At 34.1% G+C, this 72,089-nt stretch overlaps 5 protein-coding genes and 1 non-coding gene across 7 annotated transcripts; 3 read left to right on the forward strand and 3 right to left on the reverse strand.

Annotated features, from left to right (window-relative positions):
- The first annotated feature begins 8,710 nt into the window (after positions 1 to 8,710).
- On the forward strand, positions 8,711 to 21,334 carry LOC132031280 (F-box/kelch-repeat protein At3g23880-like). Of its 2 annotated transcripts, none has more exons than XM_059421179.1 (2): positions 8,711 to 10,034; positions 20,849 to 21,334. In XM_059421179.1, exon 1 carries the CDS (start codon positions 8,831 to 8,833, stop codon positions 9,677 to 9,679), a length of 849 nt encoding a protein of 282 aa, XP_059277162.1. In that variant the 5' UTR covers positions 8,711 to 8,830; the 3' UTR covers positions 9,680 to 10,034; positions 20,849 to 21,334. The 2 variants fall into 2 exon arrangements, with proteins under 2 accessions (XP_059277162.1, XP_059277163.1); XM_059421180.1 differs by lacking the exon at positions 20,849 to 21,334 and adding an exon at positions 16,163 to 16,376.
- On the reverse strand, positions 19,943 to 23,892 carry LOC132031279 (uncharacterized). Its single transcript, XM_059421178.1, has 5 exons — positions 22,604 to 23,892; positions 22,385 to 22,507; positions 20,956 to 21,125; positions 20,715 to 20,877; positions 19,943 to 20,345 (listed from the first exon to the last, which is right to left on the reverse strand). The coding sequence occupies exons 1-5, from the start codon at positions 23,216 to 23,218 to the stop codon at positions 20,178 to 20,180; spliced, it is 1,239 nt and encodes a 412-aa protein (XP_059277161.1). The 5' UTR covers positions 23,219 to 23,892; the 3' UTR covers positions 19,943 to 20,177.
- Positions 23,893 to 31,271: 7,379 nt separating this feature from the next.
- On the forward strand, positions 31,272 to 31,345 carry TRNAI-UAU (transfer RNA isoleucine (anticodon UAU)). Its single transcript has one exon. It is a non-coding gene; the product is annotated as a tRNA-Ile (tRNA).
- A 3,467-nt stretch (positions 31,346 to 34,812) lies between these two features.
- On the forward strand, positions 34,813 to 47,358 carry LOC132031281 (protein IQ-DOMAIN 10-like). Its single transcript, XM_059421181.1, has 5 exons — positions 34,813 to 34,967; positions 36,418 to 36,576; positions 44,260 to 44,487; positions 46,007 to 46,120; positions 46,912 to 47,358. Exons 1-5 carry the CDS (start codon positions 34,893 to 34,895, stop codon positions 47,203 to 47,205), a joined length of 870 nt encoding a protein of 289 aa, XP_059277164.1. The 5' UTR covers positions 34,813 to 34,892; the 3' UTR covers positions 47,206 to 47,358.
- Positions 47,359 to 50,656: 3,298 nt separating this feature from the next.
- Positions 50,657 to 53,077, reverse strand: LOC132032054 (transcription factor TCP4-like; the record flags this gene model as incomplete). Its single annotated transcript, XM_059421871.1, has 2 exons — positions 50,657 to 50,998; positions 51,276 to 53,077. A coding segment is annotated over one exon (1,764 nt), but the record flags the coding sequence as incomplete, so codon positions are not given.
- A 4,769-nt stretch (positions 53,078 to 57,846) lies between these two features.
- Positions 57,847 to 58,449, reverse strand: LOC132032055 (secreted RxLR effector protein 161-like). The gene is made up of 2 exons (XM_059421872.1): positions 58,103 to 58,449; positions 57,847 to 57,964 (listed from the first exon to the last, which is right to left on the reverse strand). The coding sequence occupies exons 1-2, from the start codon at positions 58,447 to 58,449 to the stop codon at positions 57,847 to 57,849; spliced, it is 465 nt and encodes a 154-aa protein (XP_059277855.1).
- Between the last annotated feature and the right edge of the window lie 13,640 nt (positions 58,450 to 72,089).

A 72,089-nucleotide genomic window follows, 5' to 3' on the forward strand; every position in this document is an offset into this window, starting at 1 on the left:
ATTTGTACAGACTTAACAAAATAATCAAACAAATTATCATTTACAAGCCAATAGCATTAGTCGTATCAAATCTCTTCCGGATATTATTCGGAAACATATCAACTAAAACTTTATTAATCATGGTTACGTACCAAAATCATATACATACGGATTCTCATTTCATACCTATACACAGATTCCATAGAACAATCAAACCGGACTATCATTTAAAAGTCAAGCCAATAGTCATAGTTAAATCCAATTTCTTTCGGAGGTCACTCGGGACTTGTCAAATAAAACTTTGGTCATCATAGTTACGTATCGGAATCATATGTATAAGAATCCTCATACAGACTTAACGGATAACTAAGTAAGCATACTCGAGTGTCGGAATAACAGTCATATTAAGTTCTTTTAACAAGTTGTTAGAACTATACAAAGAATATCTTGCGGGCCCACGAAAAATCATCAAACCGATCCGAGTCCGCCTATGGAGGTTTAAGGTCATTACACACTACAAAACTTCCTACGAAGGTTTCAAGGCCATCCGGTTCCATCTACGAAAGTTACGGACATTCGCCCAATTCTGAGACTCTTTACAAACAAAGTCTTTCTATACACATTCATATTTAGTCATACAAAAGCGTAAGGACCATAATTTAACTACATTACGAACACGGATATCAAGAGGCAAATAAGGATCGTGAACATGCTCGGATCGGAGGAGTAGAATTACCTCGGGGATCATATCATAGCCTATTTACACTAAGACATGCCAAAGAAAGAAAGGTGAGCTTTACATACCTTGGCCGCCTCTAAGCTAATCCAAACTTACGTCTCGGTTTCTCACAATCTCCCATAAGGTCATCGGACATCCAACATTAGCCATAAGCATTGAAGAACTCAATTCCAAGCCATCACTTTATCCACAGAAATTTGGGCAGCATCTCCCCTATGAATCCAACATCCCCGAGAATTCAACTCGGCCAATTATTCAACAACAACCAAACTAACGACCATCCAAACAAGATTTAAGAACATTCCGAACAATCCACAAAATATTCAAGACAATCCCAACACTATGCCATGGAACCCGAAACCACCCATTTCCATAGGGACAACAACAATACATTTCTTTCTTCCGAATTCACACACTACATCACCAATTCCATACGTTAGCAACAATATTTTCATCAAGACAAGAAGCCATATTAAAATCACATTGGCTCCACAAAACAACCCACACGATATTACAACTTCAACATAAGTCATTAAACTTTCATTCTCACCATATAATTCTCAACAACAATAGCCAAGAACACTAAATAAATTTGATTCATCCTTCCTTCACCAAGCATCCACTATTCGGCCAACATACCAACACCCATGATTTCATGAATTCTATCCATTCCTTCACATTACAACATGCACAACCATTCATAATACAACAATCCAACATGCTAAGTAAATTAGTTCATCACTTCCATACCATACTACATATACACGGCCACACAACACAACCCTATAACTTCATGAACTTCATTCATTTTACATATCACAACATGTATAAACACCTACCAAACATGTAAAGAAGTCAAAGCTCACCTTCTTCCATCCACCTTTGCCTTCTTCATTCTCGGCTAGGACATGTCTTGTGAGGGTGAATGTTTTTCTTGCTCCCACAATTACTCCATGTTGTAGAGGGCCGTCCAATGAGTTGAAAAGCTAGAACAAAATTATTTCTCTTGATCATGTCCTCATGATCCTTGGTTCGGCCAGCCATGGCCGTCCTTCTTTCTCTTTTCTTTCTTTTTCTTTTCTCCATTTCTCCCTAAGTTTCTAGAGTTAGAAAAGATGAATAAGTCTTGCCTTATTCCTCACATGTCTATACATATATCTAAGGAGGTGGCCGGCCAAGCCCCTTCATTTTCTTAAACTTTCTAGAATTCTCCTTAAGTTGTAAAAGATGACTAATCTTGCATGGTCATCTTTATTTATGTACACTTAGCTCCCACAATTATGAAATGAACACATATACCATTTCTTGGCTCAAAATAATTGGCCAACCATGGGTGGGACCCATGCCACATGGACGGCCACCTTGGCCTTTTGGCCATTTCATGAAAAAAAAAATTCCAACTTCTAGCCCTCCATTTTCCTTATTCCAAATTTACCCTTAATGCTCCCTACTTATAGAAGATGAACATGCAACTTATGCATTCTTAACAAAATCGAAAAATGGCCTAGCCCTTAATTTTTCGCAATTAGTTTGGAATGTCCCAACGTACGAAATGCGGGATATAACATCCTTCCCCCCTTTAGCACATTCTTCCTCGAATGTTCTACTAGTCCTACAGGCTCTCATAAGCACCTCGGGGGAGCTCCCTTTTCATAGCTATTGCCATCTTTCATACTACCTCTTAAGCTATCCAATACTATTCTCTTGTCATACTCTTTTCCTTCATACAAATCCACTTTCTAGCGTCGTGTCATTCAAGTCTGTACAAAACTTCTCACATTACCTTAAACCTTATCCTGACTTTATCCACTTATTGTCGGTTTTCCCGATCCTACTAACTCACTTCAGTAAAGGGTCTCATTTGTAGCCCAGGCGTCCATATCAAACACACTACCGTGTCAACTGTTTCTATCTCATCCTTACATTTCTCTCACCCGCTTCCCCCCTTTAGGGGTGTACTTATACCATTATCCGTTTATACTTCGCCTCATGTCCTTATTTCCAATCTCAATTAGACAACACTTTTATTCCGATGGTAAGCGTCCAAAGTCCTCTTGAAATGTTATTTTTATCTTAACTTATCTCGGTTATTTCCGTTGGTATCCCCTTATCATTTCTCCCGTTGGTGCCTATCTGTTATTCTACACACAAGGAATCTTCTGCTACCTTTGTGTCGTTCGAGCAACATACTTATCCTCTTATCTTCAAAACATAGTCCTCGTTCGTTCACATTCTCTCCCATTTTCAAAACATTCATTCTACCTTGTTTCTCACATTCATTGGCGTTTCACAGCCATTTATGGTACTCGTGTCCTTAGTTGCACACGTCATATCCTATTACTACACTGTTGTCTCTCCTTCTTCTTATTTCCTCTTTCCGTTAACTCCTTCTCTTCACCGACCTGATCCGCCCCGTCCTATGCGTCCTCTTAAGGTTTCTGGCCACCTCGCATACTCTAATTTCTCTTAGACTACTCCAGTTTCTCATTTGCCCCTTACGTCTGAATTTGTAACATTTTCAGAAAACTTCCCAGGGGGTCACCCATCCTGAAATTTCTCTCACTTCAGCACGCTTAACCTCGAAACTTTAATAAAATCGGGTGTGTTAATGCTGGTACGATTGCGTCCACCTCACCGCACGACCTTCGTCACACAATCTGGGGTAAGTCGGAGTGTTAACATATTCCAAAACGTCCTCACAACACGCCTCACCAGCTATCATATCAATACATCTCTGTCCGTCGCAATTCTTTTTTCCTCCATACTCTCGTCTTAATTGTATCATTACTTCCCGTGACCATAATCTCGTCATATTTTGCCTCCTACCTATCAATTCAGTCAGTACCTTAATATGTCACCCTATCGGAACCTACCAGTCCTTTGTAATCATCTCTTAGTATCACAGGTCATCTCTTAATATCATCAATCCGTTCCAAATTCCTTGTTACCATCTTTCCACCGACCTCTTATTTACTCTTATCATTAACCCCACAGTTAACTTATTCCTAAAGGGCGGCCATACTACACAGCTCAGTCAAATACCATCGTTACTGTTACCACGACTTTTTCAAAACATATTCCAAACTTACATCTCATTCTCGTATTATTTCCAGAAAAATTTCGGCAGAGTTTCCTCTGTATTCCTTACTATCCCAAAACCTGCACGCAGGAAATACCAACAGTGCCCCACAGGGCCATCATCATATACATACCTCATATCATATCGTATCGTATCATGGCCGCACAGGGCTTCCAGTATCCGTAAAAGTCCGAAAATAATGGACTTACCTTATAGGCCCAACATGACCACACGTGTTACCCTTTCTTGTTTACTTTCCCTTTTATTGTTCAACTTCACATCTCAATCGTACGTCAATATCATACTCGACATAGGTCTTTCATACCTTTGCTTACCTGCGTGCTTTGTAACTTCCAACGTTGTCGGTCGCCTTCTTCGATCGATATCATTCTTCTGCCGAAATCAAAGGTTAGTATCGGAAATCCCATTTCCTATGACTGGGCTCTATGGCACGATCTAAGAAATGAAAGAAGAGTAACCACCCTAGATGCCCCGTAGCCTCCTGTTTATAAATGTGGCCGGCTTCACACCATAAACAGGACTCTACTGGACACGACTTTGCAGACAACCCCTAGGACGAACTGCTCTGATACCATTTTGTCACACCCTTAATCCGATAGGGTGTGATGGGCACCCGACCCTTACCTAGGGCCGAGCGAACCCGCAGACTTTCGCAATTCTCGTGGTCATGCTGGGCCCGTAACCATAACATAATACATAATGAAACTTTTTCGGAAAACAAACATGCTTTTCGTCTTTTTACTTCAAATCAAATAAAATCTATAATCGTATAAAACTTATGATATAATGCATAACCATACATCGGCTTATATAGCTGCATTTATAATCGACATATACAACCCACGACTCTTGTCCGCAAAGTCTCTACACAAAACAATCTTTCAAACGTAAACATCGACTCGGCAAAGACTCGAGAGGAATGGAGCTCGCCAATCTCGCTGGAACATCTCCTACTAATGTCTTCAGCTCACCTGGGTGTACCTGCGCGGCATGAAACGCAGCCCCCGAAGAAAGGGGGTCAGTACGGAATATGTACTGAGTATATAAAGCATGGAATACGGAAAACAAGGTTATAACCGAAGTAAGGGGTACAGAAAGTGAGCAGAGTAGCCAAAATACTAAAGTGCGTGCGTCTGAAATACAAATCATACATAAGAGGTACAGGAGACAAATATAATAATCAGAATGCCCAAAATACTTAGCTTTCTTTTGACAAACATCTCTGTCTCATATATATATATATAATAGAGCATATCATAGTAGCTGACATTAACCGATGTGGGATTCGCCTAAACCAATGTGGGATTCGCCTAAAGGCGGGATTCGCTCAAACCCCTCACTTTGGGACTCGCCCGTGCTTGCTGAGGTTTGCCCCACCATTGGGTTTGCCCCACCACCGGTTCTGAAACAAATTAGTCATATTCCAGAATACATGTATATAACACAGAACGTGTCCCGGCCCTCCAGTATAATCATCACATTATCATATCCTCACATTAAACGAATCATCATATTATCATATGGTCGAACGATTAAATCATATTATTATATCATCATATTATCGTATCATCAGATTGTCACATTACCAAATTATCGTATCATCAGAACAGATTCATTATATTATCAGATCATCACATTATCAAATCATTATGTCATCAGATCAATCAGATTATCATATCATATACCCTATGCGGTCCATAATGGACCCGGCGGACGGAACGTGGTCGCCCCTCCTGCCTTGGGCGCCACAACTCATCATACTTCGGAAGTTTCATACCTTCTGCATCTCCGTCACACATCACCACATCATATCATATAACCACGGTACCCGGCCAAGAGGGGCTCGGCGTACCGGACACATCATAACACCATAATATCAGAAACTCATCATACTTCGGTAACATAACATATCATATCATATTAGGCGCTCATCATACTTCGGAAGCTCATCATACTTCGGATTGTGCGCACAATAGTAACCGGCCCGGGACTCGGCGAAGGAAGTAACAATAATATGCACGAGCAGAATCGTGGGATCTATATGCATTTACAACATTTGTACAGACTTAACAGAATAATCAAACAAATTATCATTTACAAGCCAATAGCATTAGTCATATCAAATCTCTTCCGGATATTATTCGGAAACATATCAACTAAAACTTTATTAATCATAGTTACGTACCAAAATCATATACATACGGATTCTCATTTCATACATATACACAGATTCCATAGAACAATCAAACCGGACTATCATTTAAAAGTCAAGCCAATAGTCATAGTTAAATCCAATTTCTTTCGGAGGTCACTCGGGACTTGTCAAATAAAACTTTGGTCATCATAGTTACGTATCGGAATCATATGTATAAGAATCCTCATACAGACTTAACGGATAACTAAGTAAGCATACTCGAGTGTCGGAATAACAGTCATATTAAGTTCTTTTTAACAAGTTGTTAGAACTATACAAAGAATATCTTGCGGGCCCACGAAAAATCATCAAACCGATCCGAGTCCGCCTATGGAGGTTTAAGGTCATTACACACTACAAAACTTCCTACGAAGGTTTCAAGGCCATCCGGTTCCATCTACGAAAGTTACGGACATTCGTAGTTACAGACTCTTTTACAAACAAAGTCTTTCTATACACATTCATATTTAGTCATACAAAAGCGTAAGGACCATAATTTAACTACATTACGAATACGGATATCAAGAGGCAAATAAGGATCGTGAACATGCTCGGATCGGAGGAGTAGAATTACCTCGGGGATCATATCATAGCCTATTTACACTAAGACATGCCAAAGAAAGAAAGGTGAGCTTTACATACCTTGGACGCCCTCTAAGCTAATCCAAACTTACGTCTCGGTTTCTCACAATCTCCCATAAGGTCATCGGACATCCAACATTAGCCATAAGCATTGAAGAACTCAATTCCAAGCCATCACTTTATCCACAGAAATTTGGGCGATCTCCCCCTATGAATCCAACATCCCGAGAATTCAACTCGGCCAATTATTCAACAACAACCAAACCAACGACCATCCAAACAAGATTTAAGAACATTCGAACAATCCACAAAATATTCAAGACAATCCCAACACTATGCCATGGAACCGAAACCACCCATTTCCATAGGGACAACAACAATACATTTCTTTCTTCCGAATTCACACACTACATCACCAATTCCATACGTTAGCAACAATATTTTCATCAAGACAAGAAGCCATATTAAAATCACATTGGCTCCCCAAAAAGTACCCACACGATATTACAACTTCAACATAAGTCATTAAACTTTCATTCTCACCATATAATTCTCAACAACAATAGCCAAGAACACTAAATAAATTTGATTCATTCTTCCTTCACAAAGCAGCCACCATTCGGCCAACATACCAACACCCATGATTTCATGAATTCTATCCATTCCTTCACATTACAACATGCACAACCATTCATAATACAACAATCCAACATGCTAAATAAATTAGTTCATCACTTCCATAGCATACTACATATACACGGCCACACAACACAGCCCCATAACTTCATGAACTTCATTCATTTTACATATCATAACATGTATAAACACCTACCAAACATGTAAAGAAGGTCAAAGCTCACCTTCTTCCATCCACCTTTGCCTTCTTCATTCTCGGCTAGGACATGTCTTGTGAGGGTGAATGTTTTTCTTGCTCCCACAATTACTCCATGTTGTAGAGGGCCTTCCAATGAGTTGAAAAGCTAGAACAAAATTATTTCTCTTGATCATTTCCTCATGGTCCTTGGTTCGGCCAGCCATGGCCGTTCTTCTTTCTCTTTTCTTTCTTTTTCTTTTCTCCATTTCTCCCTAAGTTTCTAGAGTTGGAAAAGATGAATAAGTCTTGCCTTATTCATCACATGTCTATACATATATATAAGGAGGTGGCCGGCCAAGCCCCTTCATTTTCTCAAACTTTCTAGAATTCTCCTTAAGTTGTAAAAGATGACCAATCTTGCATGGTCATCTTTATTTATGTACACTTAGCTCCCACAATTATGAAATGAACACATATACCATTTCTTGGCTCAAAACAATTGGCCAACCATGGGTGGGACCCATGCCACATGGACGGCCACCTTGGCCTTTTGGCCATTTCATGAAATTTTTTTTTTCCAACTTCTAGCCCTCCATTTTCCTTATTCCAAATTTACCCTTAATGCTCCATACCAATAGAAGATGAACATGCAACTTATGCATTCTTAACAAAACCGAAAAAAAATTATAACCTTGTCCTTAACTTTCCGCCATTAACTCGGAACGTCCAAATGTACAAACTGTGAGGTATAACAATAATGGAGGAAGATGATCTCCATTCTTATATATTTAATAAAATGAAAAGAAAATTTATTGTGATCATTAAATTAATGTGATATATATATATGATGTGACATTAATTTTTCTGACGTAGATATGATTTGTCATCAATGTCAGAGTGAGTGGAGAACATACAGACGAGTGGTTTAAAAGAGTAGATTTGATCGAGTTCAAGTGTCTGGTTGGACTTTGCGGAGTACAGCGACCGGAATGACAAATGGGAACAAATCCAGGGGTCTCCCAGGCCATTCCGCCTATTTGATAGGTTAACTCTATAAAACCTATACTCATTATATATAGAAAAAGAAAAGGTGATACCAAAATTGATATCAAGCCTCAAATGTTAAGCATAAAACAGAGGAAATGACAGAAGAAAAACAGAGAAAATAAGGGAATAGAGACAGAGAAGAGATACAAAGGGAAATATCAGATTTATTATTCAACATAATGCAATAACAAGTGTTTAATTGAGCTTTTATACTACAGCTATGCTTATGTGAAATATGCTGAAAATGAAATAAAAGGAAATGAGAAACGTTCCCCTAAAATTGGCTCTCACGCACTTACACTAATAGCCACTAATTTCTGTATCAAAAAGCTTGTCAGTATTTCTTCTCCAAGAGCTCAAATTTATGGAACCCAAATGAAATCTAAGCGGAGAAAACCCACTAACCATGCTCAATCAATGCAAGATTCAATGTTAAAAATCCCTTTTTTACCCACAGAACTCATTACTGAGATCCTCTTAAGGCTACCAGTGAAATCCCTCTTGCAATTCACGTGTGTTTCAAAATCTTGGCTTGCTTTAATCTCTAGCCCTGAATTTGTAAAGAACCATCTTAGTTCATCTTCTAATAATAAAGATTACACCCACCATAAACTCATGTTGTGTCCTTATAGTTATAAAGACAGTCTGAAGTATTGTTCCATTAGTTCCTTAGACTCTGTCACTGAGGTATTTGACTTGGATTTTCCTTTGAACAAAAACAGTGAATCTGTTAGTATTGTGGGTTCTGTCAATGGGTTGATTTGTCTTACCATTAAGGAACGAGACAACTTTCTCTGGAATCCATCAATTAGGAAGTTCAAGAAATTGCCTTATTCTGGATCTTCTTTGAGGTCTAGATACTTCTCAATGTATGGTTTTGGATATGATGAACTTCATGATGATTACAAGGTAGTGGGTATTAGAACAAAAAATAATAGATGGCATCATGTCCAAATATATAGTTTAAATAGTCACTGTTGGAGAAGTACGGATGATTTTCAGAGTGGTGGGGTATCATTCTATAAGTCGGGTATGTTTGTGAATGGGAAGCTTCACTGGGTTACTTGTGTTCATGGTGTTACTGTAGATAATGGTTGGGACATCATTTATGTTAATTTGGCTGATGGGAAATATGGAAAGGTGGAGCATCCCTACTGTGGAGAAGGAAACTTTGAACTTAAGTTGGGAGCGTTGGGAAGTGATCTTTCTGTGTTCTGGTTATGAAAGAACTCAAATCGATGTGTTGGTTATGAAGGAGTATGGGGTTAATGAATCCTGGATAAAAATGTTCACCATCAATACTCCTGATAATCCTGCAAGGTCTGAGTGTCTTCACTGTCCGCTCTTTTGCATGTCAAATAAAGGTCAAATTTTGCTTGAGGTTGGATCAACTTTCATGATTTACAATCTAAAGGATGACTCGATAAGATATCCCGAGGTTACCAACTGTGCTGACTTTTGGGATGCAAACATCTATATTGAAAGCCTAGTTAGTCCTTTCACCAAACGAAACCAAGGATGCAACAACAAGGAAGGCTGAAAAAGCTTTAGATGAAGACAACCGTGTAACTAATAACTAGTAAGAGTTTTCTATACATTTTTCTCAAATGCTGTTAAATTTTCTTTCTTTTGTCAAATTTAGCACAAGACATTTCATATTACTGGTATCATTGAACCATATCTGCTTGGCTATCTTTTTAGTCATTTTTCCTTTTTTGCTTCATGAAACAACAATATTTGCAAGATCAGCTATTTGATTGAAGTGCATAGTTTCTTAATCATCAAACTAAGTGGCACTTAACATTGTCTATCCTCTTGAGCAGTATTGATAGGTGAAATGCACCAATAACCCGTATGTGAAGCACTTCCAAGGCTATTGTTTGATCTAGGGGCATCTCTGATAATCTTCTTTAGGTGAAAACTTAATAGGGTAAATGAGTAAACACAGGAATAACAGTTAAAGCCTGACATAGTATATTGTTTTGGTACTTTCCCTTGCTGATAGTAGCTAATTTCTTGTTTCCTTCTCCACTAAGTTTTGTTCTTTCCATGCTGCCAATTGCTTACCGTATATTTTCTTTAGGACTATTGATATTTGGCACAAATATCATGTTTTGTGTCATTTTACATCCCACTCTTATGACTTTTGTCGCTTAATCTATGATGAAATCGTCGTATTTGAACTTATGTCATTATATTTCATGTGTATAGGTACGATGAAGACAAACGATGAAAAACCGGGCTAAAAGTGATTGATTTTGGAGCATATGATGATTACACGAGGTGACGAGTCGAAGACCACAAAGGACGAACTAAAAGGAGAGTAATTGACTGCAGAACCTCGCTATCCTTCCGCATCGCGGAAGGATCGCCAGAGGCTACAGAAAGTCAGGCCATCGATCCGCATCGCGTGAAGAAAGCGGAACAACCAAACTCAGGCATCAGAGTGCGCGATCAGCCCGCATCGCGTGAAGAAGGCGAGAAGCTGCAGATTTTTGCGCGATCCTTCCGCATCGCGGAAGGAAAGCGGGGATCTGCGGGTGTTTTCCCGATTAGACTAGGATTTGGATTCCTTAATTATTACTTTACCCTAGCCTATATATACATATTTTTAATAGCTGAGAACGAGATGTTGGGGATTATTGAAGGATTTGTAAGCCACCGTTCTCTTTTTCTCTCTCTAGGTTTCTTTTATTTTTCATCCTTTTCAACCCTAGGTTATTCATGAATTCTTTTGTCTATGAACGAATCATGAGTAGCTAAACTTCTTACTTCTAGGGTTGTGGCGAAAGACTTGAAAGTTGATTTGATGACAATTATTATCTATTGATTTTCCATATTTTGGGTTGCTTATTTATTCTTGATCTTAATTGTTTGATTATACGGCCAATAGTTAGACACTATATACGTGGTGCGCGAATTGGACTTGAGAAAGGGAATTCACGTACGTAATAAGAATAAATAGAGTTTGTTCGATTTAATCGTTTCGCTGCGAGGATAGAGATATACCCTTTAGCCCTACTTAGTTGAATACGGAGAAATAAATGCGTTCTTGTTACCTCTAATGACCATAGAGATATAGGCGTTACGGTAACATACGAGCTTGTGAGTAGTTCGAGAGAATATCATACGGCATAATTAACCGTCAACTAGTAACCCCAGGAAATAAGACAAGTGAAATTGTCTGAAGATCAACTGGATTGTCGAAAGCCATGACCCTAGATCTTTCTCTCATCTGATAACTCTTACAATCTTTGTCAAGATATTCCCAGTTACAACAAACACCCATCACAAATTGTTTACTTTTCAGTTGTAGTTTAGTTCAACAAACATCTTGATTTTCACTTTCTTGAATAGTTTCATCCGAATTTGAATTAGTTTAACAGTAGAATCTAAGTCTCTGTGGGATCGATATCTGGACTTAACAGTCTATATTACTTGTACGACCACGTATACTTGCGTGTGCGTTTGGGAGCAACAACTATCTTTATATTGTTTTACTTATTTGGTCAATCAAAAGCTAAATCGTCTTTTAGTTTGGTATAACGTTGACATATGCAAAGGTACATTGCAAGCTAGAGCATTTTAGGAAACAAATTTTGCTGATGTGATCGTGAGAGTGGTGGTGTACCAAAGGACAGGGGAATGTAGGAGAAATGGATATGAGAATGAGCTAGGGCAGCCCGGTGCACTAAGCTCCCGCTATGCGCGGGGTCCGGGGAAGGGCCGGACCACAAAGGTCTATTGTACGCAGCCTTACCTTGCATTTCTGCAAGGGCCGGATATGAGAATGAGCTATTTCAAAAAAAAAAAAAAAAAAAAAAAAAAAAGAGGGCTCTGTCTATTCTAAAGTAAATGAAATTACAAACTTTGTTCATCATTGTTATTTCTAACAACAAACCCTTGTGGTCTGGCCCTTCCCGGTCCCCGTGCATAGCAAGAGCTTAGTGCACCGGGCTGCCCTTTATTTCTAAGTTCTAAAAACAATTATTCCTACAATAGTAAACTCCTTTATCATGTTTAGAGTATTTATAATTTGACATTTTAGAAAAAAAATTCTTTCTGTTTTGTCTTTCACAATATTAAAGCTAAACTAATTAGGTGCAATTGTTAGGTATCACCAAGTGAGAACTAAAACCCTTGCTTAAAGTAGTTTCAAGTGTAACTCCTACATCAACTATGTATCATGATACTTTGAAAATTTGACCCAAGTCAATGTAGCAAAGCTATAACAAGGAATCATAGATAATCCTTGTGTGAATTAAGAAACAATGTAAGAGTTTGATAGACATGCATTGACTTATATTGTGGTTCAATATGTTGATTTGCGTCTTTTGTGAGCCATTAAATTGGGGAGAAATGCAGCGCTGACCAGGGTAACTTAATGTGCATTAGTGGATCAATATGAAGGAGAAAAGGGAAAGAAGCCAAGAGGCTTTGTATTTGGTCATTCTGTGTGAGTTAGATTTACTAGAGCTAGAGAGAGGCATCGTTTCTGTGTAAATCTCCTGCTTTTAATCAACAAGTTACCCATTTTTTCCCAGAATAATACACTGGATCAGTACAAGTAGCTTGTTATTTATGCTTACCTTTTACTCTTTTGGCATACTTGAAGTTGCTTCATGTTACATCTAGATATCAGATAAGTTTTATATATTTGTTCCTCTTCATTGCTTAAAAGTTGAATAGAAGCAACTTTGACATGTCTTAGATGTAGTTGGTAGGGAAATGGAGCTCATACTTTACCTTAAACAAGGCATGCAGTTTCTAATTAAGAGTGATGTTTGCTACATGTTAAACGTAGACCATGCGTGGCCGGTGGCGATAGCCTTGCATATGGCACTTCCTAAAATCTACACTCCTTTTTATCTGGGAGGTGCTTTGTTAACTGTTATGTACTATTGAACTTTCAAGAAGTGAATGCTGATGTAAGGAACAACTAATCTACTCCCGCTGACTGCATGAATTGCAATGAGTAGATTTTCTCTGTAGTTGTTGTTCCTCTAGCCTGTAATATTCTGCTGCCTTTCGCACCACCCATAAGTGTTTGTCGGGGTTTTCTTCTTTTATTTTTGCAAGTCTTTTATCTCCTCTGATTTTTTTCCAATCTCGTCATTGTTGTGCTTGTTCCGTCACTCTGAGTATAATTGGTTATCTGATTGTTACCGATTGCTCTGCATTTTTTTTAACTTCGTGATTCGTTATTGGTTTTTCAAATTTTTCATGATTAGTTCTAGGGTTTGGTTAAAATTTCTTGTGTTTGTGCTGGTTGCTGGGTTGTATCTGATGCGCTTATGGTACAGCAAAGTGATACTATCCCTGATTAAAAAGTTATTCTTATTTATTATGGTCTGAAAGAACTGAAAATTTGAAATGAAGAACACTGCACCTAATATGATGTTACTTTGAAGTCCTGGCGGTCTGCGGATCCAAACGGTTGTAAAACTTATGTCACTCTGCTCTCTGTTGAGGTCATAATTATTGTTTACTTCCAAATCATAATGGAAGATCTGTGGGTAAACCTAGACAGATCATTGGTAGGAAGCATGCGCCGAATGTAGAGGATTGCATATGATGGGATTTTGAACCCAATGTTTAAAACATTCTTATGAGATTTAACTTTAAATTAGCAGGTTGGCAAATTTGCCTTTCTTCTAACAGAGAACCACGATAGTTGTTTGTTTGTTATCTTCTTTTTGAAGAGATATAAAGAGAAGGGATGAATTCTTTTTGAGAAGGTAAAGAGGAGGGATGAATTAGTTCTAGTTTTATTTCTGAAAAATCGAACTCTAATCACCACTTAGTTTAAACTGTAAAAGGAATAACAAAATTCGATGTCTCAAATACACTAATAAACCGAAATGTACTGAGATAAATAATTTTTTTGGCTAAAATAGATATGAAGTATACCAGAAAGAACAGATGAGTGAAAAATTAACCAACAGTCTGCATGATATCCCCAGGCAGTAAACGTAACACCCCTGTCCTCATCAGCAGCTGCACGTCCCTTATCCTTACGTTCAAGTAAAGATTTCCAGTCTTCGTCAAGCCTGAATTTGTAATAACAATCTTAGAACACTGAATACCTATGTTAACAGTAGATCGATTGACCTTCTCTCTAGTTGTACATCGATGTGAATCACCCTTTTTTTCTTCACTTGGGTGATAGGAAGTTCTCTTCTTTGTTACTAATACATATGGTTCTACTACTTCAACTTACTGTCCGTGCTTACAAGATTTTGCTTCTTCATAATCTCGATTTTGCTGGTACTGCGTAAAAACGTCTAGAAAGATGAAATAGTTCTCAGGATTTTGTAGTCAGTAGTAGATAGCCTCTTAACTGATGTATAATTCAAATATATCTATTCATTGACTTAAGTTAAGCATTGACATGAACCATTATCGGGTTTTTGAGTAACATGGATTTTTCTTCTTTACTGTCTTGTCTTTTTTTTTTTTTTTTTTTTTTTTTGGAGAAACTGGTACTGTTGCATTCCTCAGCATTAAGGGTATGCTAGCGACCTCCAAAAACAGACAGTAAAGAAAAAAGATTTTAGAGATAAAGATAAACTTACAGTGCTTCTAGTAAATCTACAAGGTCATCTACATTCTCTATACATTGTCTTGTCTTTTTTGGCCATGCTGTGTAATTACTTGTTTGTTTTAGTTTTGTGTGTGTGTCAGTGGGGGGTGCTTGTAGTTTCTTTCATGTAGTTGAAACTGCTAAGCTGAAATCTCATTATGTATAGCTTACGTTGTAAATTCGAAAATCTGGATGAATATGCATATTTTCAAGGGGAACCTTTATGCTAGCTCCTTCAGTATACAGAAATGCCACTTTTTGAAAAACTAAATTAGTACGTAGATTTAGGCGTCTATGTATGTTGTTAGTAGCTAAGGTGTAGCTCATATGAGAGGATCAGACTACTAGGTGAATTTTATATGTGAAATGTTCAAAAAACACAGTGTGATCATTTATGTAAATATTTGACTTTCTGGGTGTACATGAACTTAAAAAAGTGAAAATCGTGCAGGTAATGGCTGAACAAGACTTAGGATTCTCTGCTAGCTTTGTTGGCATCTTTTTTAGCATATTTATTAGTATTCCTCATCATTATACAATGGCTGATTCTAAGAAATCAGGCAACTAGAACATAAGGGCAGCCCAGTGCACTAAGCTCTCGCTATGCGTGGGGTTCGGGGAAGGCGCAGCGCCATGGGTATGTGTGCGCGGCCCTTCTGCATTTCTGCTAGAGGCCGTTTCTACGGCCACTAGAACATCCCTTGAGAATTTAGTGAGCTCAAAATGAATTCATTTTCATAACTGATCCTGGCCACCAGCCAATTCTTGCCTTTAGTGAGATTAATTTTTTCCTATAAAGGCAACCAGTCATATCCACAATTCTTGCCTTTATTGTTGGATTGTTTTTTTCCTTATACAAAAAATGACATACTGAGTTGGGTTCATGATAGAGAGGAAGATTTGTGGAAATGCTTCCTGAAGGCTATATTTTTGTAGTAAAATGTTTTTCTTTTCTTAAACAGAAATCAAAGTTGAGCCTTCAGTCCATTATGACAAAATACAGTATAACAATAGGATACATGCCGATATGTATCTGAAATCTGTTTGGTTGTTGCGACTTGTTTTGTCAGATAACAAATAAAGAAACAACAGTTACTTGTATTTATTATCTCATTCTTTTGCAGGCACTAGAGGTGGCTCTCTGTCATCGATTGGGTCAAGAGGATCTTCTGACCGAAGTAACAATTCGGGTCATATGGGTGTTTATTAGTGTTTTGTTAGAATTAACTATGGTTTTCTTTTGGTCTTTTTGATGTTGAATGATTCATTGAAACTTTAAACTTGTTTTGTGATGCTGATATTAGAGTGGTTCAAACAGTCATATTATGCAAAAGAAAACTGTCATTTTACGTACTTGAAAATTACGAGGGTTCATTTGACAATTACGGCGGTTCGGGCAAACAACTGTATCAAACTTTTTGAGGACATGAGGTTTTGGGAAGCACCGTTGAAGCATATTACCTTGTTTTGGAACTGTTGTAAACGCAAGAAATCTAGATCACTTTAGTAATCTTATATAAATATCAATTTATAATTGGTGCTTTTGGTTTAGCCACAAACTAAACAAGATTGAACGTTACCCCTGACCGAGTTGGTTCGGATTTTTCAAATATCAAACCAAATTAATTGCGTCGGGATTTTAAATCTATAAACCAAACTAATAAAAATCGGGTTTTTTATTTTTTATTTTTTGGGTTTTTTTCCTGGAAAAGTTTTCATACAAAGCATATAACTTTTAGTTCAAATATTTCTTTAGTCCTAGTAAGATATTACTATATAATTAAGGTGTTTATTAAGAAAATAATACAAAATATGAGATGAGTGATGACACTATATTAAAATATTTAACAAAAAAGAAAGTAAAATCAGTTAAAATAAATATTGCAAATTTATAAGACATAAAGAAAATGATCATAATTTAAAAATACTAATTCATGCTAATATAAGTACAGCTAATAAATATTAATTACATGACAAAGAAAAAAGTATAAGTTAGGTACTTTGTTATTGTCATTCCTAGCGTTAGAATTGAATTTCTTTTGTTAGCATTAGTGTTGAGTTGGTATTGGTTTGAACTTTATTTGAGTTACTAGTAACATTTATGGGCTATAAAAATTATTTATATCCAAAATTTTAAGTTCAAGCTTGAAATAATATGTTAAATGACAAAAACTATGAAAAAGTTTAAGAAATATTTATAAATTTCATTACAAATTAATATTTTTATGTATAAATTTTTTTTAAAATTGAATACATATAATATCGGGTTGATTTGGTTCGGTTTAACTGTTTTTTAGCTAAAATCAAACCAAAACAATTATGGTCGAATTTATTTTTTTAATATTAAATCAAGTCAGAACAAATCATTAACCAGATTTTTTTCTCGATTTGACTATAATTATAGGTTTGATGCGGTTTTCTTTGTACACGCCTACCTACTATAGTTAAGTTAATTAGATGGTTTCATGCAAGGATCTCAAAGATCATGGAGAATATAACAGTTTGACAGACTATATATATCACAGAGCATTCTATGGAAGATTTGAAAAGTGTGAAATATGATATTATTTCATAACAGTTTGTTGAAAGCTTTTATAACATCATTTTGTTTTAACATTTCAAATACAATTTTTATAAGGGAAAAGGGTAAAAAAATACCATTCTACATTTATAAATTGGCAACTTTTATCCTCCGTTATAAGTTGGGGTCAATATACTCTTCTTTTGTTAGCAAAGTATTCAAAAATACCTCTCATTTCTAATATATTTCCACATAAGCAAGCCCAGTCATTGGAAATGAGTGACATGGATGCCACATGGCATTTAACTTATTATATGTGGTGCCTATGTGGCAATTTTTAAAAAACAATCTGGAAAATTGATTTTTCTAAAAACAAATCTATTTTTTTTTTAATTTTATAAAACCCGTTTCTTGAAAAAAACTGGAAAAATAGATTATTTTTTTATTGAAAATTTTGTAAAATGATTTTTTTAAAATCAATTTTTTCATATTTTAAAAAAAAAAAGATTTTTAGGACACTTTAAAAAAAATACTTTACAGTTTTCCAGATTAAAAAAAAAAATCATTTTTCAGATTTTTAATTAAAAAATCCAATTTTCGAGAATATATTTTTAAAAAATGGGTTTTATAAAATCAAAGCAAAATTCAGATTTTTAATAAAAGCCATTTTTTCAGATTTATTTTTAAAAAAATCAATTTTCCAGATTAATTTATAAAATAAATTGTCACGTAGGCACCACATAGAATAAGTTAAATGTCATGTGGCATCTATGTCACCCAATTCCAATGACTAGGCTTGCTCATGTGGGAATATGTTAGAAATGAGGGATACTTTTGAATACTTTGCTAACGGTAGGGGTATATTTGGCAACAACTTGTAACGGAGGGTAAAAGTAGCCAATTTATGAAAGTAGAGGGATATTTTTGACCTTTTCCCTTCTTATAAACTAGCAGTATGTATTTACACTGGGGTGAAAATCATGTTCACCCTCCAACTTTGTTTTAAAAATCAAACTCCCCCCTCAACTTTGAACAATAATCATTCTCTCCCATTTATTCTAATTGACTTTTTTAGATTCCTATTTTATCCTTACATTATCAACTTGTCTTTTTTTCTTTTACTTCATAAAAATCCTGATTTTTTATCTCTTTAATCTATGTAACAATTTCCTATGAAAAATAAATATTATTTTCGAGATGGAAAAAGAAAAATGAGAAATACTAGTTGAGTATATAACTTAATGCCATCTATAATGAAAATAAATGAGAAGAATAAGAATTTCTTTTTTATTAATAATAATCAAAACTCTAATATCTATTTATAGAAGTAAAAATAATAGGTAATAATAACTTTATAAATATATTTCAATACAGATAATACAAAATAATTAATAAAAATAGAGGAATATTCTATAACAAATTCCTAAAAGATTATCTATTTATATTATAAATGAATTTAGAATAATAATTTAAAATATTCCATTAATGACAACCAAAACTCGTTTATATATTGACAATAGAGAATAAAAGAGAAGTGAAACTTAAATACACACACACACACACACACACACACATATATATATATATATGTATGTAAAAATAACAGGTAATATGTTTGTGTGTATATTTAAAATATCAAATCATAAAAAGTAACATTAGATTTTGTGATAAATTCATCAAAACCATTATTCTACTTTTATAATATGAATTTAAATAAAAATCTATAAATACCTAGGTTAAAAAAATAAATTTTATATAATATAAAAAGGTGTTACATAGATGGAGGATTGAAAATGTCAAGGGTAAAATAGACATTGCGTAAGATAAAGGAGGGAGAATGTCTATTATTCATTGTTGAGGGGAGAGTTTGGCCATTCAATAATGCAAAAGCGTTGCTTCAAGGCACCATTTAGTTTACTAAATAGTGATATGATATTTCTAGGTCTTTTAAATGATTTATTTCTCCTTTATACTTCTTTTCCTGTTCTGTTTTTTGCGTTCTTTTTTTTTTTTCCAATGTGATATTCCACTTTTCTCCTCATTCTTGATTTTGTTCCTAAGTTCACTAATCGTCTTTTCTATTTTACTAATCACTTTTCTACAAATGACTTCTAAAATAACTTGATAAAATACAATTTCTACATGTTTGATGTACGCAAAGTAAATTCTTCTGAAGAAAAGAAAATTGTCCATCTTTCCAAAATCTGCCTCTTTTTATATTTATATTGTTTTGAGCAAAAACCTTTAATAGCTCAAGCATTTAGGTGACTGATATCCTGCCTATACTTGTCCCTGATCTAATGAACATTCATAGACCCAGCAAGTGCAACATATTACTGCCAGATTCTCCTCATTTGACTTACCTTGAGGGACTCAAGACATGTGAAAGTTAATAGCCAAAATAATCTAACTCGATATGGATACTACAGTAACAGTTCACAGAAGTTACAATCGACGTTTAACTACAAATGTTAATTGGTGAGGACATTCATTGGAAGGAATGCTATTCTACCACATAGAGGAAGGAAAGCCGTGCAGAAACACAACGAGCCATGTCACCAGGAGATATACAGAAATTCTCCTGGAAAAAGCACAACCATGTAAAAATGGACTAACGTCTATAGCTTCAGATTGAGATCAATGTTTCCTCCTACTTCAACGTGGCAGTTGCGTTTGTTCGTTCCTTCTTGGTCGATTTGTACCTTGGCAGTTGGGAAGAATCCAAAGATAGGTTGTTCAACTGATCTGCTTAGGGCTGAGCTTGTTGTAGGTTCTTCAGCAACTCCCTGTGGATTTAACAAAGGCAGAAGAACGTTACACCAAAATTAAGAAACCAATAAGTAGGAGTCGTTTGGTTCTTTGGTTTGAGTTGTGCAGGGTTTAGTAATTCATGTATTAGTTATTCCATCTTCTACCCTGTATAAAATAATACATGAATTGACTCAAAACTTATACATGTTTTAGTTATGTGGAATTGTTAAATGATAACCAAACACCGTACTTAGTGTGTTGAATTTTATACAAAGCAACTAAAAGCCACCAGACTTGGTATTAACTACACTAGTTTTAATGCATGAATAATTTCCTTCCTAGCCAGCAACCAAACAACCCCTAAAGGTATCAAAAAATAAAAATGGTAGAACCTTTGTTCTCACCTGACAGGTTACTGATTCCAATATAAATATATCTCGACTCTGAAGGGCTGAATTAGATGTAGGAGGAGCCAACGTGAGGAAATTTCCATTTAGAGCTTTATTTTGTCTCACAACATTTCTTGGTTTGGACTCAGATAGAGTTCGTGATCCTGAAGGAATTTCTCTGGAGAAAAGTGCGAAAAGAGTCTAAGCTGGTATTTGAAATACTAAAATTATGCAATGATCGCTGGAAATATCAAACCTTTTGAGCAGATTTCCTGATTCCAAACTGGCTGCACATTCATTACTGCAAGATGCTGATTCAGGTGATCTGGATGCAAGGTTAACATAGTCAGGAGGAAATTTGCAGTGAAATGCAGGGACTGGCGGAAACTCCGGAGAGAAGGGATATGGTCTCTTCATGCCAATCATCTACAATACATCATCAGAAATCAAAGATGTAGCCATCAACCAAAAAAATTAAAAATAAACCATCTATAAACTTATAGTGTGTTTGGCCAAGCTTCCAAATTTTGCTTATTTTAATGTATTTTTTATTAGAAGTGTTTTTCAGAAAAGTACCTTTGGAGAAAAGCAGTTTGTGTTTGGCTAATCAATGCGAAAAGCACTTTGTAATATTAGAGCAACATATTGTGCTTGGCCAAGGTTCCAAAAGTGTTTCTGGGAAGAAGCTACATTTTTTTAACTTCTTAAAAACAACTTCTGCTTTTCCTAAAAGCTTGGAAAAACACTTTAACTCCTCAAAATAAGCATGTTTTAACCACACACACCAAAAAAAAAAAAAAAAAAAACGCTTTTGGCTTCTGAAAGCTTGGGCCAAACAGGCTACTAGTCTTGGTTCTTTAGTTGTGAGTTCCACTTTTTCCCCCTGAAGTAATGGTTGGAGACATGTTATCTCACCAATCTATGTTTGTGGACAAAATCCTCCATGAAGCAAGTTCATCTAGAACAAGAAAACCTTCTCAAACTGGAGTTAAATAAAATACCACACTCAAACCATCGGACTTCCCTTTCCAATTAATATACCCTCTACTCCCGCATCTCCGTCTCCCCTTCTCCCTTTTCCAGCCTCAACCAGAAGCCCATCCTTTTTTTTTTTTTTTCTTTTTTTCTTTTTTTTTTTTTTTATAACCGTGGTGTCGACCAGCTTGCGTGCACTCGACTAACTCCACGAGCTACCCTGCCACCTCCCACCAACAACGGTGTACCGAGTGCGCAATCCCAGAAAGGCTGAATAGATAGAAAGAAATCACCTAGTGTTTGTCTCTACTAGGACTATAGCATTTTGTTATTCTATCTTTTAAGATGCACTTTTCAACCATGGACTTGGGTCAATTTAGTCCGAAAATTAGTTTGGGGCCACAAAGTGGAATTCCTTTACTTTTTTGGGCAGTAGAAGGCATTACTAAAGCTTTTTTCTATCAAGTTCAAAGAAATGAAGAGGAGGCATAGAGAAGAAAGAGATGTTAAAGAAATCGGAAGTAAATGGCATGTCTGCATCGTTATAATTCAAAGCACATACCCGTAACGCTTTTGTACAAACTGAGATCCTTACTAGAACCAATAGGATATCCAGGTAAACTGTATTTCAGCCTTTGACACAAGAGACCATAAATAAAGTTGATTTTAACTAAAAAGATAGTGACTAACTGGTAGAATAAAAGAATTACCTTCACTTCTTCAGGCCACAGAGGCACATAATTACAGGAATAATAATTTTGGTTTGAAGGGGGCTCCATCTGATAATTTAGTACAGATGATGATGATGATGAAATCCCTGAAGAGATATTCATCTGCAGTTACGACAACGCGATTTAATCAGCATTTCAAACACATCAAAACAAAATCTTAAACGCGATAAGCTAATGATGATTTATAACATTGCTTACCATTGATGAAGAACAAGAAAGTTGATATTGTTGTGATCTTTGCAGCACACCAGGCAAAGGCAAAATCGGGTTATGCAGTTCATTAGGCAAGTCTACATTAGGCCCGAAAACAACACCATGGCGATTTCGATTTCCCTGTTGGCTCTCTCTTTCAGGACTATACTCACAACTCCACAATTTAGGGCAATTATCACCACTCCCTGGACCCGAAACGGATGACCAACTTAACTCACCTAGTGATTTTGATGATTGTAACGTCTTCGAACGAAAACCATCAAGAACTAAGGCAGACTGATTTGTTCTAAAGACACAATTTTTCGAAGGTAGATCCATCGTTGGCGGCCTAAAAGGAACTGATTTTGGTACCAAAACACTAGGTGTTTGAAAAATTGGATCTTTTTTATGTTGTTCTTCACCTTCTAATCTAATTCTTTCTAGTTGAGCAACACCAAGTCCTCTTTGTGGGATCTTTTTTTGTTTCAATTTTTTACAAGCTCTACTAGTAGCACCACCACCACCACTACCACTTGAACCACCACCAGCCCCACCCCCACTACTATTACTACACCTATGGTTATGTTCCTCTATAGCCATTATAGTTGTCCTAGGCATCATATGCAAGAAAAAATTATACACTAATACTTAAGTAAAAACCTAAAGGACAAATATTTATAGACATTGTAACAATGTTAAGATACAATTAATCTAAAACCCCAAATGGAAAATATTTCAAGAAAATTAAGAAAAAAGCCAAATTCAAGAACCCCAATTCCCCATTTATACGTTACATGAAAATCTTGTAGGTCATCAAGTCAAGATCTGCAAACTTATATAGCAGATTAATAAATAAATTTACATACAAACAAACTCCATAATTCAGCTAAAAGATTACAACTTTATTTTTTTTTTTAAAATGTAAACAATATATATATACACACACAAAATGTACAAAAAAGATACAGTATAAAGCTATAAAGAGCAAGGGTTAAGAAAGAGAAAGGAAGTGTATCTGAGAGACATATCAGATCATTAAATTGAAAAAAAAAAAAAAAGTTTAAAATGCAAATCTAAAGAAAATTCAATGTTTTTTAAGTGCAAATCTAAAGGAACCTACAAATGTGGGAATTCATCAAATTTATAGGCCAAATTTTTCGGTGGACTATACATTTTTGGTTCTTGCTAGACCGACTCTTAAGTAGTCTTGTTTTTCATTTCTTCTAATCTTTTATAAAATTCCCTCTTTTTTTTCTCTCTCTTTTAAGTGAAAAGTACAGTACTTCATTCCAAATGAAGACAATACCCCGCTCTAACCTTTTATTATACTAAGATATTGAGTTATTATTATCATCTTAATGACACGTCCCAAAATAGAAAGGTTTACCGCAAAAAGATGCAGGGTTGCTCTCCCTTAATTAGAGATCTTGGGTTCAGATCTTATGTATGAAAAAATCTTTTTTTGTGCAGTTTGCCTTTCATACGGACTGGTCTTTAATTTTTACCACTCAAATCGCGGTCTTTAATTTCTGCATCTCAAATTGCTGGTCTTTAACTTTTGCCCCTCAAATCGCTGGTCTTTAATTTTTGTCCCTGCTTCTCATTTAATGGAAATATGTAGGCCAAAGTATCCTTATTCGCCGGTTTACAAAAGTAGATAGTCTAGGTTCGATCCCCAACGGAATAAAAATAATCGCAAGACAAAGTTTCATATAAATTATGCCTTGTCGAGCAAAGTTACATAAAAACTATGCCTTGTCCGGCATAGTTCTGTAAAAATTAAGTTATCCGACATAAGTTGTGTAGTAAATAATTCGCTTGGCATAAGTTTATAAAAACTTTGCCTTGTCCGGCATAAGTTCCGTAGAAATGAAGTTATGCTTGATAACTTAATTTCTACAGAACTATACCGGACAAGGCATAGTTCCTATGTAACTTTGCCCCAAGAATCTTTGCCTTACGAAATTAGTTCATAGATCCAAATTTCTTCTTTTATTTTTTCAATGTCATGGATATTTTCTCCATTTTTTTATTACTTAAAGTACCCGAAGGGCAAAAATTAAATACCAGCGATTTAAGGAGCAAAAATTAAAGGCCACCCCAAGATAGGGCATTGTGCGAATTGCCCATGAAAAAACTTTTGTTAGGGAGCTCTTCTCCGAATGGCCTTACGCAACGCGAATTCGGGTACAGTCGAGCTCCAATGCAGATATCGGACATCGGGTGGAGAAAAAGGTTTCGTTTGGTTGATTGAATTGTAGAATTAATCCTAGCATAAAATACAATATTTGGTCGGTCTTATAAATAAATGATTATATAATCAGTCATGTAAAAAAATTATGCATTATTTTATACAAAAAGGTATATGTATTAACTAGTAATATATGGGCAAACTATTTAAAGATATAAATATCTTTTTAAAGTTAGTAATTCTTGTACAATCAAATATCTCTATATAATTATAAAAAAAAAAAAAAAACTTCTCTATGGTTAAAAAAAAATTTAAAAAAAAGGCTTCTCTATAGTAGTGTATTTTGTCTAGACCTTTAATTGTCTTTTTATAACAATTGACTATTGTATATCTATAATAATATTAGATATCTAGGTAAGCATCCTTCACCTCCAACCTGAAGGTTGTGGATTCGAGTCACCAAGGGTAGTGGCGGAGCCAGGATTTCACTAAGGGGGTTCAAAGTATGAAAAAGTAAACACACGAAGAAGTCAAATGGGGTTCAACGTCTACTATATATACATTAAAAAAAAAATTAACCATGTATAAATAATGTAATTTTTCGCCGAAGGGGATGATCCGAACCCCCTTGGCCCTTCCTCCCTCCGCACCTAAGGGAGCAAAAAGGGGAGCTCCTGGGGGAGAGGTAAAAAAAGTAAGAACGTTATATAGAGGTAATTTTTTTAAAAAATAAATAAATAAAAGAGTATCGTTATAATAATGGCTATTGTTGTTATAGGGTAAATGGTTGTTATAAACTGGTAAAATATAATATGAAAAGAATCAGTTTTAAAGAAAATTAGCCTATGATAGTGAAACATTATTAGAAAGGGCGTGTCGGCGACTGACATAGAAAGGTATGATTATATTACAATCTTTTTATTATTAATAATAGTATAATCACTACATAATAATTTCTTCATTATCTATCACTAAATAAATAATTTTAATATTAAAAAATCCAATGTATTACTTACATAAATCAGGAGTAGTTTTTATGGGTTTCAATTATATAAGGTGCTATTAATATAATTTAACATCTTATAGCATGTCAGTTTTTCTGCTTTTTCAAGTTACTTAATACATTTATTTTAAACGCTTACCTATTATTACATGTAATTTAATATTTTTTTGATAAATAATTTAATATGAAATATTATATAATTTCAACACAAAAACTTCTACTCTTTTTATTATAATATTTCTTGTGTTTATTCTTATGCAGTTGTTCAAAAATTACTAATATGAAGTTTTATTAATTGCCATAGTATCTAGAAAAATGATTAATGAACCAAAGTTTTCTTTTTTATCTTTCTACAAAATCTTATTCATCCAGACAAAAAATAACGTACTGTGTATTATGTACTGTACATGAAGCAAATATTATAGGAACTTTAATAAAAGATCTTACCAAGATTTGTTCAATATAACTAGTAACTAGTTAAATACTTGGAAACAATCTTAACAAATGCTCCCTCTGCTTATTTAATTTGCCACTTTATCCCCCTAGAAAGTAGTCCAATTGCAAACATAGTGATGAATGATTTCTTTGTACTTAATAGTTAATACAATACTTGATACACTTTTCACATTTATTGAATGCCTTATACAGTATTTCTCTTCAACAGTTGGAATATAGTGCTGGCTTTCCATGTATGGATACTTTCCAATCTATTATTCAAATGTAATATCTATTCTCATTAATTAACTTTAATTTGTGCAACATGGTATATGTATAGTAATGACGCTAAAAATAATTAAGTAGATATCTATACAAACAAATGTCCGCAAAGGAGACAATTTAATAGTCAAAATATCACAATTTAAATGACAAGTGCAGTTAAGTTTTTCCTATTTTCGGTTAACTATGTGAAAAAGAAAAAGAATTAATGCATACAAGAGAATGAAATGTTCTTATAGATTAATCGGAAAAGGCTCAAATATGCCATCGAATTATCGGAAATTGTTCATTTATGCCACTCGTCAATATTTACGATTTATCAACTATGAGGACGTAGGCATCATCTATGCCATTTTTTTCATAAAGTCGGTTTTACAATGGGATATGACGAATTTGATCACCAATTAGATGCCCACGTCGTTTAATTAAATCAAAGACAAATTAAATCCTAAATTAAACTAAAACCCGACCCACAAATGCTTGGTTTAATTAAACCACACGGACCTCTAATTGGAGGCAAAGTGTCATATCTCGGTATTATAAAACCCGCGTTAATGAAAAATGGCGTGGATGAGTCATTTCGATAGTTCAACTAAGATAAATAGGCAAACTATGACGAATTAAGATAAATTGAGCCCATTTATAAATGGTTCGAAGATATTTGAGCCACTTGTTTTGACTAAAGAATGAAGGGATATTTTGTATGTGAACAGCAATTTAATTACATCCTTTTTCAGGCCACATGAGATGGATTGAGGCTGGATTTGTTCGAGCAATTTATTAAAGTCCATCCCAAGTTGTTTAGTAATTTTGAGCAAAGATTACATTGGAGAAACTTTCCATATATGGAAACAACACATTCCTTTTTGGATCCTTTCAAAACCCTAAACAACTACTTTGGGCTGCCCTTTCCTTATTTACATAACTACAAAAGTAACCAAAAAGACTTCAGATCCAAAGTGAGCTAAAAGGGTATGGAAAAGGGGGAAATGAAAATTGAGAGGTGAAGGTTGTCTAATCCCATAGAGTCATGGGTCTATCTTAATCAGATATTTTTAGAAATAGCTTTGAAAATTAAATGAATATTCTATTGGTAAGAAGTGTTTTACCATCTTTGCTGGAGCTATCAGGTAGAATTAAAAATTAGTCAGACCAATATGTTTCGAATACCAGATACAAATAGCAAAAAGAAAAGGAAAATTTTAAAAAATATATAACAATTAGAAAACATTTACAAGTGACCAGCCCAACAATTCTATATACAAGCGACTAGCCTAACAATCTTGTTTAGTAGTTATTTTTTGAGTGGATGTGGTTGAAATTCGTTGGAAACACATGGAGAAGGCTACATGCAAAATTTGAGGAAGATTGGAAGTGATTTGCACTGGTTTGGAGTCAAAATTCAAAGTTGAAATTGACCTAGTAAGCATCACTGCAACAATGTATAAAACGTGTATGTCCTGTATATCACATATTTTCAAGAAAATCACAGATACGTATCATCTACGGATTTACATAGGAGATATACATAGATATACAAGCGATACATAGTATACGGGATAATATATGTAGATATACATTGTGCTTCAACTAGTCATCTTCGATGCACCTGCTCAAATTTCGACCAGCAACCCTTCAAATCAATCCTAAATGAGATCAAAATTTAGTATAAGCTTCACACAAATTTTATCAACAAGATTTTTGAACACTCGCTTCGAATTACAACACTTTTCCGATTTCGCTTCTTAGATCGGATAGCTTCAACTTTAACGAGTTCAGTGGATTTTCAATGGTGTTTAGTCCTAATGGTGGTGGTACTACTACGTGGTGGAGAAATGATGAAGAACTGTGTAAAAAAAAAAAATAGATAAATCGGGTAAATAATTGATAGTTGAACCAAAATTGATAACAATTTTTGTTTGGATTGACACGTAGTGTAAATTTCACATAAGAAAAAACAAAAAATAGAGTCATCAAGATCTTTATTGTCATAATACCATTGGATTTTGCCTTTCAAAATGGCCCACCTTAGCCTCAACAAACTTTCTGTGAGTAAAAGGAAACAAAACAAAATTGTGTGTCTGGAAGAGGGGCCAAGACTGGCAGCAAGCCACATTCAATGGACCCCTTTAATGACACAATCTGTTTTGGTATTTATGGTGTCAAGATTTTGTTAGATATGCAAGATATACAAGGCAACAAGCATAACCAATATTGCATCTATGCACAAGATTCTCTTTTCTACCTACAATATATTCTCATATTTATGTCCCTATTCAAGTTTTTAAAAGTCCCATAACACAATTATTGAGACACTTCAATCCTTTATTTTGAGCTGCTAACTAATATTAGCAAATTTCTTTGCTTCATCTTTGGTAGTGTTTACACTATTTTCGAGGAATGTTCTTTTTTTAAATAAAATTAATTTTAGAATATTTTTTCTGTGATGCATGTGAATTTGAGTACACATTGATAAAGCATCTATTACAAAATGAGAAAAGGAGGGAAGATGCGTTACACTAATATAATAGTCAGCTATAAGGCATTAGCAGCTAGCTAGGCTACACTAGATTAGATATAATTCTCTTTCTAACATTTTTGACATTAAGCTTTTTAGCTATGGAATTTTGCGTCAACTCTGATAGTAGCCTATTTTTTAATCTATACTTAGTTGATCTACAGCTACTTTACTTTGCACATTCTAAACTTTTCTTCCAAGTCACATCATTAGGGCCACTTACAATTTGATACATGTTAGAAATGATATTTCTTTATCTCGTTAAATGATAAAGAGTTTAACTTTCTCTATATTGATAAGATAATGTATAAAAAAAATTATTATTGGATCACATAAAAGATAATTCTGAATAATCACTAATAATAAATGTAATTAGCAATTTGAAATTTAGATATATTATTTACTACAACAAGTTGAAATACACTAATAATGTTCGAACTCTTTACATTGTCGTCAACTCGTCATATATACTACTGCTAGGTGCAAATATTGGGAGTAAGTAATTGTTTCCCGTCATGAATTCCAGAAACAAATTTATACAAATCTAACGACCTTTTAACTTGAAATAAGGAGAAGAAGTACAAAAAAAATAATTCTGTCCTACCATAAAAAGTTTTACTAATTAAAGATTAAATGTGTTTATTCACAAATCTCATTGATCAGATTTAAGATTTTGCAATTGTTGGGCCTAAAGCACAATTCATATCTGTTGGTATACAATGTTGACGTCGAAATTGACCTTTTTGGAAACAATAGCTTTCATCATTTTAAGACAAAGGCCAATATTTTTAGAGCAAATTAAACTTAAAAATTAAATCAAACGAAATAGAATACAAGACTATTCAGCTAAAGTGTAATTTTGTGAAGTTTCATAGCTATATATATCTTAAATAGAACTGTCAATATGAGCCTTGGCCATGGCAGTGTTTCCGCCCAACCTTACCCTTTATTTAAGAGGCTGAACAACATTTTCGTCTTACTTATATGTTCGGCGCTCATGTTCAAATTTCTGTTCACTACTTTATGTTATTTAGGGTGGAGCCAAATTTACCTTGAGGTTAGAAGTTAATAATAAATTAATTAATTTAAAAAAAATATATAAGTAAATTAAACAAAAAGATAAAAAGTATGAGAAAAAAAATGTACCTACTACTAAGTAGTAATTAGAAATTTGAGTAATACTTTTTAGTCTTAAAATTTATATTATGTTTAATTTCTTTTGAACGTGATCTGAATTAGTGATTAAAAATAATAATTTACATTTGTTCTCTTGATTTTTTTCTTCTATGATATGGATTTGAGCAAGACTGGATGGTTCCTATTGCAAAAGTTTCTTCTATTTCATATTGCAAAAGTTTCATGTTCAAATTGTACCAAAATCACTTAGAAAATGTTATTTTGGAAGACAAAATTTAAAGTGGCAAGATGCCCAGCCTCGCGCTTCCGCCACGGGCTTCTGCCATTTATTTGCCATTTTCAATTAAAAGCCAGCCCGTCCTAGCCCATTTAATTTTTGGCCCGTTAGTGGCCTAATTGGCATTCGTCACAAGAAATTTCATTTTGACACCTCTAATCTTAAAGCTCAAAAATATTAACGGCTATAGTGTTTTACCAAACCCTTGAGAAAAAATAGTAATTCCTCAGTCCCAAAAATATTGTCTTAGTTTGACTTTGCACGGAATTTAAGAAATAAATAAAGACTTTTGAAATGTGTGATCCAAAACTAGCCTTAGATATTTGTGTCGCTGTAAATTATCTCATAAAGTTATATTGTTTCTAAATATAAAAATGTGCCAATCTTTTTGGGACAAACTAATGAGAAAAGTCAGACAATCTTTTGAGTACCACTAGTTTGAATTGATTTTTTATGGATCCTTACACAAATAATCGACCGGATTTACTGTTTACTTTTTCTAGTCATTATGCATAAATTATGTACTGATTACATACGGTTATACATATATTACATATCCGCCTGCTATTTTTAATTTAAGCGACTGAGTGTGCGACTATGTAGATTTTTTTCTTTGTTTTCCAACCCCTAGATAGAACTGACTCAAATATTTTGGGTATCTTCTAGTACGTAACTACGTACAATATACTTCTTTGGAAAATCAATTTGAAAAGCTTCAAAAGAGGAATTTTCGTGAGCCTACATACTGATTACTGCCATCTACGGTAGCTCATAACTTTTCATTCCTACAATAAGTTAAATAAATTTTATGACACTATAACAACATCTGAAGGTCCCGTAGCTCAGTTGGTTAGAGCGTTGGTCTTATGAGCCGAAGGTCGCGGGTTCGAGCCCCGCCGGGACCAAATCCCGATGCTATAAAGGATCTCTTTTTACCTTTTGTTATCGCGGGTTCGAGCCCCGCCGGGACCAAATCCCGATGCTATAAAGGATCTCTTTTTAACCTTTTGTTATTTTTCTGTACATTGATTATCTTATTATTTTTTTGTGGTTAGTAGTTACTGTGCATTTTTATGCTTTGTTTCTTTGTTTTACATGGCCTCTTCACTTTTGTATTTCAATTTCCGTTGTTTTTTTTTTTTGTGGTTAGTAGTTACTGTGCATTTTTATGCTTTGTTTCTTTGTTTTACATGGCCTCTTCACTTTTGTATTTCAATTTCCGTTTTTTTTTTTTTGTGGTTAGTAGTTGCTCTACCTCCCAAGGTAAGGGTACTGGCAAGGCCAACGTACACTCCACCCTCCCGCATCCTACTCGCGATTACATATCGAATATGTTGTTGTTGTCCATCAACAATTATAGTTCTTTGTTCTTTTTTCTCCCTGCTGGCCAAAAATTTAACCAACCACAACTTTTGTTAAAGATATGAATAGATACTTACATCGATTATCTTTTTTTTTTTTTTTGTGTGGTTAGTAGTTACTGTGCATTTTTATGCTTTGTTTATTGTTTTACATGGCCTCTTCACTTTTGTATTTCATTTTCCGAATTGTTTTACATGGCCTCTTCACCTTTTGTTATTTTTCTGTACATCGATTATCTTATTTTTTTTTTATTTTTTTTTTTGTGGTTAGTAGTTACTGTGCATTTTTATGCTTTGTTTATTGTTTTACATGGCCTCTTCACTTTTGTATTTCAATTTCCGTTGTTTTTTTTTTTGTGGTTAGTAGTTTCTCTACCTCCCAAGGTAAGGGTAATTAAGGTCAACGTACACTCCACCCTCCCTAGATCCTACTTGTGAGATTACATTGAATATGTTGTTGTTCATCAACAATTGTAGTTCTTCGTTCTTTTTTCTCCCTGCTGGCCAAAAATTTAACCAACCATAACTTTTGTCAAAGATATGAATAGATACTTACATCGATTATCTTATTATTTTTTTTGTGGTTAGTAGTTACTGTGCATTTTTATGCTTTATTTATTGTTTTACATGGCCTCTTCACTTTTGTATTTCATTTTCCGAATTATTTTTCCTTGAGCCGAGGGTCTATCGGAAATAACTTCTCTACCTCCCAAGGTAAGGGTAATTAAGGTCAACGTACACTCCACCCTCCCTAGATTCTACTTGTGAGATTACATTGAATATGTTGTTGTTGTTCATCAACAATTGTAGTTCTTTGTTCCTTTTTCTCCCTGTTGACCAAAAATTTAACTAACCATAACTTTTGTCAAAGACATGAATAGATACTTACATCGATTATCTTATTATTTTTTTGTGGTTAGTAGTTATTGTGCATTTTTATGCTTTGTTTATTGTTTTACATGGCCTCTTCACTTTTGTATTTCATTTTCCGAATTGGTTTTCCTTGAGCCGAGGGTCTATCGGAAACAACTTCTCTACCTCCCAAGGTAAGGGTAATTAAGGTCAATGTATACTCCACCCTCCCGCATCCTACTTGTGAGATTACATTGAATATGTTATGGTTGTTCATCAACAATTGTAGTTCTTTGTTCTTTTTTCTCCCTGCTGGCCAAGAATTTAACTAACCATAACTTTTGTCAAAGATATGAATAGATACTTACATCGATTATCTTATTATTTTTTTGTGGTTAGTAGGTGTTGTGCATTTTTATGCTTTGTTTATTGTTTTACATGGTCTCTTCACTTTTGTATTTCATTTTCCGAATTGTTTTTCCTTGAGCCGAGGGTCTATCGGAAACAACTTCTCTACCTCCCAAGGCAAGGGTAATTAAGGTCAACGTACACCCCACCCTCCCTAGATCCTACTTGTGAGATTACATTGAATATGTTGTTGTTCATCAACAATTGTAGTTCTTTGTTCTTTTTTCTCCCTGCTGGCCAAAAATTTAACTAACCATAACTTTTGTCAAAGATATGAATAGATACTTGCATATTTTTATAGATACTGAACTAAGCAAACCACTAGCCAAAAGTTAATGGCATAATATTTACCACATGCAGTCAACAAAAACAAGTTCCTCTTTTCCCAATAGACAAATATTTGCTCCATATATTTTATAGCTAATAAATATAAGAAATGGAAGAGATAAACCGAAGGTAAGTTTTATTTGACAAAGGAAATTCCAGCTAAAAACGTGCTTATACGTAGAGGAATCGAGAATGGTACGATATCTGACAGACTAAGTTGGAGAAAATGGCAAAATTAAGGCTTAATCCATATGCAGCCCTCTAAATTTGCACTTTTTTTTTTTTTTTTTTTTCTATTTTGGCACTTTAACTAAGTATTGTTCCTATTGAACCCCTGAACTCGTCCTCAACTGTATCTATTAAACACGACCTGCTGACATGGCATAAATTGTGACTGTCACTTTTTTTGAGCGTTGCGCGTGAATTCAATTGCTTCCTACGTGGCAAAATTCAACCAATTATTTCCAATATTATTCTCATGCCTTTGCTAATCGACTCCATAAAAAAAACACCTAAAAAAATTCCTTCAAATTTGCTTAGTTCTCACTCTTTAGGAAGTCAATTTCTCCATATACTTTCCATTTTCTTCCTACGAAATGACCGTTGTAGTGTTTTATGGCTGATTAGAGGAATGTAGTTGTTCGACGATTTCAAGAATCACGATTTCGGATAGTTTCAAATTGGTCTTTCAATATAAACCTGAGTTGTTTGGTTCTCTAAGTTTGTCAAGGTGAATAATTTTGGTGTTCGTCAAACATAAAACAAATTGTGTCATAAGATTTTATAGAATCGTGAATTTTTTTCAACCAAAACTCCCATCAAATCTCAAAAGTATATCAAAAACCAAAAAGAAATAAAATTAAATATAAAATGCACCTAAAAAAGACTTGCACGCTCCAGGAATAGATCAAAAATCAAAAGTGCTCACTTTTGGCAAACTTAAAAAGACCAAAGCTGTTCAAGAGTATATTTAAGGGATCATTTTGGATCTGCCTCAAACTTAAGGGATCATTTTTGTCATTTTCTCGGCTAATTTATGAGCATAAGAAGAGTGGTATTATTATTATTATTATTATATTATTATTATTAGTTAATAATAACAATAATAATAATATATATATATATTTTTTTTGAAACTGATTGGACCAAAGCACCTACATTGTGGAAAAGAATGTGGCAACCCCTGCCAAATTGACTGCTTAACTTTCAAAAAGTTACACGCCACCCTTACTCCTCCACCTTAATTCCTTCTAGTTGGCATGTAGTTTTTAGTGACAAAAGTACATTGCATTTCTTTCTACTCCATATCTTTCTCCTATTTACATTTAAAGTTTAAAAAAGAAAAGATCACCTACCACCTTTTTATTTCAATACTACCATAACAGGTTCACAATCAAAAATTAAACACCAACCAAAGATCTCTGTTATCTGCTTATAACTTATAAGTTCTCAGGTATGGAACTATTTGCTTTATGTTCTGAATTTTGATCATTCAATATATACCATGGGTTCAGGTTTTTGCTTGAAGAGTATTATTGGGTTAAAGAGGAACAAACGACGTAAATCCAAACACCTCAAGGTACATTTCTCTTTATTGTTGGCAGTAACGTATACAAGATTTTACATAAACTGTTTAGCTCTATCATTACAACTCGGCTTATATGTGAGTTTGAATCTAGGACTAATGGTTTTGATTCTTTATGTTCCGTCACAAATTGATATTTACTTTGTGTTATTTTCAAGTGACATTAACCTAAGAAAATATGTCTACACGCATATCTATAATAAATTTTCTCCGAATCAGTATCAAATGACATTCCTTCATAAAGTATGTCTCTGCCACTGCGTATTGTCATAATACATTATTGAGCAAATGTAACGGCAAATCTAGACTTTGGCACCAAGTGTGAGTCCAGTGGCAGATCTTGAATTTCAAGAAGATGGGTGCACCATGAACGACAGGAATGAGACAATTCACGGGTGCAGGATGTTGGACATGTAATTTCAGCAATTGTTAAGCTAACGTTTGAGAGGTGTAGGTGATGAGAAAGGAGTTAGACAATAAATTATATGGAAGGAAGCCGATTTTTTAACTAGTTTAGTGATTAATTATACAACTTTATGTAGCATAACAAGCCAATGATTTACAACTTATAAATGACAAATTAAAATAGAAGTCTAATACATTCCATATATAATTTTTTCTTTATACTAGACCATATATAATTAAATTTTCAGTAAAAAGGAATAGCGAACTTGGCAAAATGAGAAAAAGAAAACAGAAAATAAAGAAATAAGAGGGAATAACATATGTAACTTGGAAAATGACAAAAAGAAAAGAAAGAAAAATGAATAACAGGTGGGGGAAAACGAAAGAAAGAAATGAAAAAGAATGAATAGCAAATTTGGGAACATAAAGAAAGAAGAAAAAGTTAAAACAAAATGAACATTGGTTCTTGAATATAGAATGCCAGATCTAAATGTAACAATCTCTTCGTTAATTCTTTAACCAAAGTATAGTAAAACACTTCTATTTTGATGAGTTCCCAATTAGACATTGGTCAGACACTTTATGTTCCCAACACAGGGCCCGCAGGCAGCGAATATATGCGGAGTATATATATGTAATAAGTAAAAATCTACTGGAATATCAACAAATATCATATATGAACTCATAATTTTAATGTTAAAATGAATTTAATGTTGAAAATCGTAAAATTGAAGTCATTATATTTATATTCGAGCTCAGGAAATATCATATCTGAACTTAATTTTAACGTTAAAATGAATTTAATGTTGAACATCGTAAAAATTGAAGCCATTAAATTTATATTCGAGATCCGTTGCTGTATACACTACGCAGTCATAGTTTGGTGGAGGAAGCATAAGTCATGTGAACCATAATCATAACGATAAATCTGCCACAAAGTGTGACCACACTAACTATGTTTTCGACTCGTACTATATATATTTGTTCCTGAACAAAATTTACATAAAATAAGACTTAGATTAATATTTGACATTTGCAGGATGCCAGTGCATCAGATGAGCCAAAGGAAGGAGTTAATTCTAGTGGTAAAGACGCTAATTATTCAAATGGAACCTCTTCTAGAAAGATCGTTCGCAAGACTAAATTAACTGAGAATACTGCTGCTATTAGAATTCAGACTGCCTTCAGAGCTCATTTGGTAATTTATTTATTTTTTGTCAACTAACTCATATTAATGCTAAATCATTAAACTTTTAAGAGTTTTAGATACATATTGTTTTAACACTTTAACTGTGGTTAAGCGATTAATGTGTATAACTAGGGGTGTCAATGGTACGGTTGAGTTATTTTATAAAATTTATACCATACCAATTTTTCGGTTATTTGATTTTGTAAAACCAAAATTAGACTTTTCAAAACCGTCCCATCATCTCGGTCTCTCTTAAGTATCGGTACGGTTCGGTTAATTTTTTTTTTTTTTTTTTAGAAAAAGAACATTATGTTATAGTCACTAGTAACATTTAAAGACACGATATCATGCATACTTCTATAGGACTTAAACTCTCTAGAATTTTTACTGTTTCAAGGGTGATGAATCAAGAAAACATGAAAGACAACAAGAACAAAGATTGATCCCACTATTTTTTGGTAGTGTAAAACAATGTTAAGTAAAGACAAAAGGTATAATTTAGATTGGGAGGGGGGGGGGGGGGGTAAATATCAATCAACATGGGATTCAAGAACGTAGTCTACTAAGATTATCCAATAAGATTGTCACGACCCAACCCCGTAGGCCGTGACTAGCGCCCGAACTGGGCACCCGTACGTACCAAAAGCCACAAATAATAACTCAGATATTTAGAAAATTTGGGCAGAGTTTCCTCTGTTTTTTTTTTCTTACTAACCAAAATTTACTCCGCACAAAGAAAATACCAACGCAGGCCACATAAAATAATATAGCCATGTACATATATATAGGCGAGCCGCCGCGGTGAATAAACCGCCCGATCATACCATACGCGCATATAACCGTACGTACATGACCACACCTACGTACATGTCTACGTGCTCTAATATACGTAACAGAATCGAAGACGGGACGTGGCCCCGCCGTACCCAAATAGTCATATATACGTAATGAACATATGAACAACGGCAGCATATATACCAAAAGTATCGCTCCGGATCAAAGGGAGCTCCTCAAAAGCCAGGATCGAAGTCCTAGACCGGTATGATCACGCGGTGCGTCCGTACTCGCGGGCATGTAACACGGCCCCCGAGAAGCAAAAGGGGTCGCACGAAGATGTACCGAGTATGTGCGTAAAGGTAACAAGTATAACCATGATCAAAGACAGAGTACACATAACAAACGGAGTCGTAATTAGAACGGAGTACAAAAAGTAACACCGTGTCCGAGACCTCAAAAGACATAATGCATATCGTATCATATAATATCATGCGAACATGTATCGTGTCCCGGCCCTCGGATAAGGGACTCGGTAAGTAAAGTCATGCATAACGTAATCATGTACCATATGTGCAGATGACGTGTTTTTTTAAGGGACTCGTAATATGGAATCATATCGTCAAATCATATATCATGTATACATAACGTGTCCCGCCCCCCCACCGCGGGTCTCGTGAATAATAATCATACGCCATCCCGGCCGCCATCCCCGTATCATCATATCACAATCATATACAAATAACGTGTCCCGCCCGCAAGTACGAGGGACTCGGTGAATAATGCAGAATGCGCACGAGAACATGTCCCGGCCCGGCTCGCGGAAAGACATATCATAACTTGCACGAACGTAGTAGTGCGTAAACATGTGCATATAAGTCCAGACTCATTAGACAAATCAAACATTAAGTCATAGTACGTACCTTTCGGGTGTCGTGACGGGTCATGACAAAACAGAATTTTTGTTATTGTTCGCACGTAGCAAATATATCACAGGGCTTACGGAATGTTCGGATTAATCATTCTTTCACAAAAGGGACAATTCAAATGACATATCACTTTAAGGAAGTCGGACAACAATCATAGTATACATATGCCCTTTTTGGGGATGGCACGACAACTTACATCGATTCGTATTTCTAGGATCATAACACATATTAAAACATATTGTAGATTCGTCATATCTATCGCTAACATCGTTGCATTTATCAAAAGATTCTTTTAAACATTGTATGGAAAAAAAGTCAAGTAGCACCATAGTAAGAGGTCTCTGAATCTGGGGCCCACCTCGGTCGAATCGAGGCGGCGGTCATAAGTTATGGATCATAGACTTTATAAAATCATTTATAAGCGTTTGGGGCATTCCAGGTCCATTTGGGAAGGTTTCGTACATATAAATCATTTTGATGACAATCTGGGAAGAAATAGGTTCAATCTTACTGAACGATTTGGCGCTATTTTCAATCTTAGATTATGAGAGACGTTAAGTTCAATCGAGGCTCGCTTTCAAGCCTTGTACACTCGTAACATGCCAGAAGGATAGGGACGGCTTTACATACCTCAATTACGCCTTATGCCCGCTTGGCTTCACTTCCAATTTCGTCAGAAATCTGCAAATGGTCACTCTTACCAGTTACTATTCATGAAGGCTAACATTTCAACTTTGGTTTATCCTTGGCTACCGAAATTTCGGCAGCACTTCCCCTATAAATCTAATACCCCCGAGACTTAGCTCGGCTTAATATATCAACAACAACAACCCAACAATCCCACAACAACAACAAGTATCGCAAAATGCACAATATGGCACAACTAGCCATTTTCCTACATAACATAATAATTTCCGTTCTAACTTCACACTTTCAATCCAACATTGACATTTTCATATTCATCATCCCAACAAGATCACTTCGGAAACATTCCATAACATTTTACGAAATATTCACAAAATATACAAAATATACAAGTTTCCCACCAAATTCATAATCCATTCAAAACCTTCAAATTTCAACATAAATATTCCCAACGTATTTTTATCCTTCAATTTCGTTTATAACAACCACCATATACATCCTACAACTTCATTCTTTTCAATTACATAATCTATAATAAAATCATATACTTTCCGATAACAACTTAACGACAAATTTTTCATATTAACCTAAACCATTATTCTTCCATCCTCATCACAAGACTTCAACAACGCAATTGACCTACTAAATAACTTAATTCAATTCTATTTCATGCCCAACTCCACACGGCCACCTTCCATTTTTTCCAACTTCAACCAAATTCTTTTAACTTTCATTTACAAGATGAATTCCTTCATAAACACAACTAGAATACAACATGAAATTCAACACATCTCATTTGTACAAACACACACACATACGGCCCTATACATGCATGAACACCTATCATGCAAACTTCCATATTTTCATAGTTTCTTCTCATTTCTACATATTACAACATTAACCAACCATCATAACATAAGAAAATGCATTAATTCTTACCTTTTTTTCACTTCTTCCACTTGCCACCAAAGATGGTTTCTTGCCAAACCAATTATACCAACTTGTAGAGGCTCTTGCACTTAGTAATAATTTCACAAGAAATGAATTTTTGAACCAAGGATTTGGCTCCAAGAAATTTTCTCTTCTTTTTTTTTTCTTTTTCTCCTCAAACCCGACGGCTCCTCTTCTCTTTTTCTTGATTTCTTTTTGATTTTTCATGAAATTTCTAGAGAGGACCATGTATATATATCTCATGTACACTTGGTCACATGATAGGCACATGGGAATTTTTATTAATTTGGTGGATTTTGGGCCTAGGTTGGCCGGCCACCCTCCAACATTGGGCCTTGCCTTCTTATTTTTTTTTTTGAGCCCAATTAACTACAAATCTCGTTTTGTAATTTCCGGAACAAATTTTCAAAATTCCAATTTTGCCCTTAGGCCTTCTCCATTGATTCCGCATTCAAGCTTCCATATCCGCCACACACCTACTAAGAAAAAGTCAAACATAGCCTTCTTTCTCATCAATCACAATTATTTCGAATTTTCCGATTATACAAAAAGGCGGGATATAACAAAGATAAATTTAGAATCATACGAGAAGAAAGATATCATTGGAATACCTTATAGTTTACAAGCTAGTTACTACTTGAGATGCTAATTTAATTTCAATAGTAGTAGTATAATAGGTTTCAGAGTTGGAACTTTATGTGTTAATTATGTTTTCATCATCCTAAACCCAAGGTGAAAATTTTAATATTTTATTATATTTACTAGGGGTGTACAAAGTAAACCGAAAAACCGCACCAAACCGATAAACCGAGTCAAACCGAGAAAAAAACCCGACTAGTGGTTTGGTTTGACTTGGTTTGGTGTTGGAAAAAAAAACCCGACCATTATTGGTTTGGTTTGGTTTTAGCTAAAAAAAGTCAAACCGAACCAAACCAACCCGACATTACATGTATTCAATTTTGAAAATATTTTATACATAAAAATATTTATTTGTAAAGTAATTTATAAATATTTCTTAAATTTTTTCGTAATTTTTTATCTATTATCATATTATTCAAGCTTGAATTTAGAATTTTGAATGTCAATAAGTTTTATAACCTATGGATGTTAGTAACTCAAATAAAGTCCAAACCAAAACCAACTCAACACTAATCCTAACAAAAGAAATTCAATTTTACCACTAGAAATGACAATAATGTTTGGATATCTATTCTTTAGTTTTGCATAATTGATTTAGAGAGTAAAAAATACATAACTTAAGTTTTTTTTTTTTTGTCATATAATTAATACTTATTTTAGCATGACTTAGTATTTTCGTGATTATGGTCATTTTCTTTTATGGCTTGTTAATTAGCAATATTTATTTTAACCGATTATATTAGCTTTTGTTGAATATTTTAATACAATGTCATCACTCTTCTCACATTTTGTGTTATTTTCTTAAGAAACACCTTAATTATATGATTGTATCTTACTAGGGCTAAAGAAATATTTGAAGTAAAAGTTATATGTTTTGTATCAAGACTATTCCGAAAAAAAACCCGAAAAACCCGAGAAAACCGAACAACCCGAGGTTGAAAAACCCGAATTTTATTGGTTTGGTTTGGTGTATAAATTTTAAAACCCGACGCAATTGGTTTGGTTTGGTGTTTAAAAAATCCGAACCAACCCGGTCCATGTACACCCCTAATATTTACACATAAACTTATTCGGTACGGTTAGGTATTTTTTCGGTTTAATTTTATAAAATTAAAAACCAATCTAATTATTCGGTACGGTTATAAATTTATATAAAAACCTTCGATTTTATTTTTTGATGGTTAAAAGTTGTTTTTGAAATCATTGACACCCCTATGTATAACGAAGACACTTATTACAGTAATCAATTTGGTACAAAATACTAAATGTTAAGTCAGAGGCCGACCCACGATTTTGACGCAAGGGGGCACCAATGACCACTGCCTTAATATAAATATGTCACTTATTATATGAAAGTTTGACGTGCAACTCTTTGAAAACTTAATAATTATGCTAAGTTATTGGTAAAGTAGTAGTATAAAGTATAAACTTCAAAATTGGAAGAAACGAAAATAGGTTTAAACTCAACCAAAAATAGAAATAAAGGTGCCGCAAGTGAGACTCGAACCTAGGTGTCATATAAGGACCTAAGGGACACAATAACCAAATGCACCAAAGCAATGGATATCTGTTAGGGGTCCTTTTAACTGCATATACATTCTTTAAGGTATATTACACTATATATGTACAGGGTATTCCCGAGGTTAGGGGGGACACGTGACCCCCCTCCTAATAGGGTGGGGTCCTCTCCTGTGTTGAGTATTTTTTTTGGGATAATAGCATAGTTGGTCCCCCAATTATTAGTAAATTTTGATATTTTTTGATATATTGTTGAGCACATATAAGCTTCAACTAAGAGAGCGTTTGGCTAAGCTGATAAGTTGGTTAAACTAGCTTATAAGCTCTTTCTAACTTATCCACGCGTTTGGTAAAGAGTAAAAGTGCTTATAAATCAAAATAAGCCATAAGTTATAAGTTAGTCACCCCCAACTTATGAATTTACAACTTATAAGCACTTTTAGTTTGACCAAATCTTTTACGATTTTATCCCTAATATTTTTATATAATCTTCAAAATCCCTTACTTTAAAATAAAATTCCTGACACTCCCCGTGATTTCACTCCCACAAATGTTCTTCCAAACTTAAAATTTGCTCCACATCTTTAATGGTAACAACAATTTTGCAGTTCTCCATGGCGTTATGTGGGGTAACAGATTTCTCTCTAATATATTTTTAGTTTTTCAAATTCCACGACCAAGCGTGGAACCTTATTCAACTTGACATCAATATCGTTGATTTGTTGCTTTTGTAAAACATGAAACCCTCTCCCACTACTTTATATTCTAAGATATTTATTATCCAACTTGACATCAATATTTTGTGTACTATTTAAGTATGTTTTTACTAGAATAAAGTAGTCAAATTATCAATTATTATGTTATAGCTTATGATTGTATTTTAGCTTACAGTCAAATAATTTATATTTATAAAAAATAATGTTATCTAATTATTTTGTATTAAAATAAATAAGACATAAATGATTTTGTATTTGAATTAAACTGAAGTTTAAAATCCCGTAAGAATCACATTGTTATTAGTGTAAATAACTTTAAGGACATTTAAGTCATTTTAATAAATAAAAAATGCGTTTCAGCACCTTTTTGCCAAACACTTCAGCTGCTTATTATCGGTTTCAGCACTTTTATCCAAATACGTAATTCAATTTATTAAATCAGCTTCAGCACTTAAAATGCTTATCATCACTTAATGTTTATCAGCTACTTTAAATCAGCTAATCCAAACGTGCTCTAATAGTAGTGTGCTCTTTTAATCCATATACTTGTGAATTTTCTTAGTTAATAAATTATTACCTATTAAACTATTTAATCAGGGCTGCCTAGAGGGTAAGGCCTCTAAGGCCATTGCCTTAGGCCCCCAAATTTTTTTTTTGGGCGGGGGGGAGCATTTTCTAATTATAGCACGTGTATATGTTATTTTAAAAAAAAAATATTAAAAGGTATAGTGTAGAAACTATGAAATATTTATTCCCTTCATTTCAGAATAATTAGTATCTTTTACTTCTTGAGAGTCAATTTGATTAATATTCGAAGCTAAATTAAATTTGATTAATTCAATATGTTAAAAGTTAGATATTCAAAAACTACACGAAAAGTACGTAAGTTGCAATTTTTCTCATATCAATATAATAAAAAAAAATCTTTAAAATGTTGATCAAAATGTATACGATTTGACTCTTTAGAAACGAAATATGACAAGTATGTTGGGATGGAATGAGTATAATTTTTATTTATTTTTAAGTTTTTTTGGAAATTATGATTGATTCATTAATTTTTTTAAAACTCATTTAGACCTTCTCATTACCTCTGAATATAGATCTTTTCGAGTCATCTACATTTTTCATTGGAATAAATGACACAAAATATATTAAGGCCTCATATTACAGTTTGGCTTTAGGCCACCAAATTTGTTGAGCTGTCCCTGTATTTAATCACCTATGTATTATATTAAACTTATATTTTTACCCCATAGTTTGACGATAATTAGTTCAAAATTGTCTAAGTGCAGGTATTTCCTGGACCAAAATCACACATTTGAATTAATTCAATATCAAACGGGCTTATTCAAATATCACTATAACCTAAATCAAAACTCATTAATAGTTGGGGAACCAAAAGTGCAATTATATCTTTTTTTCCTCCTCCAATTAGGTCCAGTTATTTTCTAGTCCTAACTATAAACGTTTTTTTTTTTTTTTTTTTTTTTTAAACTATAAACGTTACATGAATTGTGTAGGCCAAAAAAGCTCTACGGCGTGTAAGGGGTGCAGTGAGATTCCAAGGTGTAATTGAAGGGCTAAGTGTAACTAACCAAATAGCTGGGACTTTGAAGCAAATACATTGTTGGAGCAAAATACAATCTGAAATCAGAGCAAGACGACAGAGTATGGTGACACAAGGTCGCAATAAGCAGAAGAAAATTCAAAATCAACAAAAACTTGACGCTAAGCTTCACGAGCTTGAGGTATACCTACCGACTATCGTGCACTAAAAACTTATCCGTATCGAATGTTTACACCTAACTAGTAATCCAAGATATGTCTTTTATGCATATTTATTACTTAACCATGATTAAGTGATATGCATCTTATTTTAATTTTTAAGTAAATAAGATTAAGATGATTTGTTGTGTGTAAACACATGATACATATAAGTATTTACCCCTACATACCCTATCATCATCATCAATCTTTTTCGCTTATTATTCATGCGAAAAATCGTGGCTTAATAGTTAGAGTTGTCATCGTATGATCAAGAGTTCATGGATTCAAACTGTGGAACCAATCTTTCTTGAATTATGCGCGTATTAGAGCTTTAGTATATCAATTCTTTTTTTCATGATTATCTAGCGAGACAAAATATTTACTCTCACTTATAAAATTCGCCCCTTATATAATTTCACTGCAGTTGTTATGTACGTTGTATATCTTCTTGATATACAATTCATATTTTGTATACCTTAATAGTAAGAATAATTGAATCGCATTGTTTATATATACTGAAGGTATACAACTTGCAATAGATAATTTGGAAGTACTTTTCCTAATTATGGAGAATGATAGTTTTTCAAATGAGTATTTCGTGTAATTTGTTTGATCGCCTAGGCACACTGCATTAATGTCTCTTTTTTAACCATGCTTTACTTAATAGTTTTTTTTTAATATAAAGTCTAATGTATTTTTATAGATTTTTTAAAAGATTTGTAACTTGTGAGTTAAAATAAAAGGAATTGTTTCATGAAAACAGCTTGTAACTAAAGACATTCGTCAACTTCAATTTTGTTTTCCATTTTTTGCAAAAGAATGTTTCAGAATATTAAACTTAAACACCATTTCCAAAAATTAAACTTTCACAAAGTTGCACAAACAAACTACTACTAATAATTCTATTGCCCCATTTAAGGCACGAAAAGACAGAATAGTAGTACAACCACGAACAAAATAAAAACATCATTACAATAATTGATATGGTTGTACAATGTCTATGGCATATATCAATCAATTACTTTTGAATTATGTGGCTGTTTCTTATTAAGCTTACTTGGTTTCTCTTGGATCTTTTTGGGGTAGTTCTTTTCCTTTCTTTTTCGAAACATCATTGTTAATTAGGGAGATATTGGTTAATCTACTTTGTTTTTCAAGAGGCATCATATCCATTGCTGATCCCATTAAACCATTCAATATTCGGAGCTCATTGATCCGATTAATTTTAATTCACATCCGATACGTGCACTGAGGGAGATAATGCGCTTCTTGTCGAAAAAAGAAGCTAATTTCTGTTTAATTTCTGCTAATTTATGGAAGAATCCCAACCATCAAATAAACACAAAATAACAAACTAATTTCTGTCAGCCTATTGAAAGTTTATCTTATTCGTTTTTTAATCGTGGTGCCTGCATCAGTTTGCGCACCTCAACTATTCTACCGAAGTTAAATAGTTGCTTGTGGAGATGGTCACCTAATTTTGGTTTGATAAATATATAGGTGGAATGGAGCAGTAGTGCAGAAACCATAGAAGAAATACTCCAGAAGTTACAACAGAAAGAAGAAGCTGCAGTTAAGAGGGAGAGGGCAATGGCTTATGCTTTTTCTCATCAGGCAAGTTAGCTGCGTGCGACCCTCTTTTTTTTTTTTTGTTTCTTTTCTTTGGATGGTTAGTACACTAGAGACAATGTGTTAGTTGGTTGCCCTGATTTTGTTTATCATATTTAAGTTTTATTTATTTATTTTCTTATCTATTAAAAGAAGGACAACATATTTATCATAATTGATTTTTATTTTTCTAATAGGGAATAGAAATCTTCCATTGTTGGCCTTTTGCTTTTTGTTAAAAAAAGGTTATGGACTCTTATAAATTGCTCCACTAGGTAGACTGGTTATTGGGACTAGGATATTAATTTCGGGATAAAATTTGAGATTACATTATGGCATGTTTGGTTATGGCTATTAACTAATTTCAGTATAAATTTTATACCAAGATTTTGGTCTTAGCTATCCCACATTGGATGTGGAATAACAATTCCTGGATTATGATCCTGAAATTGTTAATCCCTGGATTTCTATTTGGAACCAAACAATCCCTTTAGAGTTAGAGCGTTCATTTTAGGGATGGAACTTGTGAGACATGTTTTAACCGTCACTTGTATGAACTTCTTTAAGAGTGAACTTTATGAGGTTATTCTTTTGATATTTTTTGCACTCTCTTTAATAAGTATTATTCTAGAAATAGTGGATTTTTCAGTCCGTAGATGCTAGTCAATTGACTGAATCACATTAACCTTGCGTGTCTCCTTTAGTTATATTTCTATCATTTATCGTCATCCAGAATATGATTTGTTAGTTTTCGCATGATACCTGATCATTCGATCCTAACGCTATACATGTTTCAGTGGAGAGCCAATTCGAATCAATATTTCGGACAAGCATATTATGATCTTGGCAAGGAGAGCTGGGGATGGAGTTGGATGGAGCGTTGGGTCGCGGTTCGACCATGGGAGACCAGAGTTCAAACAAATCCTATTATTTCAAAAGTCTCTCACAACCACCAAATTACCAAGATAACTAAGCCTACAAACTTGGGACCTATGAAACTAGTTGTCTCAATTAAAAATCCAACCATTTCAAATGGAAAAGAATCTACGAAAGGAAGAAAGTTGTCCAACTCACAAGAGGCTGATATTTGATTTGGCAAATCCATCCCACTTTCTACTTGAATATATATTATTTTGGTTGGTTGACATGTTTATTTTTTTGGCATTGTATATTTTAATGTGATTGTGGAGTTGTGGCTTTGAAGTTTTCCTGTTTAAAATATAAGAAAGAATTGGTATCAATGATGCACTGGGTGATGGAAACTTTTGTCTTTGTGTTGTTTTATGTTATTCAATATTCATATTGGTTGAATGTATTATACTCCCTCCGTTTCAATTTATGTGAACCTATTTGACTGAGCACGACATTTAAGAAAGATTGAAGACTTTTGAAACTTGTGATTCAAAATAAGTCTTGAATATTTGTGTGGCTGTAAATCATTTCATAAAGTGAATCTGTTTCTAAATTAGGAAATAGGTCATTCATTTTGGAACGGACTAAAAAGAAAATAGATTCACATAAATTGAAACAAAGGAGCACTAATTTTTTTGTTTGTTTTTGTAATGCACAAATAGTAACAACATTAAGCGTTGAGTCAACTGTGAAAAGATAGCTTTCTTTGGATTATATTTTTAGCTGTGTACGAACTTCATTAAAGAAATATAACCACAGTAGGCTCCAAGTGATGACTCCATTGACCATTATACATATTGCAGAATTTCTGTTTCTTAACTGTCCATTTTAATACCAGATGACATCCAAGCACTTCAACAACAGTAATCTCACTATTTTAGCAATCATTCTTATCATACAAAGAATAACCATGGTGTGTGCGCACCTCGATTAATTTTACGGGGTACCTGTTTTCTTTAGATTAATTATCAAGGGGTGTAATAAAATAGTTGTCATCCTTTCATTCTTAACAAGAGATTCTCGAGTTAGAGTCCCAGAAAGAACCTTCCGGTAAGGAGGAATGCTTTACTCCCTTAGCGAATTTACCCGATCTGAATTCAAATCAGCCAAACTAGTGGACTTCAAATATAAAATCAATCAACTACCATATGTATTACAAATTTAAACTAATCATGCACAAGATTTACACTAAAACAACACAATTTTCGGTCTTCAAAAGAAGGGATAATTACCTTTTTGGGCCTCGGTAAAAGATAGTTGCCGGTAAATGTCTATGTTTTGTATATTTAGTATAATCAGTGCATATATATTGAATATTTTGGCTTAGCACTGGTAATTAATTTCGGCGAATGGACAAAAATAAGAGAAGCCCTTAAAAAATATAAATAGAAACATCATTCTTGCCTTTTGAATAGTAACTCATCAATCATAAAGAAGCGACAACAACCATTAAGCAATGGTCGCTATCTTGATAGAAGCCATGAGTTACTAAGTGAATTTAATTTTTCCTGTAAAAAGAAATAAACAGACAAACAACAAAAAGAAAAGAGGAGAAAAGAGGCATGACATCCAGCTAGAAAGATTTTTTATGACAGTAATGAGCTGTGCAGTATAATATGGGGCCACAAATTCATTGCCAAGTACTACCATACTTTGGTGGTATCTGCCTCTGTAGTTTTTCAATTATTCAGCTTGTGTTTCATCTTTTTGAAGAAATTGATTGCATCCCTTCACTTTTCTCTCATTCTGTTCAACTCTAGCTAGCCCCACTTAGTTCTACCTTGACCCCTCAGCATGGTAACTATTGAAGAAAAGGAGGAAATGTTTGCTATTACTTATTTTTATCCATTTTAGTTTTAGCCCTAATTGAAGCTTTAATTATCTTGTAAGTTCTCCCCTATTTTAGTAAATTTGAGTAACTATATGGGTTTTTTAATGCTACAAGGAGTGATGATGTAGAAAAGTTAATAGTGACACTACAAAAAAATCGATTTATTCAACCAAATTTAAAATCATTTAAAAAATTTGTTGTCTTTCTTTTATGTGGAAATGATTATTAAACTGTTTCAAATTATTCTTTTCCTATAAAATTTATTATAGACAAGTAAAAAATTATCGTGACATTCTCTTTCTACCTTAGTACATGCTTAATTATTAAATTAAAAATTATTTTTATATATAGCTAAAAATATTTGAAAAAAGTAATACATACACGTTTAAGATATTACAATATAAATTTCTTTAAAAATAAATTAAATTAAGAAAAAGCAAAAATACATCATTTCTTCTCATGCTTTTTTTGAGAAAAAGGAGTGATTAAAGTAAGAAAAACAAATAATTTCATTAACTTTTCAGTTCCTTTTGTATGATTTAATTTGAAGGAACATCTACAAAAGTATTTCGTCATATCAAGACTATTATTTATTTAATTTTAAATGTTATTTTTAATTATAAGTTAACTTCTTTGACGTCATCGTACAACAATTTGTAGCATTAAATATTTCTTATATTACTAGAAACTGTAAATATTTTAATTTTTCCCAAAAATGGGTTACCCAATATAAGTTTAATTGAGAAAAAAAATTAGTTAATCAAATATAAAAAAATTAGTTAATCAAACATAAGGTAAAACTCAATTTGAATTATTAAAGACTTTAACCCCAAAAAATTTCAGTACAATAAAAAGGAGAAGAACTTTGGTGCATGCATTTCTTTGAAAACAAAAAGGAAGTCTATATATACTCTAAGAAAAATGTTGTTTTTATATGATTCAATATTTTAAAACATTCAGAAATTGTTGAACTACCATTACAAATAATATAGTATTACAAAAACAAAATAAAAACAAGAATAGCAAAAAAACACACAAAAAAGATTGTAAATATAAATTTTAATGTAGTTTGGGCCCGGGGGCCAAGTGACACTAGTTATTAAATAAATAAGCCCCTCTATTTCCATGGGAAGATAAATCACATCGTAAGGTCCACCAATTGACCGATTAAAATGGACAGACGGAGACTTCCCATTCCACTTATTTATGCATGCTTAATAATTTGATTGCACAAGAAATGTGTTGAGTTTTCAGGTATCAGAAAGGAAAAGACTTCGAATAAGTAAATTTAAAATAGCGTTAGCTATCAGATAGCCTTCTAAAACCACCCTTAATTACTTTAACTGTTCCCAGAAAATGACTTCCACTTTTAGTGCTCAAAAAACTCCTCCATGCAGTGATAGTGATATTAGAAGAATAGGTATTTTTTCCAGTCATCGAAACATGAACTATTTCAGTTAGAATGTTGTAAAACAACAATCAATCAAGAGAAAGCTCTATCCTAATATGTTCCTCGGACTCTTCAAATATGTTGATGGATGAGTATCGGATCCTCCAAAAGTAGAGCATCTTTGGAGGAGGATCTCTCACGGTTGCTGCAACATTTGTTGAGAGTCCGAGCAACATAGTTGTCCTTCATTCATCCACATGAAAAAAATTGACCCTTCCCTCTAAACACTTGAAAGCATTTAATTAGCTCCTCTCATTCACATTTTGAAACTTAAAGGGCCACAATCAACTCAGATGCATACCAAAGCAATCAGGTTAGCAAGAAATGCAACAGAAAGATAGAGCCAGAATTGGCACTCAAGATTAAAGAAACATTCAACAGAAAATTACTTGTTCTAGCTTGAAGATCTCTAATACATGAACTGAAGATAATAAGCAAAAACAACAGCAACTTGACAAGTCTGGCAAACAGAAATACAGCAATCCTAAATTAGCAGTTGAGCTAGAAAAACACACTGATACAAGAACTAAGATAGAATATTACACCGAGATTTAATTGAAAAAAAAAACCTGAAACTATGCTCAGGATTCTTCTTCCACGGGGCATTGCCACTGAATCACTCGATAATGAACCATAGCCCTTTCTCTGACCTGTCCTTTCCCATTTCCATCTTGAAGTATAGTACTCTTTCCTGCAAATTAAGTTCAATGTAACAGTAAACTACGTTTCAAGAACGGCTGTAGAACGCCACGGAATTTGAAATCCCTCCAAAAAAAAAAAAAAAACTAGAATTAGCTACGAACTTTGTCATTAATCCGTCGCTAAATTACTCGTAGCTAACAGATTTCTGATAATCTGTCGCTAAATAGAATTAGCAACAAATTTTGTTGTTTAGCTACATAATTTGTCCATCACTAATCCTTGTTTTTTCAGTAGTGAATGAGACTTAAAGAGTTGAAGTGATTCACCTGTCAGGCAGTCAAGGGAGAGCATTTGTCGAGCTAACTCAATGGCGTGAATCAGAGGAAGCAGAGGATGGCTTGTCGGAAATACCACCATGCTCCTCTATTTCACCTTGTAGTCGTGCAGGAATGCGAAAGCTGGAGAATCCACCTACTTCCGAGGCAAATCCAATGCCGGAAAATGATGTTGAATACATAGGTAGCACAGCTTGATGGTGATGAATTGGATCAGCTGTGGCAATAGCGATCGCTGATGGATCTATCCATGCACAAATCGAAGGTGAGTAACTGGACTGAAGGGGTCCCCTCTGAGACAAAAACTGATTTTGTTGGCCGAACAACTGCTGTAGCAATAATGGTGGTGGGGCAGGAGGAGGCAAGTTAAACAAGTACCCGCTTCCTGCTCCTGTTACCGCCCCGCCACCAAGAGAGATGCCGGTGGTGTCTCCACCGGCACGCGCAGCAGCAACCAATCTCTGCATTGGCTGCTGCTGATACTGATGCTCAGGCAGCCAGCCTGAAGCATCAAACCCGATAAGCGGGGTGCTTCCAGTAAAGAAGTTTGCTGCTTGAAAATGACTTTGATGCTGAGATTGCTGGTTTTGGTGGTGAAGCAAAATAGGATCTTGTTCAAAAGATTGTAATGAAAGCTTCAAATCTTGACTCTGGCTACTAGTTCTTGACAGCATATTATGTTCTTGGTAGCTCTGGAACTGCATAGCTGAAGAATTATTACCTTCATTTGAACCAGCCATAGGGAAAAAAGTCTTAATAGTATCAGAAATGTGATCAGAATCTAAAGATTGAGGCAAAAAGCTCGCATTTGCATTTGCATTTTCACCACTTGAGCTTGCACTGTTTGTCTGGTGCAAAACTCTAGAATCACTTTCATTGCCCAACATAAGCATTGCCCTTTTACTTGACTGCCCAATAACATTATTAACATTATTACCAACCAATTTAGCATCTTCATGGTGGATGGTACCATTCTCACGTTGCTGCTTATTTTCTTGATCAAAAGTATTGTTTGTTGTAGGACCAATGCTTGGATTCCAGGGGGGAAGTTCTGCTAGTTCATCAATAGAAGCTTTTGCCTTTTTTATAAGCCAATCGACAGCTTTACTCGGACGGTCATAGCCAAGTCGATCTTGAACATCGTAGAATTGAATGGCTGTATGTGCAGCAAGGCGTACTCGCCGGTCCCTCGGGCCTTTGGCTGTACAAACCTTGCTGTGCCGGTCTTTTCTACCAATAGACCTTATAATATGCCCACCTTGCACTTCCACAATCTCTCCACGGTCACCAGAATTCCTTGAACCAAATCTTGATGATGTTGACTTTCCCGTTGCCATTGCATGTTCGACTTTTTGCTTTTGGCAAGAAGACGAAGAAGGAGGAGGAAAATATGCGCGTTTCTTGGGTTGGGTTTGTTGAGTTTCTGAATCTTGATAGTGTAAAAATAGTTCGTGGGGTTGTTGAAAATGAAAAACTTGTTGTTGAGGGTGGATATGGAAATGGGATTCTTGATTTTTTTCTGCTTCTTCTTCTTCTTCTTCGTCTTCGTCATCGTCTACATTTTGATTGTTATAATGGTGATGAAGATTCTTCTTCCTCTGAGGATCCAGACTCAGAAGAATCTTGTTGTACTGCTTTTGATGTTCCAGCTTTTGATTGTGAAATATTTGTGTTACTAATGATTCTTCCTCTTTTGTAAAATTTGATACTGCTGTTGTTGTTGCCACTCCAAAAAGGACTTGCCATCCAACTTTGAAATTTCCATGAAGAAAATCAAGAAAAGGGCTAAGGCGTCACTAATTTTAGATTAGCCCATTTCTCTCCTTTTTTGTCAGATTCTTTAACACAACTTTTGAGATCAAGGACTGCAGCTTTCTATGGATTTCTGTAATTTGTACTTAGCTAAAACAGCATAACTATAATGAGAATTGAGAACCCAAAGTTTTGCTAGTAGTAGTATTCAAACAAAAGAAAACTCCAAAGTAATCAAGAAGGCTAAGAGACAGAGACAAGACAGTGTGAATAAGGAGAGGGGCCTTCTTTGTTGATGTATATATAAGAGCCATTGATCTTTTTTTATTTATAGATATGAGACAATTTATTGACTTAATTATTTCGAATTTGCATTGGGTAAAGCCTAAATGATATATGAAAGGAAGAATATTTTCCGTCAGAAGTTCTGCTTTTTCTAATATTCGAATTCGAGACTTTTGATTAAGGTTGAAAATAGGGTAACGTCCCTTCGTGTTATATTATGAGGATGAGAATTCAAGTATTATTTGTTTTTTAGTTCCTCACAAGAAAAATACACTATATTCTTAGAAATATAACAACACGGCATATATGCCCAAATAAAAATTTAAAATAGGCGAAATGTATCAACAATTCCTTAAATTTGTAATAAATGTCATTTAGATATTCGAACTATGATTTGTGTCAGTTGAGCGTATGACACATAATAAAATGTACCTATTATATACTTTAGACTCAAATTTTATACGTGTTCTCACGCGCCCATTGTGTAAATTAGTTAACTACATGAAATATGTCACTATCGAGGTAAGAGCCTTTGATGCCACTGCTAGCATTTGGTCAGAATTTAAGATTAAAGGCCTTCGTGTCGATATTACTGACATCTCTTTTTCTCTTTATGTTGCAGCTGCTGGTGCTGCCTCTTGTTTTTTTGTTTTTGTACAGGCACATACCACAAATCACCAATCCAAAATCTCTTTTACCTTTTTTTTTTTCCTTTTTTTCTTTTTTCTTTTTTCTTTTAATCATTTAGTATTCGAAAGCCAAATCAATTCAGAATATATCGCGTAGGGTCTAGATAAAGAAAACATTTGCTACTAAGAGTATTCTCATTTTTAGAGATCATGACTGATTCAAAATATATCGTGTAGGATCTATATAAAAAAAACATTTTTCTACTAAGAGTATTGTCATTCTTAGAGATCGAATTTGAGATCTCTTATCAAAGGCAAAGAAATTCCATCCATTCGAACATCATTATGACACACTCTCCCTCTTTGATAAGGTCTATTTAAAGGAAACGTTTCCTAAGAGTATTTTCATTTTTAGAGATCGAATTTGAGATCTCTTAATAAGTGTAACGGAATTCAGACATCATACTCTTTGACCTCCTTTTCCATTAAGCCAAAACTAGGGGTGTACATGGACCGGGTTGGTTCGGATTTTTTAAACGCCAAACCAAACCAATTGCGTCGGGTTTTTAAATTTATACACCAAACCAAACTAATAAAATTCGGGTTTTTCAACCTCGGGTTTTTTTCGGAGTAGGCTTGATACAAAACATATAACTTTTACTTCAAATATTTTTTTAGTTCTAGTAAGATACAACTATATAATTAAGGTGTTTCTTAAGAAAATAACACAAAATGTGAGAAGAGTGATGACATTGTATTAAAATATTCAACAAAAGCTAATAAATTCGGTCAAAATAAATATTGCTAATTAACAAGCCATAAAGAAAATGACCATAATCTAAAAATACTAAGTCATGCTAAAATAAGATACGGCTAATAAGTATTAATTACATGACAAAGAAATAAAACTTAAGTTATGTTTTTTCACTCTCTAAATAAATTACGCAAAACTGAAGAATAGATATCCAACACTATTGTCATTTCTAGTGGTAAATTGAATTTCTTTTTTGTTAGCATTAGTGTTGAGTTAGTTTTGGTTTGGACTTTATTTCAGCTTCTAACATCCATGTGATATTAAACTTATCGACATTCAAAATTCAAGTCAACTTGAATAATATGATAATAGTTAAACAACTACGAAAAAATTTAAGAAATATTTATAAATTACATTACAAATAAATATTTTTATGTATAAAATATTTTAAAATTTGAATACACGTAATGTCGGGTTAGTTTGATTCGGTTTGACTTTTTTTAGTTAAAACCAAACCAAACCAATTATGGTCGGATTTTTTTTCCAACACCAAACCAAGTAGTCGGGTTTTTCTCGTGCTTTTTTCTGATTTATCCATTTTGTGCGGTTTGTCGGTTTACTTTGTACACCCCTAGCCAAAACTAACCTAGTTCCATTTTTTACCGTTAATTTTCTGCTTTTCTTGTCTCCTATACTCTGGTGTCCCACTTGATGTTGGTTGTCCAAAGATTTTTTGTTGTTCAACTTGTTAGATACAAGTTAGTAATTGTTTGATTATGAGTTGAAAGTGGCATGCTTTAAATTTCTTTCTTCGTTGATAGTGACCCCTTATAACTTTGTGATTCTTCTTTTCCTCTCTCTCCTTTATTGTATTGCTTCACTTGAAGAAACAAAAAGAAATCCTTCTTTCAAATTTCCACGTTCAATTGCCCTTCATCCACTACAAGAAATATAGGATAAGACGATATTTAATCAGTGACATTTCATGTCGGCAAAAAGTTGATTTCTTGACTTTTTTCAGGGTAGTCACAAGAATAATGACATTTATGAAAACCACAAAATATAATGACTTTTGATTTAAATGTGGTATAGTCAGGATATTCAATGACATTTACAACTAATTGTCAGAATTTTACTACATTTATAGATTTAAAAATGATATAGTAAAATAGAAGAATATCCTTCCTTTTTTCTGCTTTGCTTTTCTTCCTAGAGTCTAAGATCCGCTGTAAAGCCTACCTCAGAAAATGAGGTAGTAATAGAGAAGGTCACCAATTATGGGTAATGATCTCCCAAAATTATATATTTTGTAACAACAAGGTTATCCAATTTTTTTTATATCACATCAAAAATCACCCAATAAATATTTGGCCAATAAAATATGACATGACATTTAGTAGGCGTTTGGCCATAGAAATAAAAAACTTTTTCACTTTTTTTTTTGGAGTTGGAGTTGTGTTTGGACATAGTTTTTGGAATAGTATTTTTTTTATATTGAAATATACTTGTTTTGGTTGTGAAAAAAGTGAAAACTTGAAAAATAAATTTTTCTTGTTTTTCAAATTCCAAATACAACTTCAAGTTGTATTTGAAATTTGAAGTTGTATTTGGAATTTTCATGGCCAAACACTAATTTTTGAAAAAAGTGAAAAAGAATTTAAGAAAAAAGTGAATAATTCTTATGGCCAAACGGGTCCTTAATTTAGTCCACATGAACTTTTTCTTTTTATCAGTCCCCATGGCAAAAAGATCCGACCCGACCCAAGCCCAAATTAACCCTTATTAAACCTATTCTCTCTTAATTAATATTGAGTTTAACTCTTTGAAAAAATTGGCCCATCATTTTAATAAGATCGTGTCATCTTCTTTTTCCTTCTCTCAGACGAAGTCCACAAGGATTTTTTTAACGACATTAAGTAAATGTAGTTCCTGAAGTTTGGCCATTCCTTTTAACCCACAAATCGTATTTCCTATCCTATATTGGTAGCATAATAATTAATCAGAATAAGACCACCCTGATGAATTTATTTTGCAAGCTATAACGTATTTAACCAAGATATTATGTCTTAAGAATGCAAAGAGTTAATCGATTTCCCAGTTAACTGCTTATTCACTGCTATGTATTAGTTAGAATTAGTAGTATTGATAGCTGGTAGGTTTTCACTGTTTTTGAGATCTAGCTCTAGAGTCACAATGAGCTAGTTGTACTTTAACTTGTCCATTTGGTTGAATAAAACTGTTCTGTTTGACAAAAAAATGCAAAGACTTGATTTATTTTACCATGTGGACTGAGAAAAAAAATTTATGTGGATTAAATTAAATGTCAAATATTTACCCCTCGAAATAATTTTTTATGCTAATCTGAAATTATTTTTTTTTACAAAACAATAGAATTTTTTTTTTTTTTTCTTTGGAAAAATTATCATTACTCTTAAAAAAGCCCGTTTGGATTGAGTTATTTTAGTGGGTAAAAAAATTATTTTAAAAATAATTTTTGAGTGTTGTGCAATAGTTACATTTTAAAGTCATTTTAAGTAAAATAAGCTCAAAAATAATTGGACCCATTTAACTTAGTTTTTCAAAAAGCGGCCTTTTCGCTTATTTTACCATGTAGAAAAAAAAATTATTGGATTAATTAAATGTCAAATATTGGACTACCCAACTTATTTTTGATGTGAAATAGGAAAATGACCTTTTGTTAAAATAAATCCCAAACGGAGATCTAAGTTGGGTGACCTTCTACCTCTCAGAAAGTTGTAGTAAATTTAGCAAGTCAACTAAAGACTATTCAATACTGCACTTTTATTGTCGAGTCGAGAGAGTTTGATTGGTACTTTACTACTAGTATTAAGTACTAATGTAGGATAAAATCTCCTATTGACACATTAGATGATGACAACAACAACATACTCTGTTACAATGCGAAATTATTGAAGAAGAAAGCAACAAATTCGAGTTTGGGGTTGGAGAATGTAGAGAGAGAAAGAAGCTTTTATTTCTTTGTTACAAATGAACCAACCAACTTTGTTTCTGTACACAACACTACATATATACACAAGTCATAAGTCTTAAATGAATGAAACTAGAAGGGCCTAAGTGTACAAGTAAACTATACAAGGAAACTAAGTAGTAACAACTAAAGCTAAGTATTAACATCCCCACGCAAGCTGGAATGGGACACCATGCCAAGCTTGGAGAATAAAGTGCCATGTTGAACACCTGGGAGAGCTTTGGTCAACACATCAGCAATCTGAGAATCACTGGAGACACAATTGAGAGCAATAAGGCCACTCTAAAGAACATCTTGAACAACATGGCAATCAACCTCAATGTGCTTAGTGCGTTCATGGAAAACCGGGTTCTTAGCAATATGTATAGCAGAGTTGTTGTCTTAGTACATAGAAACAGGAACAACAGAGGGAACAGTAAGCTCATCTAGGAGCCTGACCAGCCAAACAATCTCAGCAACCAACTTTCTGAGAGCCCTGTACTTAGCCTCTGCAGAAGAGAGTGCAATGGTGACTTGCTTCTTTAATTTCCAAGAGACAGGGCAACCACCAAGTAATAGAACATAAACACTTACAGACTTTCTGCTAGAGGAGCAGCTGGCCCAGTAAGAGTCACAATATCCCACAAGAGAAAAACTAGGAGAGTTATTAAAAAATAAACCAAAGTCTGAAGTGCTTGAAAAATATTTGAGGACATGCAATGCTGCTTCATAATGAGGAACTCTGGGTTGAGACATAAACTGGCTCAAAAGTTGAACACTAAAAGAGATGTCAGGTCTGGTATCTTTTGGAGATAATTTAATTTCCCAACCAATTTTCTAGACAGTGAAGGATCAGGCATAAGATCACCTGAGTCAACTAAGATTTTGATGTGAAAATCCAAGGGAGACACCACTGGTGATACTGCAGTACAGTTGAACTCATACAAAAGTTCATTAAGAAACTTTTGTTGATTCACAAGAATCCCCTGGGGAAACTTGAAAAGTTGCAACCCTAAGAAATAGTGAGCCTGGCCTAAATCCTTGATCTTAAACTGAGCATCCAAAGAAGACTTAAGAGCATGAATTTCCACTAAGTCATTCCCAGTGAGGAGAATGTCATCTACATAAACAGCTACAACAGTAAAAGAGGAACCTACACTCTTGAGGAACAAAGAATAATCATTCTTGCTAGTGTGAAATCCCTTAGATAGTAAAGCAGATGACAACTTTGCATACCACTGCCTAGAAGCCTGTCTAAGGCCATCAAGAGATTTAGAAGAAGAAGAAGAAGAAGAAGAAGAAGAAGTGGGCTGAACTTGTAAACCAAGAGGAATTTTCATAAAGACTTCTTCATCAAGGTCACCATGCAAAAATGAATTATTGACATCTAATTGATGAATTTCCCACCCATGTTTAACAACAACAGACAACAAACATTTAATAGTAGTAAGTTTTACAACAGGAGAAAATGTTTCAGTAAAGTCAACCCCTTCTTGTTGTGTGTCACCCCTAATGACTAACCTCGCTTTGTATCGTTCAATAGTGCCATCTGCCTTCTGTTTGATCTTATACACCCATTTGGATGAAATAGTTTTCTTACTAGAGAGAAGAGGGACAATTTCCCATGTATTGTTGGCTTCCAAAGCCTGAAACTCCTTGAGCATAGCTTCCTGCCAAGCAGGGTTAGAAACAGCCTGATGATAGTATTGAGGCTCAATTAAATCATAATCATAAGGTATATAAGAATCCTTGGAAGTTGAAGTATTATAGCACAAATATTGTTGCAAGTAGGAAGGTGGAGCAGCAGCTCTAGATGGCTTTCTCAAAGCAATTGGAGGAGATGAATCAGGGGAAGAAGAATCAGGAAAAGAAACAGGATTTTCAGAAGAGGAAGACCTAGGGGAAATAGGAGAGGAAGGATGGTTGGAAATATGTTCAGTGAAAGGAGAACTAGGAAAGGAAACAAGATGGTTGTAGGAGCATGGAGGTAAATCATCAATGAGAGGAATATAAGGGGGAAAGAGGGAAGGATGGGAAGGAGAAGAGTATGGGAAGATTGCTTCCTGAAATTGAATATCTCTGGAAAAGAACACAGTATGCTTGGTTATATCAAGAAGTTTGTAAGCCTTTTTGGTCATGTTATAGCTAAAAAAAACACAGGTAAGAGATCTGGACTTGAATTTATCTCTATAAAGTTTGGGAACTGCAGCAAAGAGAAGGCATCCAAAAGGCTTGAGGTGGGAGTAGGAAGGATCAGACTTGTGGAGAAGAGCATAAGGGGTGGAATTGTTCAGTAAGGGTGAAGGAAACCTGTTAATGAGAGAAGTAGCAGTAAGGATGCATTCTCCCCAATACTTAACAGGAAGTTTGCTTGAAATAAAAGTGATCTAGCTGTTTCCAGAAGATGTTTGTATTTTCTTTCCACTACACCATTTTGTTGTGGAGTATGAGGAGTGGAACTTGCTGGATTATTCCTTGGGAAGAGAAAAAGAAAGCTGCTACAGAACTGGAACTTAGTTCAAATGCATTATCAGACCTAATAGTTTGCACTGAAGTACGAAATTGAGTCTGGACCATGAGGATAAATGATTTGATGAGAGTGAAAGCATTGTATTTTGTGGAGAGTAAGTGGATCTAGGTGGCTCTAGAAATGTCATCCACTATTGTTAAGAAATGTTTATATCCATTGTAAGTTTGAGTATGGTAGGGTCCCCATAAATCAATGTGGACCAATTGAAAAGAGGAAGTAGTCTTAATGGAGCTCTCAGGAAAAGCTAATCTCGGTTATCTAGCCATAGGACAAATTTTACAAATAAAGTCTTGTCTCTTAGATAAATTGTCTTTAAGGGAAGGAATGGATTTAATTTTATGATTTGGCATATAGCCTAGTCTTAGATGCCAAAGTAAATCAATATTAGAAGCAGGTGAAGACAAACTAACATAATCAGAATCAGACACAACATTTTGGGAATCAGTAGAAGATAATGCAAATTTATTATCAATAGAAGCAATAGCTGCATTTTATTTACAGAGTGAGAAACAATAAGAGACTTAGGATGAAGAATGTAGAGCCCATTTGACACTTTACCAAGCTCCAGTGGCCTCTTCAGAGAAGGGCATTGTATAACACAATTAAAATTAGTCAAATAATCTCCACATTTGAATTGGTATAACAATTTATGTAGAGAAATCAGGTTGTATCTAAATGAAGGCAAAAACAAAACATCTTTTAAAACTAAGTCTGGGGATAATGTAAGAGTGCCAGTACAAGTGACTTTCACCATATAGCCATTTGGCAGAGTAATGAGATAAGGAATGGGAAGAGGAGTGATGTTAGTTAAAAAGGATTTAACTGGTGTCATATGATTATTTTCACCTGAGTCTATGATCCAAGGATTATATAGTCTACCCTAGACATATGACATACAAAAGAGCAAAAATTACTAAAATCAGAAGTGCTTACTATACCTGCATATATGTTGTCATTTGCTCCTTGTTTGCTCCTTGTTCATTTGATTCAATTGATCAGGTGAGAATTGCGTCAACTCCTGGTTAGGCTTTCGAAACATGTTCAGCAGTTCTTGTACTCGGTTTTGATTTGAATAATTGTTTGTAGGTGTGGAACTTAAGGCTCGTTGATCGAGTTTTGAGTAATTTGCAATGTTCCTTTTATCCAAAGCAGTTATTTGGTTAGGCCTCTCTTTCAAAATTCACCTTTTGTGAATAGGTGCCTTGGTTTCTAGGTGGATAAGAGCTTGAATAAGGCAGTGAAAAGGATTGGAAAGGGACTCACATTGTGTGCTTCTAGTTGACTTTCATCATTGATCAACATAGAATATGCAGTATCAACATCGGGTAATGGTTTTATCATCAAAATATTTCTTCTACCACCTGAGTATACTTCATTCAATCCCATTAAAAATTGATTGAACCTTTGTTCCTCTTTCATTTTTGTTTGTGGATAGGTAATAGAGTAAGATTTCTTTATCTTAGAGAGTATGAAGAAACATAATGGGGAGTGTTGTTCTATTCTAATTAATAAATCATATATCTTATTTTTACCTTTACTTTATTATAATTTCTACTACTATATTAATTTTGTTAAGTATTAATACGTCGTACATCGCTACTTACTTATTATGTATAACTTAGGTAATATTTTACTCTATTATTACTTTGCTCAATTCTATATTAGCGCTAAATTATGAAATCTATTATTATGGTCATTATTATTATTATTACTACGTAATATATTTGCTAATTTAGAAACCAAAAGAAATACAAAGGAAAAGATATTTCAATCATGACAACCCATATTTTACACCCAAATTAGCCCACTACCATTTCAATTCGGTCGGGCCCATTAACGTTGAAGCCTATCGTAAATAGGGACCGGCTCAATATTTTATCCCTTGTCTCTTTCCTCTCTCTGTGACCGCTCATCTCTCTCCCTCATCCCTATTTTAGCAAACCCTTGACCACCTTTAGATGGCCAAACCATTTTCACACAAAAAAAAACGGCCTTACGTTGCTTTACCCGAAGTTTTCTGTCGTTGGCAGAGGAGGAGTTCCGATTCTCATTTCAAAAACACAACAACTTCGCAAAAGAACAGAAAAATCGGTCCATTTTCGGTAACACCGAATCAAATCACGTGATTTGCTCAGACTTCAACGGCCGACTTTGATTTCTGAATCCCGCCCCGGTACCTGAGAAAACCCTATCTTGATACTATAAATACGAAGGCATGAGATCCATGGCAGTTGGGGAATTTCCTGAAAAAAAATACAAAAACAGTCTTACTTTAGTTCTTGACATCGAGTTTAAAATACAAGACATTTGCTGTTTACTATATATTGGTTTCGAATCTGTCAATACGAGAGTAGATCCATGGCTCCGCGCCCCAATTCAAAGGTAAACATCGTTTAGTTTTGAGTTTTTTTTCGTAATTTAGTAAGTGTTTGTGTGTGTACATATGTTGAAAGTTTCAATCGGTTTAGTTCATTCACGTATATCGTTATTAGTTATCTTTTAAACGTACCTGGATATTTACAGCATTTTTAATATATGACTCATAGTATACCTCTCGTGTTTGACTCTATTTTATTGTTGAAGGAATATGTTTGTTGTTGTGCATTTGATGAATAAGCTATGCTGTACGTCGTGCATTTGATGAATAAGTTGGATAGTTAGGAAGATCCCATATTCTCATGAATATGCTTACCTCTTCCTTATGCCTACATACCTGAAAACCAGCAGACCATACAATAAAAAAAAAAAAAAAAAAAAAAAACTATGCCTTGGTTCGGTACAGTTGGTATCAGTTACCACATTAGTCCACTTAAACTGACTTCATACCAATATATACCACATAACTAAATGTCAAGACTATACAGCAAGTAAAAACGCATATGATACAATAAATTTTCATAGCAAGTACAACCAACCCGATCAGTACCTTTGTTCTTCCTCACGGTTTTGCTTTAAAAAATAGTGGTGAAGATTCCTCTAACATTTGAATGTTTGAATGACGATGTGGTTACGGATTTTGCAATTACGTGTTTCCTTCATTATTAAGACACAGTAAAGCATTTCACTCTTTTACTTTGTTTATTTTGCATGATTACCGGAGCCGAAGAGTTTCATTTGAGACTCAAGTATGAAGCCTGAGCCAACATGATATTATGGTTCCTTTACGTCCGTTGAATAATGAAAGCCTGCGGGCAGTTTACTATCTTTGGGGAGCTAAATGAAGAACATGCTTATTATCCTACATTTTCTTTCTTTTCTTTGTTTGATAATTTGTGCGTTTGTGTGCTGAAACCAGATCATTATAGCATTAACAATTAGACTACTTCTAATCATCTAGTGTCATTTAACTCTCGACTAATAGGACATTTATCACATAGGAGTACAACACCTAGTTAGTTTGAAGATATGTAATATATCACTTTAGCAAGTACAAAAGTAACATTTTAGCAAACTTTACTCTTTTTCATTTTTTCCGTTTAACACCAAACATATTTTTTCTTTCTACATCTAATTAAGTTAGTTAATTTATAAAACGTTATACAATCCTATACTTCCTTTGGTTTATTCATAACTAAGGTCTTTTCATGCAAACTATTATCCTTCCTACAAGTTTTATTCAAAATAGCATGTTTATGTTTCTATCCATAACTTTAGCAATACTTATAAAGATATTTTCTTAAAATTATAAAATATTACACCCACACACCTTAGCCTAATTAAATTTTAGTCCGGTTGGTTAACCATTATTAATGGAACTTAGAGGATGCCTAATACCTTCCTCTAGGTTAGGGATACCTAGAATCTTTTGGTTTCGTAGACTTTAACATCAAATCAACTTTAAGTAAATTACTTTAGGTGCCCTAATTCACGTAACCATCTTAACTTTAAATAATGAATTCTCGGGATGTTGTAAACTATTTTGACTCCGGTTAAAATAGGGTATAACGAGGAGATTGAACAATTTCTTTCCTTATTTGGTGCACCTTTGTACCATTTCGACCATATCTCCTCGGAGTCGTCCTTCCACAATTGTTCTACAATCTCTGTATACATCACACTCTCCCTAATTTCAAGTTCTAACCCATTCAAAATCTAGGCAAGAACCATATCATTTGCTCTACACCAAGGCAGAATAAGGAGAATGTTGATCTGGTCAACTTAGGGTTCCATTCACCATAATTTGTTTTTACAGGACAATCCTATCAACATACTTCTTCTCCACCCACCATAGCCAGTTCCATTAAACTTAGAAGTAACTAAGATGGTTCCTGGGCTGTCAGATGGATGTAGATAATAGGGATGTGAAGATTCAACAGAAAAAGGAGTAAAACCATCACTAGATGTTGTAGTATTCTCATTGGGGTTCGTATTAGCATTAGTAGTAGCAGTAGCTATCGGAGTCAAATTTCCTCTTTGGAGTGGTATTATTTACTTGAGTAACCATGTTGAAACAAACAATATCACATATATCCACACAAATCAACGAGTACTGGAACAGTAACGTACCACAAATCAACAGAAGTCAACACAATAGTTGAAATAGGAACAATATCAACACAAATCAGCTCGAATTAGGGCATCACAACCAAAATTGATAAAAATAAATAAATCAGATAGTACCCATCAAATTTGCCTTTGAATTAGCTATTTATGAACGAATGAAGTGAAATCCCCAATTTCACGGTTGAAGAACAAGGCGATTCCAGAAACCCTAATTTTCCACAAAGAAATCAACTAATCTGATAGAAATATAGGAAAACCCTAACAAGGGTAACATCGATCGAAAGAGGAAATGAAGAGCTATCCGAATCTACAAAAATCTTGCTCTGATACCATGTTACAATGCGGAATTATTGAAGAAGAAAGCAACAAATTCGAGTTTGGGGTTGGAGAATAAGAGAGAGAAAGAAGCTTTTATTTCTTTGTTACAAATGAACTAAGCAGCTTTGCTTCTGTATACAACACTACATATATACACAAGTCATAAGTGTTGAAAGAATAAAACTAGAAGGGCCTAAGTGTACAAGTAAACTATACAAGGAAACTAAGTAGTAACAACTAAAGCTAAGTATTAACATACTCTAGCGCAATCTTACAAATGTGATCTGAGGAGGGTAGGATATATGCAGACCTCACCTTACGTACTTTTGGGGGTAGAGAGCCTACTTGTTTATGATAGACCTCGGCTTAAAAGAAAAGTATTCGACGCAAGATTGCAAGAAAAATAAGACGTCAAAATATCAAGAGACAAAACAAAAGAAGCAATAGATAGTAATTATGCACATTGAAGAATAAGGAACTATGCGATAACCAAATAATTATATCATATTATACTAAAAGTCGGAAGCTCTAATCTTCAAAGTTGGATTACCATTTTGCCCTTACGCTAAATAAAAATGTAATTTAATATCCAATTAAATAATAAGTATTATTTATATCCTATTATATCTAAAGTTGGTGCTTTCCCTTTTTATAATTATTTATTATTTTAATTGCTGAAGACAATGAAGAGTTGCAATAGCGAGACAACGAAGAGTTGTAGTATTCACTAATCCCTTAATTGGTTGTTGGCGAAAGATTAATAGTCTTTGTTCATTCTCATAATTTTCCTCCTTTAAAGATTCTTCTCCTCATTTTCGGCACGTTCAATCTGTTTCATAACATTTGTTTTAACATTTCAGCTCCTACGTTACAAAGCTTTTGTGTTTCTTCAGTTATCAAAATTAAATAGTAGATGAATTATCTTATCTGCTGTGAAGATGAATTATCTTATCTGCTGTGTTAAATTCTGCTAAATAATTACCTTATATAAATGGACACATAAATCAAGAATAAGTAACCCTCACCATTAGAACAAACACTAGAGGACAGCTCCAAAAGTTTCCAGGTATGTTCCTTTTCCTTTTCCTTTTATTTTTATCTTTACTGCAGATTTATTAGTACATTTAAAATTTACAATGTTAATATTCAAGAAATAATAGGATTCTTCCAAGTATAACTTCCAACAGCTTGCAATTTCATTCACAAGCTTATTTCTCTTCACAAATTTTGTAGGCACGATAGTTCCTTATTATCTGTAGCAGAAAGCATAAAGGGAGGACAAAAGGAAAACGATCAAGTCCTGAGCTACAATATTAGTAAAAATAAAAAAATTTTTTTCTTTTCTTATTTTTTTTTGATTTTAGTTTTCTGATTGAATATGAGATTTTTTCTTTTCTTATTTTTCAATTTTGATTTGGAATGTTTGGTTGTTAGTCTAAATCATGCAGGTGAAGCACTAAGAGGTTGATGATGTTCTCCTACCAAATTCATAGATGAAGGCCCATAATTTTGAATAAGAAAAAGGATACATGTACGTGTAACTATGAGTTATACATTTATTAAAAAAAAAATTAATGCCAATAATGCTTCTTTGCAGATGTATACAAAGAAATTAAGAATAATTTACTAGCCATCATAAGAGGAAAATTTACTAATTGAATTTTTGTACGACTTCTACACGTGTTACTTTTATTCGACAACAACTTCACGATATATATAGCCCTGTAAAAGGAGGAAGCTACAACTTCTTAAAGACAAGCCGAAAAATTATAAATGTGAAGTGATTGCAACAATAGCCAACGATATTTATAATTAAATGTAAAATGTATGTTGTTGAAAATCAAAGACAAGAAAATTGTAAAATTAAATATATGATATATTACCAGAAATGTGTGATTGAAGTACTTGAATATTACTTTGTTGCATTAATTTTTATTGTCAAAACATTATACATCAACGATAGCAACATGTTTAGTACCAAAACATATACACTGATTAGCATGAACGTGTTCGAAAACTAGTTATATTAAAAGTGGGAAGCTTCCACATTCCAAAGTTGGATTACGATTTTGCAACTATTGTAAATTAATTAAAATGTAATAAAACATAAAAACTAATATAATAAATATTAAATAGTAACATTATAATTACATTATATAATATTTCCTATTTTAATGCTCCACATTCACTTCTCTCTAAACATGTGCAGCTAATTCCTAGTTAATCATATTTAGGTGTGAGTGAAGAAAAAAGTTGAGCAGCCCTATTTTAATGCTCCCCAAACCACACCAATTCATTATGGTTAAAATGCTGAAAGTTGCAAAGTTTGCAAAATTAATCTATATCTATATCTATATATAATATAAAGCTAGGCATAGACAAGGTGATGTGTTACCTCTCTATGGCCTAGAATGCTATTTATCTTTTTTTGTCATTTTTCTGAGTTCTTTTTTTTTTTTCCCATCTCCCCTTTTCCAATAATTATTTACTCCTATTTATTATTGTAATAGATGAGGGTAGCAAAGAGTCATATTTTATTCCCCAAAAGTATTTCTTTTCCCATCGACAATTGATCTGAAGAGGTGTAAAAGAACATTAAAATCTGTCCATTTCCATTCAGCTCATAATTTCCATTAAATACAAAAGTAAAGACAGACTCTTTCTCTAACGTTAAAGTTCATGTATAAAATGAAAAGTATTCCAAAAAAACAAGGACAAAACAAATTCTTCCAGTCCTTCTCTTTTTGGATACCATCAGGTAATGCTTCCACTGTTAATCATATTTTTTGCTTGTACAGTAATGGCCAAAACTTCTTTGAAACATCAAGCCTAAAATGCTTCATATAAAGTTCTTATGAGCTTGGTATGGTAAACTTATCTGGTTCTTCTTATGCTGGCTTGATGAAATACTACGATGTTATATTGTATTAAGTATGTCAGTTTTTAGTTCTTTTCGTATTGATGGTAACAATTTTTTTTTTTTGTCAGGTTGTTTAGTTTGTGATAAAATATACGATAATTTTGATAGTTAATTTTGTATATATTGATATGTGGTTTAATCGGTTTACAAACTAAAATTTGCTCCTTCACTATGTTGATCATTAATGAGATGTAATATATGATAGTTTTTCTTTGTTTTTACATGATTTTGAGATATTAGATAACAGTCGGAATCATACCACGAGACGCGAGGGTGATATCAATACAATAAAAGAAAGCTTGCATTGAGTTTTTTTTCCTGCTCAAGTCTAATTTATCTCAATTTTAACTTGATTTTCTCTGTTTTATCTAATTGAAAAAATGTTAGCACACATTTATCAGTTACATATTCTTACATTTCTATTTTACTATGACATGACTACTTGTAGGAGAATAAAATTTGTCTAATACAGGTAAAGTTATGATATTTTATTCGACTTACGTATTAGAAACTTTTTTTTTTCTTAATTTTGCCTCTAATTAAATGTGACAAATAAATTGGAACGCAGACGGACAACTCCACAAGGTACAGTAGGACAGAGTAGCTCTGTAGGCATATAAAGTGACTAACTGGTTAAGCGTCATAAGTTCATTTGATCAAACTAAAACTACATAAGATATTCCAATATAAGTGTAACAAATGAAAAATCAGAAGTAAATAAATGTCCCAAGTCACAATATCAATTATTACATTGACTTTATACCTTTATGCTTCGTGAAAATTCCGTACTTCCAAATTACCCAATTGATCCAAATTCTGCTATATTTCTGCGTTTATTTTCATTTACCTTAAAATACATTTAGTATGATTAAAACATTTTTTTGACCAAGCTTATTAAAGAAATCAACAACCAGTACCACTACTAAGCGAAATCTCAATTATTCCACATTAATGGAGATAATAACATTCTCTGGAAAATTAATCAAGTTGTCCATGAAGATAAACCACTATACTTGTGATTTATCAAGTTATAAAATTAATTTTGTTATGTTCGTACATATTTTATCTCCTTGATCTTGGCTACATCCACAAAAATGTTTTATAAATTTAGTTTGTTGCTTTTATAACCGCGTGAAGAGCGGTCACGTACACTAGTTCAATATAAGACCGAATTCGTCCATTCCATATGAATGATCATTCATTATTAATATAAATTAATCACGCATTAAATAATCTATGAAACAGTAGAATTAATTAGACAAAAGTGGATATGAAAGTTGATACCTCTTACTATTCTCCTTTGTTTTTATACATAGTTCCAAAAAAAAAAAAAATTACTTTCTACCAACTTGAACTAAGTCACTCAAATTAATTAGCTAAGCAACACTCTGTTTTCAACATAAAATCCACTTCATCTGGCAGCCCCTCAAAAAGATATTTTAACCCAAAGAAGCTAATTGAGAATGCAAGAAGCCTTGATTTGTTGGAAGTTTACGTCATCAACAAAAGAAATACATTACCGGTAATTCTATTGTTAACGTCGAACTAAGGTATTCCGATTGCGTAAAAGAATCAATAGGGACTCAGGATTCACCAATATCATCAACAACGTCGTTTCATGACTAAAAATGATGTTCTCTAGGGGAAGTTGTATTCATGTGATCAATGGCGGAGCCAGAGTCTCTACTAGAGGGTTCAAAATATGAAAAAGTTAAAGGGGGCTCAATATCTATTATATATACATATAAAATAATTTTAACCATGTATAAATAGTATAATTTTTTGCCGAAGGGGATTCGGATGAACCCCCTCAGCCCTTCTTGGCTCCGCCCCTACATGGCATGAATCTAGAAGAAAGTGACAACAAAATCAGATCTACTTTCTTTGCTCATTTTAATTATTTTTGTATTTTATATGGTTCATAAAATTTAGTTTCTGCAAATGTTAGGATAGATGCTTATTATGTGATGAATATATTTTATTTGCAAGTTGTGACGATGGTATTAACATATGTTTTAAAGTTAAAGTTGTTATTTTCATCAAATGAAATCAGTTTATTGGTATACAATTTGGTTGCATGTATCAAATAAGTGCAAGGTAAGCAATTTCTTTGACAATCCACGTTGACTATTCACATAAATTTGCACTTTATTATTTCATTTATATTATTCTTTCACTTATAGTTAATACTTTTTACACTATTAATCTTATCTTACAAAATCGTGTACAATATGACTTGAAACATATGTGCAACACACGTGGTGGAAAACTAGTACTATTAAAAAGGAGAAGAGGAGATGAGGAAGCTAGCCCCCGACCTTTCCCACACAAAGTGCCACAACATTCAACTACCTACTAACGTTCTACCCTAATCTTTGACCTACAAATCTTCCTATCTAAGGTCATGTCCTTAGTTAGCTGAAGTTGTGTCATGTCCTGTCTAATCACCTTCCCGTGGTTCTTCTTCGAATTACCTATGTCTATCCTAACTCCTGCTACAGTCAATCTCTCACACCTCCTTCCTGGCGCATCCTCACACCTTCTCCTTATATGCACGAACCATCCCAGCGTCGCTTCCCTCATCTTGTCCGACACGGAGGTCACTCTCACCTTGTCCCATAGAACTTAGGACTCGTTTGGCCATGAGAGTTTTTCACTTTTTTTTTTTGGATTTTTTTTTTCACTTTATTTGGAGATCAGCATTTGGCCATGAAAATTCCAAATACAACTTAGAGTTGTATTTGGAATTTGGAGAACACCTAAAAACTTGTTTTCACTTTCACTACATTCAAACAACCAAAATATTCTTAGGAAAAACTATAACCAAACACAGCTCCATCTTCAACTCCAACTTCAAAATTCCAAAAAAAGTGAAAAATATTTGGTTTTCAAGGCCAAATGCCTACTTCGTTTCTAATATATATATGCCAACACATCCTCATCTCCGCTACCATCATCTTTTGAACGCGGACCTTCTTGACCAGCCAACACTTTTATCGCGTACCACTCTATAGAACTTACCTTTAAGCCTTGGTGACACATTGATCTTATCGCACAGTCGCCTCTATTTCACCAACCCCACTCCAATACGATGTGCGACACCATCGTCAATCTTCAGTCTCCTTGAATTATTGACGTACCCAAGATACTTGAAGCTTCCTTTCTTAGGTATGACTTGTGCCCATATCTTTAGTTCCACCTCCGCCTCAAGCATTACATCACTAACACGTTAGAATTTGAATAAAAAGAGAATGACTCTATAAATATTTCATATGTTATGTTTATCAATTTACTATGTTAGTGAAGAGAATGTACCACATCGGTGACGGATGAGAACCCTGAGCTCCTTACAAGGTTTGGACAATCCTCCTCCCTTTGAGCTAGCTTTTAGGATGTGAGTTAGGCCCAACTCCTAATTTGACATGATATCAGAGGCAGGCATGAACCCGATCAGATGTGGGCCCCCAGAAAAAGTGGGGCGGAATGCCTCCGGACCAATTAACCGGTCGGGAACCGATGGGGGTGAAAATGCCCCAGTCCATGAACGTACGCCGCTGCACGAAAGAGACCCCGGACAAAAGAATTTTCGAATTTAGGCGTGAGGGAGGAGGGGTGGGTGAAAAGAATACACCACATTGGTGACGGACGAGAACCCTGGACTCCTTATAAGGCTTGGGTAATCCTCCAACTTTTGAGCTAGCTTTTGGGATGTGAGTTCGGCCTAATGCCTAATTTGGGTTCTCGTTCACCACCGATGTAATATATTCTCTTCACCCCCTCACGCCCAAGATCCGAACATTTTTTTTTCGGGGACTACTGTCCAGTCTGTAGCGTGCACATTCATGGATCGGGGGCATTTTCACCCCCATTATTTTTTCTGGAGGCCTACGTCAGATCAAGCTTGAGTCTGGCTCTTATACCATGTCAAGTTAGACATTGAACCCAACTCATAGCCCCAAAAGTTAGCTCAAAGGGAGGAGGATTTCCCAAGCCTTATAAGGAGCCTAGGGTTCTCGTCCGTCACCGATGTGGTATATTTTCGTCACCCCCCACCCCTCCCCCCCACCCTTACGCCCAGATCCAGACATTCTTTTTATTCGGGGTCTATTGTTAGCTCTGAAGCGT

The sequence above is a fragment of the Lycium ferocissimum genome, chromosome 9 (assembly GCF_029784015.1).
Source record: "Lycium ferocissimum isolate CSIRO_LF1 chromosome 9, AGI_CSIRO_Lferr_CH_V1, whole genome shotgun sequence".
In the NCBI taxonomy this organism is placed as follows: Eukaryota; Viridiplantae; Streptophyta; class Magnoliopsida; order Solanales; family Solanaceae; genus Lycium; species Lycium ferocissimum.

Excerpts from the sequence above, each read along its gene's own strand:
- LOC132031280 (XM_059421179.1), top strand. The coding sequence starts at position 8,831 with ATGAAATCTAAGCGGAGAAAACCCACTAACCATGCTCAATCAATGCAA.
- LOC132031279 (XM_059421178.1), bottom strand. The coding sequence starts at position 23,218 with ATGATGCCTAGGACAACTATAATGGCTATAGAGGAACATAACCATAGG. Across the intron at positions 21,126-22,384 it reads TGTGGCCTGAAGAAGTGAAG|ATGATTGGCATGAAGAGACC; the intron begins GTAATTCTTTTA and ends GATGTATTGTAG. Across the intron at positions 20,346-20,714 it reads TGGAATCAGTAACCTGTCAG|GGAGTTGCTGAAGAACCTAC; the intron begins GTGAGAACAAAG and ends TTAAATCCACAG.
- LOC132031281 (XM_059421181.1), top strand. The coding sequence starts at position 34,893 with ATGGGTTCAGGTTTTTGCTTGAAGAGTATTATTGGGTTAAAGAGGAAC. Across the intron at positions 36,577-44,259 it reads CTGCCTTCAGAGCTCATTTG|GCCAAAAAAGCTCTACGGCG; the intron begins GTAATTTATTTA and ends TGAATTGTGTAG. Across the intron at positions 44,488-46,006 it reads CTAAGCTTCACGAGCTTGAG|GTGGAATGGAGCAGTAGTGC; the intron begins GTATACCTACCG and ends ATAAATATATAG.
- LOC132032055 (XM_059421872.1), bottom strand. The coding sequence starts at position 58,449 with ATGTCTCAACCCAGAGTTCCTCATTATGAAGCAGCATTGCATGTCCTC. Across the intron at positions 57,965-58,102 it reads TCTGTTGTTCCTGTTTCTAT|TGATTCTCAGATTGCTGATG; the intron begins GTACTAAGACAA and ends TTGTGTCTCCAG.